Source organism: Lonchura striata, chromosome 3 (genome assembly GCF_050655825.1).
Source record: "Lonchura striata isolate lonStrDom1 chromosome 3, ASM5065582v1, whole genome shotgun sequence".
Lineage (NCBI taxonomy): Eukaryota > Metazoa > Chordata > Aves > Passeriformes > Estrildidae > Lonchura > Lonchura striata.
The window spans coordinates 47510590-47582678 of NC_140705.1; the positions used below are offsets into that span (position 1 = coordinate 47510590).

Sequence of the window (72089 nt, forward strand, 5' to 3'; positions counted from 1 at the left end):
ATGTGGATACCCCCGAAAGGGCCACTCCTTGCTTTTGTCAACGTCGCTCTGTGTCTCTCCCAGTCTGGTGGCTTCGGGCTCACAGGCCATAGCTCCTGCCCGCAGCGGCATGTCAATGTGGCCCTTGCTGCCTGCAGTGCCAAGGACACTGGGCTGGCTGACATTTGGGGAGGCACCGCGACAGACTGCAGACACCAGGCACAAGGTATGGCCAGACAAATGTATTGACCTGCCAGCTGTTCACAGCCAACCTTCTATCTTTCTACACTCAATTCTTCCCATCCTTTCCTTTTTTCACTTGATTTTTCCCTAAACACCCCATAATGAGTCTTATGATATCTTCTTAAACATTCCTTCCTGAGTCTACTGAGTTTTAATGAGCGACTCCCAGTCTGTAGGTGCTCAGAAGAACCCTCTGAAGGACTCTCAATGGTGGGTCTCACCCCCCAGTACATGATGGCCTCCAAACATGGCCTGGGGTGGCCAGGGCAGGAGCTTATGTCCCTGACTGGGTTACTGGGTATCTCTAATAACCTTCCTGCCTGGGAAGATGACCCTTTAATCACACATCCTAAAAGTTACATCATCAGCCATCACTGTCATGAAGGAAACTGTCTCCCACATCTCCTATGGGTGCTCTAGGAGAGTTTGAGGAGGAATGTGAACACACTTACACCATCTCCTTCATCACAAAAAGAACAGATATTCCTAGCCCATGCTTGTTGGAACTCAAAATGTCTTTCAGACATTTTTAGAGGTTCCAGGCCTTGGTCAGGAGCATTTTAGACCCTGGCAGACAGCTGGAAACAGCTGTGATTTTTGAGTTTGAGCCATGGAATGAGTTACCAACTTTGAAGGTGGAACAAGCAGTCACAAAGGGTTAGATAGCATAGTAAAAGTAGTTACAAAACAGAGGGGAAATTTTTTTAGTACAGGGGGGTTTTAGCACCTGCACAGGGGGGTTTTTACTTTGTACATGGGGGTCAGAAGTTCTAAGATGGAGGAAAGTGGGCTGATCCTGTTCTTCCTCCTTCTTCTTCCTTGCCTCCATGTTCTTGGTGATGTTGGCACTCACGGATTGGTTTAGAGTAGAAAAGCACTTTGTAATACAGGTAGTAGGTATTGGGGGAAAACTATAAACATGTAATATGTAATATATCATATAAAAGAAAGCAGCAGCCCTGGGCGGGAGGAGAAAAGAAGAAGACAGCAGACAGTGAGGGTGTCAGGAGTGTGTGTGTGTCTCTGCCCAGGCCACTGACCAAGCAGCTGCAGCCTGCAAAGACAATCTTTTAGTTAACTCGCAATTAACTGCAGCCAAGAGGCTGCGGAATTTTTCTTTGGAAGCACAGGTTGGAGGAGAGACTTTACCACCACACGAGACCCCAGACCAAACCTGGGGTTCTCACACATGCTGAAGCTCTCACTGATTCAGGGTGTCTTTCTGCTTTATTTGGTGGAACCTTAATAAACATTAGGGTCAGTGGAAACCCCTTCTAAAACATCTACAAGCTGTCAACTGCCTCAAGAAATTGTTACTGCCAGTCACGAATCTCTAGGAAACAGGTAAACATGACACTTGAAAAGAAATGAAGCTGAGTATTTTTCCTCTCACTTTATTCTGTGAATAAACATTTCAGTTACACTTCAGTCCCTCTCCTAGAGAGTCTCACCAGACTCTCTGCTATCAGTTTTTGAGAAACTCTTTCTCGTCCCATGAGCTGAAAGAGATCCTTTGCAAATCATTTAATATCTCTCTATCTATTGCATTGGATGCAAAATACAAAGAACATTTGGCCTGCTGCCATAACAGTTGCTGGAGTGTCTTGTGAGGGGCAGCCTGCCAGAAGCCCCATCAAACTGAAGAATCACAAAATGGTTTGGGTTGAATGGTTGGGACATCTAGTTTTAACATCCCTGTCATGGGCAGGCATACCATCCATCAGACTGGGTTGCTCAAAGCTTCATTCAATCTGGCCTTGAATGCTTCCAGGGATGGGGCATCCACATCTTCCCTGGGCAATCTGTTCCAGAGTCTCACCACCCTTACCTTAGGTAAAAAGTATTTCATCCTTATATCTGATCTAATCTACCCTCTCTTGGTTTAAACTGTAATTCCATGTTATCACTACATGCCCTTGTAAAAAGTCACAGGAGGGAACATCATTAGGGATGATGTTCATTAATAGGAAGAATATAGATCAAATCATGATTATGAAAATAGTGTCTGTGTTGATCACTATTTTCATCAGCAAGGACTGAGCTGTACTCAGGCTAAAAGTGAATTTTACCAAGATAGGACAAGTAGTTCCACTTACTGCTTTATGTGCACTTCAAGTTTTCTGACGACAGAGTCCCTGCATGAAAAATTGAATTTGTTCTCTCACCCAGAGGCAGGTTTTTTTTTTATTCAGCTTCCATTTTTTTGAATATAAACATGTCTACATAGCTATGTGATCATTATTGTGGTCCCAGTGCAGCCAGAACATATCAGACAATGATACAAATTTTTCACTTCTCTCTGGATATGTTAGGACCATTGAACCCAACTCCAGATATTCTTCAGGTAATGCTTATGAAATAAGAGGCAGTAATTAACAAAAGAGAAAAAAAAAAAAAAAGCCTGGTTCTTAGTCTTTTTGCTATTGTCACTGGTTCTTTAAACATTCCCAATTTGTTTCAGACCAAAACTAAAAAACTAAGAAAATGTTAAGGGTAATTATAGTGATCAAAATTGTGCTTGTGAAGTGATGCTGAATAATGTTCAGTAAATGCTTTGCCTCCAAGAATTACTAACATCCACAGAAGATCTAGGCTCAGAAGTCTGGGACCATTTGTTAAGTCATGGGACAATGAGACATCCACTGCAGTAGACAAAAATCTATTGGCAGTCACAACTGAAATAAAATACGGATTATTTTGTTTGGGAAACATTTTGTAAAATTTCAGAAGGATGTTATCAGTATAAGCCTGACAGTTTTCACAGAGAATAAATATCCTAGTTCTCCAAAAATAAACAAAAATAAATATTCTAAGGCTGTCATTAGGAAATAATTGACAGAAACATATGAGTATTATATATGACTCCATATAAATGTCCTCCAATGTTTCTTTAAATATTTGGTGGTTGGACTATTTTTTTTTTCCTAAATATGACATAAAAATCACAGGGAACAATAAAGTCTTGAGCAATGTAAATTGGCCTGTTTTGATCTGCCATTGAACAGGAGTATAAACATGGAATTTAACAAACCTGATTCATTCTCTCAGGACAGAATGCAAATTTAATTCATTAATTGCTTTTTGCTTTATTTACAGGTTAAAACTCCACTGAGACACATCATTTCACATTTAGGAGATACTAGTTGCATGGCTATCAATCAGTGTTACAAATTAGTTAAGCATATAAAGATTACTCTGACATTGTTTTTCCCAGCTTGCTGAAAATATTCAGCCACAATAAATAAATCAAAGCATCCATGTTCTGCTCTGCACAGTGTGACTCACAGATGTCAGTGGCCTCCAAACAACCAGGACACCCAGTTAAAGATAAATTAGTCTTCAATCAAGTGCCAATGAATGTCTGGCACTTTCCAGTAGCTGTGTGCACCCTGTAGGGAATTGTATCTGAGTGAGAAGGTTGAGAAGTCATGTAGTCATCCTGATTTTCTGTTTAAAGACACAGAGGTTTGTTTTTTTTTTTCCTGTAGGGATGAGTTTATTTGCAGCTGACATTCTGTTTTTCTTGAACTTCAGCAGAACAAATTCTGCTCCCACCCATATTGAACTACAATATTGATCTTATGATCCAGAAAAATATGAATAATATATTAATTTTGGCTTTGTTAGGTTTTAGCCAACCAAAGCTCAAAGTTCATAGGACTACAACAGAATAGTAGTAACAGAAATTCAGAAGCAATTAAAAGATGGCAATCTCTTAGTGAAAGACATATTTGCAGATCTAATCTTTACCTTTTAAATGTAATGGTCGTTGAAATTTAGTTTGCAGGCAGCTTGGATCTTTGTGCAACTCACACTGACTGGCAACAGGACCAGAAATGTATCAGTGAGAAAAACACTTTGGACAGAAGAAATGAGATTGAGAGGAATGGGAAAAGATGGGGAAATAGAAACTCAAATTTCTAATGCTCACGTTTGTAAACTGCACAGCTGGTTATCTGTTCAGTTTTATTTTACAACAGTGCCTGTGAAAGTGTGATACACAAAAAAAGGTGCAAAGAGGAGAATCACTATGTTCCTGCAATCATACAGTAGGCCACACACAAACAGATCACATGAAAAAAAGCACACATCAAATAGGTCTGCACATAAAAAAAGCTCAGGATATAGTGCAGGAAGGAAAGCTTCTACAAGAGGTTCTTCAGCAAAGGACACAGGAATCCTCAGATGTGTAAAGCTCTTCTTATGTGCAATGATGAGGAATGGGTATACCATAGAAATCAATGAACTTATGAATAGTCTTCAAAGAACAAATATTACATTTACATTCAATGGTTTTCAATAGAAGACTAGAAAAGGCAATGGAAGAAATTAAGGTGAGAGGATTAAAAGAATTGAAAAATAAGTCTTTTACCCACATTTAACTGCACTTTGGACTTCATTACCAAAAACAAAAGTTTTTGGACTTCATTACCAAAAACATAAGTGATTCACAAAACAACTAGGCAAATGTATGAAAAATATTTCCATAGGAAACAGAAAGAGCAGAGTTCCAGATGCACTTCCAGTTCTTGAAAACTCTCAAGCTGTATAATTTCATTCATATACTGTTTTTACTCTAGAAATTTCCTGTCAGGTACTGAGAGATGGAGTTTTGGTTCAACCTAGGATACAGGGTAATACATATATTATACAGTAGGATTGCAGCAGTATGTCATTCTACTTTGAATATGTCATTCTAGATCCTGTAAGAACATGCTTTTACTCTCAGTAAGAATACTATGACAGTATTTAAAAAATGATCTCATAATTCAGTGCCATTATGCCAAAGAAGTGCAGGAGCCTCCACTTATACCATGGATCTCCAGCATTTTTTTTTAGTAACGGGCTGTACATTTTACTTAACCATGTACAAATATGGCAGGGAGAGTTATCCAAAAATTTAATCACAAATCATTTGTCATTCTGGATTTGTAATTTCACACTTCCAATGTGAGAACAGAGCCGTAGGGATGAGAAAATAGCCGGCATAGTTTCAGCATTACAGGCATCTAAAATGGGAGTAACAAGTCATACAACCACTGAGGACACCAAAATTAGGTGCTTGAATTTATTTCAGTTTTAATAAATCAAAGTTCTTGCTAGCAGCTCTGAGACAGAATTGAAAAAAGTGTATTATTCCTTTCCCAATGTCAACTCCCTCTCTTTCTGAAATAAGAATGAATAAATTACAAGCAAAGGTCTTCTGGGGCAACACTGACTGTTATACTAAAAGCACATTTTAACCAGACTTGTCAACAGGTTAAGATCAGCATTTTTTTACAGGCATATCACTTCTCTTGCTATAAAGCTGGCATAATAATTTCCTTCACAGTTGGAAAAGTATTTAATATTTATTTCCCTGAACTAAACTATACCTATTTGAAATGAAACTCTAGGTGTCCTTAATAATATGACCTTTAAATTTCAGTTCCTTTTTGGCTATGCAGGGAGTCTTAAATAGAAGATGAATTCTACTACATTTCAGGATAGGAATAAAGAGATGCTAATTGTAAGCTTTTCCCTTATTGTAACAGTTATGTATTAGGAAATATAATCTCTCTTCATTCTCTAGCTAAGATTAGCATTCTTTACAGTAATCAGACCAGATCACTTGCATAAATACCACATTACTCCACTGCACCGAGGTGGCTGAACACCAGATTACTGAGTCCAGAGGAAATAATGTAAGTTTGCTTTAGGACTGTATATATTTCAGATGGGGAAACAGTACCAGTAGATGGTGCTCAAGAACATATTGCATAAACATGCCTTGATGGAAAACAGGGAGAGGAAGTAATGGATAATGCAATTATGCTAAGCAACCTTCCAAGAAAGCTGCAGAAGCAAGTAGCGTTAGATATTCCAAAATGTAAATGGGTGACAATGAGGAGGGTAGGCTGTGACAAAGGGTACTTGTGGTACAAGGCTTCAGTTGTAAACTTTTCCTAACCTACTTCAACCACAGTGTTTGGTTAAGAGCTTTTTGTTCAAACTGCCTTTATACACAATGGAGAAAAATAAGTATTACTAGCAAAATTTGGGTTTGTAGGCTCCATCAAATTATGTTGTATGTTACACCAAATACTTTAGAAAGTCTGCACTGGCTTTCCTCACATACAGAACTGGAATGTACTATTCTGGCTAAATCTTGGCTTCTCTAACAGCTTTTGTGTTTGACAGGCAGCCATCGCTACAGCAATTCTAAAACCTCTATGAGCATAAAAGAAAACATGCAACACAAAGATGCCTAAAGATCCAGAGAGCTCAAAAAACTGTATTATCATCTTTCTGACTCCAAACTCCATTAATTTCAGCTGTTATTTGGACATTTCACATTCCACATACGTGGACTGATATCCACATCTTTTGGAAAAAAAAAACAAACAAATAAATTAACCATTGAAAAGTAAATGGAAACCTCAAATATTTACTCACATATTCAGTTTTGAAAAAATTAAATTAACTTTTAAGTGGGTATTTGCTTTTTTTAAAAAAATTTTATATATATATATATATATATATATATATATATATATATATATATATATAAAAATTATAAACACACAAACATATATATATGTATACATATAAAGTTCCTTCCCATTATGAATTATACTATTTAAAATAAATAAGAAATTGTAACCTAAACATTTCTAATAAGAAAATAGAAGGAGTTTTTCCTTTATTAGTCTCTTTTGCTTGGCATTGCCATGGGAAATTTGACACCTGGAGCAAGATGTTGGTTTCACATTCTTCCCTATTGTTATAAGGGGTAGGGAGCAGCATTGTGTTCAGAGGAGAATCACATTGGCAACCATTCATAGCTGGCCTCTTATGGAATAGAAAATAAATTGAAATTCTGTGTCTGTCAGTATATTTGCCTCCTTTTTCAGAGTGCTTTCACTTGAGCCTTGCTGCAGCCTGATGAGATTCATGAAGGAAATCCCTAGAACAATGTTTACAGTGACCTATTTATGGTTTCATTCTATACCTCTGAATTGAATGTTACAAGGTGTTTTTCCTGCCTTCCATTGACTTGAAACACAAAGGTGATTCTTGCCCCCATAATATTAAATATGTTTTATAAGGAATACTAATACTGTGGAGATTTCATTAAATGCACAGGTCTGTGTATTCCTTGTTTATTGTTCTGAATCATTATCTGATAGTCCCCATAGTAAATATGCAAACAGTATTGTAACCCTTGCAACTGAAAATTTCTCTCTTGATAGCTCCACCCTGTCAGAGTCTTCCAACAAAGCATTACTGATGGGAATTTAAAGATATAAATTAATTACAAGCTTCGATTGTTTTACCACAGTGTGCTGCCATGTTTGTCACATCACTTTAAGCTTCAGTGCTTGCTGTCAGTTGTCTCTCAAGGAGTATTAGATTTTAGTATTTTTTAAAATATATAAAAAGGATGTATTTGGAGATGCATTTTTGAAAATGAGAATTCTGCTGGTGGGTCATGGCCAGGGAACATCTATTCAGTTTTTCAAGTATTTGAATTAAAATAATTCCTTTGAAATATGACACTATCAATAGACAATGAGAGAGAAACCGGAAAAGGAGATACAAAGGCCAGCTGGGTTGTTACAATATGTGCTGATATCACCATGTTATTCTTCTTTTCAAACATCCTGTGAAATTTAAGTCTGTTATTTTCTATATACATGACTGTCAGAGACTTTAAATGTCCAAGTTGTGAAGCTATGTGTAAATACATGGCTTGCTTAGCCTCTGCTCATCAGGTGAACTTCATAATTTCCATTTATTGTGAAATAGTTAATTTTTATGTCACTCCTAGTAAGGGTACTTGAATTCTTATCCCTAATAAAAAAGAGATTTTTTTAAGAAACAGCTTAGTGGGGCTTCAGGTTAATTTCTGACCCAGCAATTTCTGACTCAAAGCTCAAAATCTCCTCTAATATGTGTTTTAGAAGAAGAGACTGTTCCTCTCCATTGCCCCTTGGTAATTTACTTTTCCCATTTTGCCTATATTTCTTATTGCATAGATTCTGCAGACCTAGCCTGCAGTCTAGAAGAGAAATTCTTTCTTCCTTCTCACAGTTAGTTGAATAGGATTCACCAAAACCAAATTTAGATTAGTTTGAAACATTTTTGAGTTTGGTTTGTGAATCACTGATTATTTTTTACATTTTAAATGCAGATTTTTTTCATCCTTGTTTGTATGAAATTTCAATTTCAGAATCCTTTCATTGTGATTATTTACTATTTTTGATAGTCAGTTGTAGTGCTTTTGACACTGCTCCAGAATCTCATGTCTAATAATATTTTATGGACATAAGCACAATAATAAATTTTTCTATGATAAATTATTATCCTTTGACTTCATGAGGCCTCATCTGAAGCACTACATCCAGCTTTGATCCCTGTAGTACAAGTTAGATAATGAAAATACAGGAAAAGGATCCTGAGATGCTTAAAGAGTTTGGGCACATGGTATTAGAGAGGAGAGGAGACGAAAGGAAAGGAAAGGGGATAAATGTCCTCTGCCTTCAAGGAATTTAGATAGGAAAGAAAGACACATCCATTCCAGAGGTCTTTCATCCATGCAAGGACAAGAAGCAAAGGCAATTCCCCAAAGGAAATCCTTGCTGGATATAAAGAAAAACATATTTTCTTACTGAGCATGGTTATATCTAGAAACAGGGTCCTAGAGACGTTTTGGGCCTTCATTGCTGGAGATTTAAAAACCTTAACTAGACCCAGCACTGAGTAACCTGCTGTAAATTCAAAGTTGTCCTTGCTTTCAGCAGAGGTAATCTTTAAAATTACTTTCCAAACTAATTATGTCACTCTTTCCATTTTTTTCTCAGACTTCCTATTTCAATCCTTCCTTGTCTTCCTCTCTCCTCTTCCTTTCTTTGCTCCCTTCTTTTTGACTCCTTCAATTTTTCTTCCACAGAGTTACTTCACATTTCACTTTTCTGTTGCTTTTGTAGTCTTTCTGCAACACTCCAATTACCTCTAAAACCTCTATAACACAGACAGGAAAGAAAACCATTGAGAGAAGAACACAAAACAAAAATATAGGGGGATTGATTAAAAGGCTGTACAGGTCTCTTATTCCCTTCAGTTATTTTTAGCTAACTTCTGCAATAGCATTTGGGTCTGGTTACTTCTCTTCCAATTTTTCTTCTCTCCCTGACTTAACAGGTGCCCTCTTCCTACCTTTGGTACCCTGAACCTCTCTGTCCCATAGTCTCAATACTGTTATACCTTCCTCTCACTCAGCTTTTGTCTCTCTTACCCTTTCCACTCATTGTATTTGCCCCTTCAGATCCTTCTTTTAAAGGCTCTCATTTTTTCTGGCTCATCAAGTCTTACCCAGTTTTAGATATTCCTTTTCACCCAGTAGTCAGAAATTCCAGTCATGATTTGCAATTTTTAAACTAAATTTGCTATACCAGATTTCTCTTATGAGTCATTGTTTTTACGACTCCAGAAATTTATGGCAAGTCCAAATGTGATCATTCTTTCACAGAAAAAAAAAAAAAAAAAAAAAGTGGCCATATTACTTGCAGAAAAAAATTTTGCAAAATATAGAAGATAAGAGCTTGAAAATGTGAAGCTTTTTCAAAAAATAACAGTAAGAATTTGTTATCAACAGCAAAGCAACATATTTTCTTACGCTCAGAAATGGTCAGAGTGTATTTTTGGAAACCTCATGAAGTAAAGTTGCCTCAAGGCAGACACCTGGCAGGGGAAATTGGAGCAAGGATAGTTAACCTCTGTAAAGTCTACAAATAATTGAAAAATGCATGTAGAATATGAAGAAATTTAATAGAGGAGAGACATTTCTAATTTCTAATTATAATCTAATAATCTAATTTCTAATTATATTTTTATTTTTGTTCAAACATAAGGTGTTTTGAGACCTATTCCTTCTCCCACTTCCAACCAATTTCATACTGGACACCTGCCAATATTAAGTCTTGATCAATGTCTAAATACACAGCTTTCATTTCCTTTTTCTTGGTATTCTGACACAATTTCAAACTCTGTTTTTTTCCCTTTTATCTCATATGATAACCACATTTTTATTTTTGTCCAGTTGATTTAATTCCATCACCTGTCTTTTCCTAATTAGTTTGTGTGGTGACCTCAATTTTCTGTTAATGGAATAAAATCATAGCATTATTAAGGTTAAAAAAGCCCTCCAAGATGAATGCCAACCTTTGAGTCAACACCACAGTGTCAAGTGAATTGTAGCATCCAGTCATTTCTTGAACATTTCCAGGCATGGTGACTCCACCTCCACCCAAGGCAGTCTGTTCTAATGCTTAGCCACATCTTCAGTGAAAAAAAATTATTTCTGATATCTAGTTTGAACCTCCCCTGGCACAGCTTGTGGCCATGTCTTCTTGTCCTCTCAGTGGGTGAAGAGGGCGATTTCCACCTGGTTGCAATCTCCTTTCAGGTAGTTTTGGAGAGTGAGAAGGTCACCCCTGATTTCCTTTTTCCCAGGCTAAACACCCCCAGCTCCCCCAGTCCCACCTCAAAAGACTCACAACAAGAGTCTCTCTCAATATTCCTGCAGCAGTTTTCTTTTAAATAAAGTCCAATGACTAACTTTTACATTTTTAATGGCTTAAACCAGGCTTTACTGTTCAAGCTCTTATTAGCAACCTGACACTCTCTCTATTATCTTCTTGAAATAAAGCAAAAATATATGGTACCATATTTCTTATGGGTTCTCATCTTTCTCCTCACAGCACTGAGGATTTCACACACTCCCAAGTGCTTTAAAGCATTTCCTGGGAATTTCTTGCTCTGGTCTTGATCTGAGTTTTGTCTCTGAATTAAATCTCAAATTCAAGACAAGGCATTTACATTTCTTCATTTTTCAAGATTTACCAAATACAGGTTCTCTTCTTCTAAATCTATCCATATATTTTCTATATCTTATTATTTGCAATGTATCCAAATGACAAAAGTCCGGAAAGTGCTCCAAATTAAAAAAAAAAAAAAACAGTGAGTGATAATATCACATTAGTTAAGAGTCTGGGTGAAGAAATATCTCAACTATGATTGATTTTATAGAGACTTACCGAAGCAAAATAAACACTGAAGTCAATTGGACAAATCCTGAAAAATTATTAGTCAAAGAATTTTATTCTAGATTATGATTTTATTCATAGTAAATTAACATAATAAAAAAATATATTGTATCATTTAACTATGAATAAACAACTATGAACAATCCTGACAGATAAAAATACAGACAAGCACACAGACATACTTTACATGTAAATAGGCAGGTATAATAAATGGTCATTTAAAGTCCCTTCCAGCTGAAGTATTCTATTCTATTCCATTCTATTCTATTCTATTCTATTCTATTCTATTCTATTCTATTCTATTCTATTCTATTCAAAATTCTATTCTATAAAATTAATATATTAAAAAACAATTCTTATTTTTTATATTTAAATATTCCTTATGAAAATATAATAAAGAGTAGAAACTGTTTTAATGATTCTTAAAGTGATAAAACATAAGTATGAAACAAAGAGTAGCAATCTGCAATAACCTTGTCTTAGGAAGTATTCATGAAAACCTTCAAAATCAGAAAATCACAGACACATGTACTTTTGTGCTTTTTTCAGGGCACAGGTATTACGTGGATCCTAAGTGTTGACTATTGCCCTGACATACAGTGACCCTCCACTAAGAAGTGATAATTGTACACATTGTAGTGACTTTTTATATGTAATTTCACATCTACAGCTTTAGAACTGATAAGTCAACCTGTATCTTGCTGGCATGTTAAAGATCTCAGATCCATATGAAAGCAGATTTCTGGGAGTGGCAAGGCCCAGAGGAGAAGGATAGGGTAAATAATGCCAGTAATTCTGAAGATACTCAAGAAATATTTCCCATGTTCAAAAAGTGTATTTAGTGAAACCTAGAGAAATTATTCAGTTTTCAGTGTTTCTAAAATCCTATAAAAATATTCAGAGTAAAATGTAAGCAAGGTTTCATAATTCTTTTCCTCCAAATAGCCTTTCTGCACAATGACAACTGATTTGCAGCACCTTTTCCCCAATGATATTTAAAAAAAAAAAAAATCTCTTAAAAAGAAAAGAACTAATGCCAGATGACACTTTTTGCATAAAATAATGGAAGCATAAATACATGTTTAAGTCCAGCTAAAATCTCTGAAAACCTTAACAAGATACCAGTGTATCTAATGAACATCCAGTCTGCTCAATATACAGGAATAGAGGAAAAATAAATAAGAAAAAACAAGAGAGTTCCTGATTCCCGAAGCAGTTGAGAATATTAACTTAACAATGTCTCTTGAGGGCAGTTGTCTGCATGATATATCTTTTGCAGGTCAAAGAAAAAACATAATTATTGGAGAGAGCTCTGGAAAAAAACATAAACTGTTCTATCTTACAATGGGGACTACAATATATTTTAATCTGTTTATTCAAAGCAATTGTATATTATAATATTATTATTTCCATATAGATATTTTTAAAACTCTGTAATTTCTATTTCCAACTATTGATCTTTCATATTCTAAAAAATATGGTAAGTTCCAGAGTTACCAAAATATGCTTAATAGCTCTATATTATAATCTACAGTTGATGCAGAACCAGTTGAACCCAGTTGATGCAGAAGTCCTGAAAGCAATGAAGTTTGTTGTGCCTTAGAAGAATAGAATAACAGAAATACAAACCATCCAGACAAAATATCCTGAATCTGACTTGAAAACATAAAACAATGCAACAGAAGCAGTTGATTTCAAAGAAAGAAAGAACTCATGAGTATTGAATAACATTGTGATCTGCAATTCTGGTAGCTTTTTTGGTGTTTGTTTTTTTTTTTGTTGTTGTTTGTTTGTTTGTTTGCTTTCTTTATGCAGTTGCTAAACTTCTTATTGAAAACAGTGAGAGATAGTAAGGTTTATTCTCTTCAGTTGCATTATTATCCACACTCCCAAAGTGAAGGATGTGCCCATTTGAAGGGATGAGACTAGAAAGGGGATCAGAGATTAATGCTGTTGGATGTCAGAAGTCAATACAGACACATGTAAACTGAGTGTTGTATGCTAGGCCAAAACCTACACTAAATTGCAGCATGAGTAGATATTGTCTGTATTTCATACATTTTCAAAAGATTTTTTTATATTGGTAAATTTAAATGTTGATTTTTATTTTGTATTCTTCCAAAGCCTAAACATTTCTCACCCATTTCAACCAGTCAGTCTTTTTTGTTTTATTCTAAATGGTAACTGATTAAGTAATGAATACCTTAAAGGACTAATGAAAATGTCATGTGTAGTAGTCAAATCTGAGTCTACAGTGTGTGGTTAACCGCATACATAAAAGTTTCTGCTAGACTGTAGTTTTTCTACAAGAAAAAAATTAGTATTAGCTGAGATCATCTATGCAAATTTGGTCCATTATATGCTCTTTCTTACAGATCAGTGTACTCCTTATATATATAATCCCCTAAGTAAATATCCTCTCAGTCACTACTTACTTATTGTCTAGACAAGAGAAGAATCGACTACATTTGTGAGTCAGCTATGTTTTCCCTTTTAGTCTGCAGATTGAGATATTTTTTGTATTGTCTTTGTAAAATACAGGACCAGTTTAATTTCCTGCAACACTGTATGTAAAACAGCTCCAGACTGTTACAGCATTGCAATTCCATAATTCCTTTCAAAATTTTGTTCCTTATAATGTGATATTTTTTAGCATATATTTAATTAGGTGAATGATTTTGATGCCTTACCATGACAATCTAATGTATAAAAGTTAGAATAAAATATACAAAATTGCAATATTCTGGGCATATTGCATAGTAAAACCAGTTGAATTAGTAAGGAAATAGGTACTGGTATGTTTTTCTGAAAAGAAGAACTGTATACTGCAAAAAGCAAAGTAGTCCCTATTGGAGTATTAGGAAGTCTGGGATTTTATGTTTGGTTCTTATGACTAAAGCATTTATAGTATAATAAGAGCTGTTTAATGAATGTACTGCCTAGTAATACTCCACAGGGCATACTATATTCTCTTCCTATTACTGCTTTTGTCTCTGCAGATAATTCCACAATCTCGCTCCTAAGAAAGCAGAAGAGTTCCTGATCATATATGTTTATTAAGAATGGTTGATCATGGACAACATCAGTGGCTTGAATCATTCAAACTTATCCATGTATTTTATAGGTAATTACACACAAAAGAGAATTAGTGACTGCTGGGGTTTTCTGCAATTTTAAAAATTGGTTTTGATAATATGTCGGTGTGCATTGAAACAGCATTATACTTCTGTAGTGTTTCTGGAGGTGATCTGATGCATAGGCTCATGTCCTTAGATATTCCACAAGTTAGTAATTTATGTGGATTAGTTCTTTTCAATCTTAAAGGAATTGCCTTTTTTTTTTTATTTTATTTTTATGGTTCAGTTCCTAAATCAAATATTGCAAACCAGTTAAGAATCTTTTATATTCTCTTTCTTGATTTATGTTTTATGCCTAGGATTTTAATTTCTTTTTAGTTCTAATGCATTGCTTGGCAACTTAATACTGGACTGATTTCCTATATGTGTGTTATCATCTAGGACAGAACAAGACTTCATATGTACATGATATTCAAGGTGGGATTTTTTTTTATCAATGTGAGGTTTTATTTATTTATTTATTTTCAGGCAAGGACTAATCTGGCCTAATAAACTGACACAGCAGTGGGAGTATCCTAGATGTACTTCTTAAGCAGATATTCTCATTTGCCTCTCATCAGAAACATATCAAGTTCATAAGACTGGGTCACAATGTGGAGACAGAGGAAGTACAGGAAGAAGAAATGATCAAGGTGTTTGCTTTGAAAATGCATGTGGGATCCAAACTCTAACACTAGAGTAGCTGCATCTGTGTGGGACTAATTCACATTTTTTAAAAAAGTGTGTTCTGGTATGATGTGAAAAAAATTATTAAATGGTTCGTCTCAGTCACAGTATCTGGAGGAAGAGCTATATTTGCTCAAACAGGATCACATTGTAAACTACAGAGGAAGGTTCTAACTTTGGAAGATAGAGGCCCCCTTGATAAGATTCAAAAGGGAACTCTGACAACATGCAGTGAATGGAGAGTCATTTATACTGAATAAATCTGCCCTCCTCTTCCTGTGGAAACGTTTCCCAGCTTTTCCTCCTAGAAATTGAATGATGCAGAAAATTGCAGAGCTCTTTTTATAGAGATTTTGTTGTTAAAAATAAATTCACCACTGGTTGTAAAGCACTTTAAATTTCCTTTGTGTTGTATAGCATGGTTAGTTGACCCTGGCTGGATGACAGGTACCCACCAAAGCCACCCTATCACTCCCCTTGTCAGCTGGACCAGGGAGAAAAACTATATCAAAAAGCCTGGGGGTCAAGGTGAGGACAGGAACAGATCACTCACCAGTTACCATCATAAGCAAAACAGATTTGACTTGGGCATATTATTTTAATTTACTACCAAGAAAATCAGAGGAGGATAATGAGAAATGACACCAAATCTTAAAACACCTTTCACTACCCTTCTCTTCTTCCCAGGCTTAACCTGACTCCTGAAGTGTCTACCTCCTCCCCACATGAGTGAGTGGGAAGTGGAGGCTGCAGTCAGTTCATCACACATTGTCTTTGTCAATCCTTCCTCCTTAGAGGGAGGGCTCCTCACACTCTTCCCCTGCTCTGGATGCAGTCATTGTTTCCCAGGGGTTCTTTTCCCCTTCTTAAGTATACTATCCCAGAGGTGCTACCACTGTTGCTGATAGGCTTGGCCTTGGCCAGTGATGGGTCTGTCTTGGAGACGACTGGATAGGTCTTACCTCTTTTTTTCTGCTATTTGACCTCGTGGCTGATGGGCACTAGAGATGGTACACAAGGCTCATACAAGTGTATTGTCCCTTTCCCACCTAAAACGACTTCAAGCAGCAGTCATCCTCAAAATGTTTAAAAAGTGTTGAGTCAATTCCCACAATTAAATCACATGTAAACTTGTGTGTGTTTCTGCTACTAGATAGACTATTAGCTAATTTACTAATGTAATTTTCATTTTACTTTTTCCACTGCACGTTTTTTTTTAATTTTTTACTTTTGTGAAAGTGTTGCTCAGGACCCAAACATAGTGCTTCCTTTCTCTTATCCTTAACAGATAAGTTTTTTCTCCCAATTCTCCTACTAGACTATCCCCTATATTTAATATCTTGTGTTTATTTCAGTTATTCTCCTATAACTTTCTTAATTCAGTTTTACTCTAACTTGTTTATTTAGTAGCCATGAAAGCCTTTCAGCAATTATTTTCATGATATTTTGATACATATAAAAATGCAGATTAGGCATGTAGAAAATAAGAAAGAGTTGTGTCTTAGCAAACCAGAAATTCAGAAAATTATCACCTTATTTGGAAGGTACATGTGGAAGTTTCTTTTGCAATCTCCTACTCACAGCTAGGTGGACACTCAATTCAGACACCTAGACTTGGGTGTCCCCAGCCTTCATAGATGGAGATTTTGCAGGCTGTATTGGAAATCTATTGCAATACTTGATCACTCTCCCAGTGAAAATTATTTTTCTCTTTTTTTTCCTTTCTAAATATATGCAATTTGTGCATACTCTGATTTTTTATGATCATTGTCTTTTGTTCACCTGTGTTGATTTCTGTGAATAACCTGGCTCTGTCTTGTCTATTTCATCCTGTAGATATGTGAAAATTGCTTCTAATGCCACTGAAGCCATCTCTTGAGGCTGAACCTCACAGAGTTTGTACTCCATCCTCATCTTGTTCAGTGCTCTAGAATTTAAAGAGAAGCCCTGCCTCTTATTGAGGGTTAAGGCTTCCCATAATTTAGTAGTCAGGAGAGATTTTTGTTTCAAAACTAGGTTCCACTGGCTCTAGAGTAGTCTTAAATACAAGGTGTTGTGCTGGTGATCACTTCTCACCTCGGGGTGAATGACCTGGAGATGCTGCTCACAGGAGATGCTTGCTGTGGGCAACACCTTGGAAGCTGGGAACTAGAAGTCTCTTCTGGGGCAAGGCATTCTGCAAACAATTCTAGAATGTGGTTATTAGAGGAATTAAACTTTAAACCATACCAGTAAAATGTCAGATGGGATGATGGAAGATTTCTTTTTTAATATGCTAAAAAACTATTATGTGATTTGCTTAATGAATGTGTCTCTTGTGAAAAGGTGTTTGATAACAGATGTTATACCTAGAACATGGGGGGATCTTTTCTAAATCTTGTTTATTTAGATTTTTTTCTTGTTCCCTGAGATAGTACAAACCTCTATAGTTTTTAATGACTATTTATCTATGTGCACAGAATAAATTTATAAATAGCTTGGAAATAGGACTCCCATCCTTTTTTAATTTTCCTTTTCCTGTCTGAAATTCTTCTAGATTTTCTCATCATTCTCTGTGTTCTACGATTTATGTTAAACATAATTTCTTATTTTTCATACTGTGTTATAAACAATAGTGCTGGCTCCTGAGTGTAAAACTTCTACCAGAAGTAATGTGGAAAATTCTTCTTTTATTGTGTAAGAGAAGTGAATATGAAGTGTCAATGGAGTCTCAGCTCAGGTCATATCTGTGGCATGCCACAGGGCACACAGTGTAATTGGGAAAACAGCAGCATCAATGTTTCTGTTCCTTTGTAGATAGGAAGAACATTTATTTTTTTCTCCTCAGTAATAGCAAAGGTTCATTTAGCAGCTTTGCTGCAACAAAATAAATAATACCTCCCTGCTCCAAAATTTGATCATTTTTAAAAATATATTTTGTAATAGGAGATTACAGATATGTTCTGATTTACTGATTGAAAGACACATACTAACAGCAAACTTCTCTCATTGCCAAGGAAGAGCCAGCATTTCCAGGTGTTTTCTGACTACTTGTCAACACAGCACAATTGAGTTTAGTTAGCTGCTAAAATAGTCAGTTGTGTAATGAGAGATGTGTGGTACTTTAGCCAAGGTTGGAGGAAAACCACTGAGCAGTTCTTGACATATATGTAGTTTTTGATCCTTTCATTGATCTTTTTTTTTATTTTGTCCTCCTCTTTTTTTATGGCTCTTTCAAGACCACATAATTATGCAAAATACACATACACACATTTGTATTGACATATAAATATTTGTTTATATACTCTAATTTAAAGGATTTGAAAAGCTATGTTGAAAAGTACTGTAAGAATATCTCTGGAACGTTACTCTGGATGTAGTTCAATTAGAGAGACAGTACAGTGTTCCTACTTATAAAAGAGTAAATACTAGAAACAGTTACTGTGTGAACAATTTGCCAACAATGCAAAGACTGAAATATATCCTATTAAACATTTTTTTCATAGGCCTGTATAAATTATAGCCTCTTTGAGTATAGATTGATTAGAGTAAATGTCTAAATTTGCTGTATAAACTGTCAGTTGTCCACTCCATTTTCCTGAGTCAGTGTTTCACAGACTGTTGAACTCTTTTCTTCCATGGTCCTCTTGTGACTCTGGTGCCTGAGGTAGTGAATTATACCTGTTTGTCCTTCTCTATAATAATATAACTTGCTGGAAGACTGCATTCCCCTACCCACTCTTCCACCTTTTCTTTCTCAGACAAATTATACTTACCTCAGAGGACACTGTACTTAAATGAAATACTCCCAAAAGTTTTTCGATTACAGTGACCTCAAAGAAAATAATGTCAAGTTTTTGTCAAGTTTTACACATTTCTCCCTGCATTTCTCATAGCTAGTTTTCAGTGAGTGTTTTTCATATTTTCAGGGGTTCACTGTCATAAAGTTGCTGATTGGTGGGTATTAGGCACAGAGCTGCTGCTTCCTGTTCTCTGTTGATCTCTCATCCTGAGAGGCTGATGAACAACACTGGCAGGTGTAGGAATACAGAATGAAAGTGGAATTTATGAAGGTCATGTTGCCTTAGCAAAGCTCTTTTGCATATAATGACACCCAAGGAGCATGTGTATGAGCTAGGATAAATTACAGCAGACCTTATTAATGAGGACAGAGTGGCAGAGTAACTGAATCCTGCATTGGGAGGATCCTCATGCCTAATGTTCTCTCCAGGAGGCTGCAGCAAGACTTTCATTTGTTCTTTGACGGTAGGCACAGAATTTGGATGTTCCAGCTTAAGCAACCTGTGCTCCAGAGCATCATTGATTTGAACATGTGAGTTAAAAGCCATCTCCAGCATGGAGTAACTTTACAACAACAACAACAACAAAAACCCCACACAAAACTTAAAGAAAATAAAGCAAACAAAACACCAAAATAAACAAACAAAAAACCAACAAAACTCAAAACCAACAAACAAGCTGAACCTCCCCCCAGAAAAAAAAAAAAACAAAACAAAAACAAAAAAAAAACCCACAAAAAATCCCTAAAAGAAAATAACAAAACACTAGCACAAATTTGGAGCAGAAGTTTAGAATGCTTTAATTCTGAAAGAGTTTTGTTCTCTCAGTGTGGACTCAGATTCACATCCTGACACGTTGTGTGCATAAATCCAACTAATAAGTTGGGTACAATGTGTTCAGAGACAAACACAGAAAGACCTTAGTATTTAAGCTAAAACATACATAACAGAAATTAAAGAAATTAAACAAAAAAACCTTTTAAAAAATTTTATTTTCAAATCAGCAAGCCAATAGGGCAAGACCTTCTTATTGATCAATGTGGGACATCCTATAAAACCCAGATTTACAATAGCAAAGCTTGCATTTGGTGTTTAAGGTTCCCTGCAGTTGTTGATCAAGGATCACATCTCTTTGCATGCCTGACAGGTGAGACCTTTGCCAACAGAAGTCAGCAGTTTAGACCTGGCCATAATTACCTATGGTATCCCTATTAAGCAGAATTACCATCCCTATTAAACAGCAGTTATTGCTATTAGGTGTCATTAGTCTTAAATTGCTTTCTTGGGACACATCTCAATTAAGCAAATTTCTGTGTTAAGTGCATTCTGATTGACTGAACTGCACTGTGCTGCTTTGTTTCTTCATGCACCCACTGCAGTAGCCTTCATCCCTCATTTACAACTCTCTCAAATTCTGTCCTTTCCCAGACTTATTAAAAAAGTACACTCAACTGAAGCAAGGGCTGAAAAAGACCTTAATTTTTTGGTGTCTTGCCACATTTCATTACTTGTATTTGAAATTCAATCTCCACTCTTGCAGGGTTTTAATTTTTTTTGCTTATATTTGGGATAGTGTATTCATTTTAGTTAGTGTGTAATCCTCCTGTTACAGGGCATTTTCTGGCTTCTGTAACAGGTTGTGAATTTTGCATACAGAAGAGTGATGTGATTTTACTATCATATTTTTAGAGAAGGGTATAAAAATAATTCTATTGCCAAAATAACGTCATTTTTCTTTATTTGAAATGTTTGTACTTCAGAGATCAGAAGCAGTGGTTTTAAAAGCAACACAACCATGAATCTCACCACTTTTATTTGCTGAAAGAGCAGTTTCATTTCACGCAGGTTAGAGGTAAAAATAAAGTCAGATGTATTTAATGTGGTTTTTAATTCAGACTTCAGATTGTAATAGTTAAGGCAGTCCTCAGCGATGCTGGGGTGGGGAACCCAAACAAACTCTTAAATCACATCAAGCCTTTCAGTCAAATCCAAACCATGAATACTAATGTGTCTCCAAGACAAATTAAAACCAAAACAGCATTGTTTTAAGAAGTTATAGCATGTTTTTAAAGTTGAAATGGTTTTCTTATTTAGAAACTTTTTATAAATAAAAATTACTGAAATAATTCAAATAAAGAAATTAAAGCACATTATTGAAAACATACCCACTTTCCTTCTACTTATAAGAATAGCCTTCCAAAATAGTTGAAATTCTTTTTTAACACTAAATAAAATTTTGATTACAATTTCTGGTAATCCATCTTGTCACTGAATACAATTCAAAGTTAACATACCTATACATTTTCTCAGATGTAGTCGCACAGAATAAAAAAAAAAAAAGTCAATTCAATTCTTTCAGTGATTCTCTGGGATTTTGGATGTCAATTCAGAAATACTAAATAATTTTATCTTCTTGCCTCCTCAAGTTTTGCAGTGGTGAGTGAACACACAAAAGCATAAATTCTTTTCTGAGGCTATTAGGAAGTGCTATCTATTAAGCACCCCTTCCTCCTTGCTGGGAGGATGACAAGGCAGTAATCAATATCTTTCTTGAGGAGACTTTTCAGAAGAGTGGTTTTCATATTTTTCTTGCTCTAGTATATTTTATATGGGTATTTTCATAAATCTTCCTAGACATGCTTAATGCAGTCTAATATGATTTTAAAATGTTTTTTACTCTAAAAGTCCAGAAGCACCACTACAGTCATCTCTTTCTTTTCAGTAAAACAGATGTTGGGATGTCCATAAAAATAAATTCCTTTATTAAGAAAAATTGAATTAAAAGTAAAGCAGACACTTCTGGTCTTAAAATTTCACATGATAGAGAACTCATTGCAAAACTAGCCAAAATGCGCAGATGATCTCATGCTTCTGGGAGAGGGAGAAAACATGAATGTGTTTTTGCTTGGAATTTATTTCCCTTCCATTCATATCCCTGTGTTTTCTTTACTAAACTGAAGAAGATGTTATTGAGTATATTTAAATACTGTACAAACACTCCCTAATTTCTCTCATATAAAGTAATCTGCTTGATCTCCTTTAAAGTCACAAGGAACTGAGAAGTTAAGCTTTGCTTGTCAGCTGCTGCATCAGCCAACCATCACTTATCTCTCTAGATCTGGCCAGGACCTTCTATGGAAATCCTGCATTGCCTGTGATCACTGAATTTTCACCTCATGTGCCCCTCTTGCCCACTGCTGCTACATTTAAGGCAAAACATTCAAACAAGCCATAACTAACCTCCTACTGGTGGTGTGACACTATTTTCAGCATGAGCTGTCTAACTTAGTCTTTAGATGTGGTCCACCAAATTATGTTATTTGCTTGCTCTCAGGTAATGTGTCCATTAAAAAATGCCACATTTTGCAAACATGGGTAGTATTGACTTATTTTTTGTGTCCAGAAAGTTTTTGAAGATTTTCAGAAAAGGAAACTCCACAAATTCTCTGAGCAACCTGTTCTAAAGCTCATTCACTGCACAGTAAAGAAGTTCTTCCTCAAAATCAGGTGGACCTTCCTGTGCATCAGTTTCTGCCAGTTGCTTCTTGTCCTGTTGTTTGGCACTGAGCAGAGTCTGGAGCCAACTTCCCGACACCCTCCCTGGACTAAAGATCCCTTTGGGACATAACTGCTTTTCAGACATAATTTTTCTGCTTTGAGCTGACAGTTTCACACATTATCCATTAAGATGTGGATCCATAAACATTGCACATTTTCCTGAGTTAACAGTAGTGTAGAAAATAATAGCTTTTTTTGACAGAGTTTCAGTCTTCTTAAATACAACTTAACAATTCCCAGTAGTTTCAGTTATATTGAATACTGCAAAGTTATTCTATATTTTTTCTAATAAGAGAATGCCTTGCATCTGAGACATATTGATATGAGACTTAGTGTATTTTATGTCTAATTTGTACCTCTTGGTTTTTATTCATTTTCTTACTACTCTTTTTATGTGTTGGTTTTTTAAAGCCTCCAATTAAGGAAATAACATTTGAATTGTGAAGTCAATCCCTATGGAAGGAAGATATGCTCTGCATAAAAAATGACATGTGTAAATCCAACTGTTTTGATTTCCTGTCTTCTACTGCCATGGATAAGAATCCCAGAAGAATGACTTGGCATTTACTTCTTTGCAACATCTTTGAGTATTTCAAATTTGTACAAAACTTGTAAGCCGTGCCATTGTGTGTGTATACATCTCTGTGAGTTTTTGACAAAATTCTTCATCACAAATTCTTCTTTGGTTCAGTGGGGTCATGTTGTGCTACAGGTTGTGATACAGTCATCAATTAAAACAAGTTATTTGAGGCACATCAAACACTATTACTTATCACAATGCACCTCAATTTTATGTTTTAAAAGCTAAACTTAGGACATGGCATTTAATTATATTGTACAAATACAAGAATTTTTACTTTCAGATTCCTGGACAACTAGCCTTACACTAATACCCAATTTTTTTTTTTTTTTGCTCAGACTTCTATTAAGTCTGCAGTTATAGGATTTAATTGGAAAAATGTTATAATCAGAAAAAAACATATCATTCTGTAAAAGCTGAAAAATGGAACACAGTTAAATGACATTTAGTGGTAGCTGTCAGTCTTGTTTCTGTACCCCAGAAAAATGATAGGAGCTGAGCAATGGTGAGACATCAAACTTCAAGGCAAAGGAAGAAAGACTCCTCCTGTAGCTTACACCTTTAGTCCTTCTATTTTTGTGCACAGTACACACATTTTCTTGGGTAAAAGCTTTTCTGCTTGAGTAAAAGAGAAGAAAGAATGTACTATGTAAAGAGTTGTGGAAGTTATTGTAAAAGGTATGAAAAAAGCCCGTAATTCACTCTTCCCCCAGACAAATGAAAATCCAGAGATTTCCTATAAATAGCAACATAATTCTATTGATTGTTAGGAGATTACACAGATATCAGCGAATTGGTACTGAAAATTTTTGTATTAATTACACCATTACTCTTGGAGAAAATAATTGAAAAGTTGGATAGTATTGGAATTAAATTTTGAGAGAAAAAGATATATGTGATCAAAAGCAGAAGCTAGATAAAACCCTGAAGGTTGGAAGTTGTTGTAGGTGTTGTTTTAGGACTGTATAAAACTTAAAATCTTTTTACAAAATACATTAGACATCTACAGAAGTTAGCTTCTTAGTGAAGAAAATACCAGGGAAGTTTTCTTTGATCTGTGGAAAAGTGGGTTAAACAGACAATGAGTTTTTGCTCTGCCCTTAAATATCTGTGTCCAGTGATGAGCATCATGTAGATTACCATGTCTAATATGTATTTCCATTCTGGTGCCAGTGTCATCACAGCTGTCTGGGGGATCTCTATCCACTTTGCAGGGACACATGCCTGATGTTCATGTGTATCACCTTCTTTTAAAAGTACTAGGAAGGATTACTTTCTCTTTCTTCACATTTCAATCAGATACAGTTGGGTAATGATGTGGTATACCCAAGAAAAATGGAAGTTTGGGAAGCAAAGGTGCTAATAAAAATTGAGTGTGTCCTCACGTCTGTTAGGCTACAAATGTAATTTTAAAGTTGAATTTGTTGCTGTGTCCCCAGAGCAAGGGAAAAATTATACTTTTCCTCATTTTTAGGGTGATACCTGGTCTTATGGATGATTTTACCCCCTGAAAATTAGCTCCAATTTCTAACCAGACTGTTGTTACCAGCAAAATCATTTGTTTAATTTGTTTCTTTTTTGTCAGTTTTAGTTTCTTTGACTGAACTATATAAATATAAATATAAATATAAATATAAATATAAATATAAATATAAATATAAATATAAATATAAATATAAATATAAATATAAATATAAATATAAATATAAATATAAATTATAGTTGTATTTATAAATATATATTTTATACATATATTAAAATATATTTTTTATTTTAAAAGTATAAATATTTAATTGAGTCTTGACAATGTTTTTGTGGAACAAGTCAATACTATATCTTGCAGATTTTGTTTAGAAAACTATAGAATTTAGCAGCATGTGGCTACATAAGACATATTTTTGCTTAATATTATTATCCTTAATGGGTCTTGTATTTGTGGCCAGTGCAGTAGTCAAGTTCACACAGACTAAATTCTACTTAAAACTTCACATATAAAAGTTTACTATTTGGCTGACTCAAAGCTATCTCCATGGTCATTGATGGTATCTGTTGGGAGTGAAAAAATAAGTTTCTTTAAAGAAAAGCCTGATAAGGTCTTAAGAACAGCTCACTGAAAGATCCACTCTGGATCAACTGCATGGATGCAGAGCATCAGAAAGATGAGTGATTTCCCCAGAGAGTGAATGCATACATACTGGGAGGTAAGTAAAATTTAAGCAATGTGAATCTGGTGTTATTTGTTCAGTTAATAGATATGGCAATCAATATTGTTCATATAGTTCTGGGGAAAGAACCCAAGATCCTCGCAAAAATGTCATTTAGCAATGTGTTATTTTCTGTCTAATCTCACACAGTTTTGTTTAGATGGAAATATGTCTCATGACTGGAAGTACAAAAGAATATAAATGAGTGTTGCCAAACAGACTGGCATTTCAAGAAGGTAACATTCCCATTTTGTATGTGCTATGGCATCTCTCCATAGATTTCTTCAGTTAGCTGCCAACAAGTGAGACTTAATTCTGGACCCAGCTCCTTTTTACACCTGGAGCAGTGGCAGAGAGATCAGACAACAGACTTTTACCTATTTTCTGTTCCTGATTTCCTGACAAAAGAAGCAGTGGTGGAGAAATTAAACCTTACCAGTATTTGCAAGAAATGAATTTGCAGAAGGAAAAGCAATTCACTTTTTGACTGTTGTTGTGCTGTATTTTGCTCAAGTACTTGCAAGTGATTGCATTATTTTTTTAGTACATCAGACATAAATGTAATTTTTCCTTTCCATAAATTAAGAAATTTGAGGCTTACCTGGAATTTTAAGAATTTAATTTCCTTTAAATTTCTGTTTTGTTACTGAAGAACTACATTACTCTTGTCAATATGCTGAGCACTGTAAGCAAAAAGCTCATTAGTCATGTTTAATACTAATTTTATTAAGTGTAATAATTTATAGATAAGACTTATTAGATTCATATGTCATTAGTTAAGTAGTTATACCACTTCTTTCTGTATAATTTTTTTTTTTTTAATGATGTCAGGAATTTCTTCTCAGCTTTTAGGAGGGCCATGTACCATAGGGCGGTTGTCCGTATAGACACCCAACCAAACTCTAATTGGTGAATGGACCCCCAAAAAGAAATCAGCAAACAAAATTCAAAAGAGGGTATATAGGCATATTTTATTCATTTTTTGTATTTATTATATTTTTATATATTAGCTTGTCAAAAGACAGAAATCACAGATTTCACAGAATATAAAATTTTCCACTTTTCTCTCACAATTTGTCCTCTCCAAATAATCTTAAAACTGGATAGATGTGATGGAAAATTTAGGAGTTCTGAATTTGAAACTGTTAATCTGCTGCCCTACAGTAAAATGACCATGAACCATGATCATGTGTCTGGTATATATTTAAGATGCATTTTGCTGTCCTAAATTATTTTGAATATTAAGCTTGCTTTGCAGCTGATCTCACGTAAGTTAATGGGGCTTGTTGTAGAATTAGACATTGCTTAACCAAATGTGATCCAAATTTCATGGTTATTGAAGTGAATGAAAAATTAGTCATGGAATAGAAACTAAAATACTGGCAGAGATTAGAAATTTGGTAAGACAGAAAGTTAAGATTAGAAAAGAAAAAAAAAACGTAACACCCCAACAACAGCAACAGCAAATCAAAGCAAAAAGTGGGAAATGTTGGTAAAAGAATTTCCTGCTGGAACAACTGAGAGGGTAGTAGTTTTACATAAGAAAAATACTCCAAATTTTGTATGTCATAAAAACACTATCTCATTACTCGGGCAGATACCTCGACAACAGTGTAGATCACACAGTCAAACTGTTGCCTCACTGTGGGACAATAGTTCAATAAATCAGCAAATATTGAGATATATTAATAGTGTGCATGAAAACTACTGAGAAATGAAATTGTGGAAACCTCTGATGCATTATTATTTGTAATTGTGTGTTCAGTATTCTTCACTTAAACTTAGATTACTAGAAGTATTTAATCATTGTCCAAAATACCTTTTAAGAATCTGGGATAAGATCTCCATAGAGATAATATTAGAAATCACTGCTTGGGGATAACATAAAAAGCAGAAACTATAATAGAGAATCTGCCATAATCTTTTGCCTGATGAGTTTAAAGCAAAGGAGGTGAAAGGCAAAGGCTGTTGCTACTTAGCTGTGTGAACACAATCTCTGTAACACTGAGGTGACTTACAGTGGGTTCATACCCTCCCACTTGAGAATCTTGATTCGGAGGCTGTTTGAGCAACCTGGTCTTGTGGAAAGTGTCCTCAGAACTAGGTAATCTTTAAGGTCCCATCTAACCACAACCATTCTATGTTTCTATTATTCTATAAATACAGACAGAGCCACTGCAGATGCTCCAGGACACTGGAGACCAGCAGAAGTCATGTAGGTCTGCTGTGAGAACCAGGAAGCCCTGGAGTGGCAGCTGGAAGCTAAGCAAGGTATCTTACAGTATCCAAGCTGACAATAAATGTTCATGGGTCCAGACTGTAAGTAACTGAGTGCAGTAATTTCTCATTAGGAAATGGTCCCTTCTGGTTCAAAAATCAACCTCATCTGTAAGAAGACATTTAAGTGAAAAACATACCCCAACATACAGGTCACAGTTAAAATGTTACTGTATCTTTATTAAGTGTATAGAGTTCTTTTTATTAAGGGTGTAGAGTTTTTTTCTTCTAATGCAACTAATAACTTAGACAACAGGCCAATTAACTTCTTAAATTTAGTCTACAACTTGAGAAAGAAATTACTTGCTTTATGTGTTAATCAGGAGAAAAATAAACAAGACATGAAGAACACTTTTAGATTTTTGGCATGAGTGAATCATTATGTTAATCCAGGTTTGACCTTTATTTCAAAACTCAAGGAAATACTTTGAGATCACAACATTCTAGGTGATTGTGAAATGTGCATAAATATTAGCCCAGTCATCTGGAGTCTGACATTTACTTGTTGATAAATAAAAAATTATTTTAAAAAAGCAAGATAGGATGTCCATTTTCTTCCTATTTACCTAAGTTTTCAATTCAGACAAATGGAGACATTCTTATGAGAAATTAAAAAGCAGGAAGGAGTAGGATTGCCAAAAGAATCATTCCAGCTAAATATTGCTCACATATGAAGTACATATTTTAAAGACTTAACAGATGTAATTTTGGAGTTTTTTTCCCACATAAACTTATGTTGCAAGTTTGAAGCATTGAAGGATAAAGCCATAATTATTCTAAAAGGGGAATTTTAATATGCAACTAATTGTATCATGGAACTTGTCACACTTAAAAAGTGATTCTCAAACCTTTTCATCTAAAATGTAATCCTGAAGTGCTGAAGAACAGACAGTTGTCCCTTGAGCACTCTCTTCTAGTTACATTTCTGAAGGTATAATGTTTCTTAAAAACCAGAAAAATAACTTCTGGTTTCAGGTGACAGAAGAGGAACCTCCTGTCCCTGATTTGTTACCTTATTATCATTTAAATTTCAAACCAGTGTCTTTACTGACTTACTTATTTTTGAGATAAACATGTATTTCCTAAGCCTTTCAGGGTGAATTTATGGTCTCCCTTCAGTTATAAATACTTTTGGATTTTTAATTGGGTACTATACTCCAGATTGTTACAGAAATGAGAAAAATATTTGATACTGGATTTTTTCTTTATTAGATAAGACAGTGCAATATTGATAGAACAAGTAATGTGTTTCACATTTTAAATACTGTATGAGTAGGCCCTCTGGGAAATCTCTGCTTATTTACAGTTGAAATTAAAATAAACTCAGTGCAAATAAACTCACTAGGACACTTCAATATATTAAATGGAGAGAGAACATTGAAATGGCAGCCTCAGAACAATGTAGATTCTTTTAATTTAATCTCTCAGGTCTGTAAAACAATTGAAAAACATTGATGTGGGTCTCACTTTATATTAATGGGAACAGCTACACTACCATCACTGAGATATTTTGGGTTCACAGGAGCTGTGGTTCTGGGCTATTTATTTACTTGTATTGCAAGTCTGAGATAACTACATCTAAGGAAAAAAAAAAACAACCCAACCCTCTAAATTCTCCAATAGGTGATAAGGGAAATGGGACAAGAGTTAATATGCACTAAAGGCAGGGTTTTCTAAGTTTAAGATTGCTAAAGAAGACTTAGCTTTCAAGATGAAGCTGCTAATAATTTTGCAAGAGTTTAATTTCCTGAGTCAGGTATTCCCTGAAAAATTTTTATTTAAATTCAAGAAAATACCAGACAAAACAAATAAACAAAGAAACAACCCCATCCGTTTGGGGGACAGGAGGGGGGAAGAGCACATATTTGTGGAATAAGCAATGGATAGAAACACTACTTGGACAAGGTAATAATGCAAAGGAACAATTAGAGTGTGAAAGCAACAGATATGAGGTTTAAGATCAGCATCAGGATGGTGTCATGCAGAAATTGAATGATTACACTAAAAAAAAAAAAAAAAAGAAAACAGTATCCTTTGACTAAAAACTGAGTAAAGCAGTTTTTCATTTTTTTTAATGAAAAAAACATTCCTTTGTACTTGTACCTACAACAGAAACTTCAATGCAGGTAAGGAGCTGTGTTGAACTAAAACTGAGACATGGTTCTCAGTGGCTCTCCATCCTGTGAACAAGAAGTGATGATGGTTTTGCCAATGTAGACAGCTACTGGCAGCAGAGTAATAGTGAATCTGGGCAACCTCAATTTCCAGAGGCAAAGAAGCTCTGCTGAATTTTCTTTCTACACACGCGTGGAATTTCTTTAACTTAACAAGGTCCGAGTAGTCACAGTTGTTCTTCATTCCACTCAGAATGAAACTTTGTGGTATCAGTTAATCCATCACAATTAAGCAAGTAGCATAAAGTGTGCAGCAGATCCTCAGTGCAAAGTGCACCATCCCCTTCAGGTTTACAGGTGCAAGATGTGTGCTGCAGCCACCACCACCACTAAGCCAACACTAACTGTGCGGGGAGGGAAGAGAGGAGGAAGGACTAAAGTCTTGTTTTGAGAACTAGGAGGAGGTGGAGCAGGAATGTCACAAACAGAAGAGGGGCATGGTGTTGAAGGCCTGCTTTTTATGGGGATAACAATATTGAAAATTATATTTTAAAAAACTTTATGAGTAAGAAAGGGAAAAGTCAGGTTTTCCATAAAATAAAAATAGATTGTCATATCACCAAAGCTTGTTTGAAGTCACATATTGATGTATGAACATAAAGGTCTTTAGATGGTACCCTAGTTTCAACATGATGAAGGAAAGTTTGAGGAGTTTTTAGAAACAAGAGACTTCTTCAGAAGAGAAAAATCATCAGTTAGTAGTTCCTAAACACTTTATTTCCAGAAAGTGGGAAGTTATGTCAGCACTAAAATTCAGTGTATGCTTAGTTCTTATGTTCTCTCCCTCAGTGTGTTTTCTTGCTCCTTGTGAGAGGAAATAGGTTAAAGTATATGCCACTGCAGTTTTTCTTAAGCTTTACAGCAGTTTTGGAGCTTCTTTAACAGCATTTATGATTTGTTGATGGTGAATTTCCTGTGTCAATTTTAAACTCTTTCTCTTCACACTTTGGTATTGGAGACTTCATAGCTGGGTAGGGTTAGGTAAATCCTCCTGAATTCAAGGGTATTCTTTTTCTTATCTTAAGGAAAATCCTGTTGCAGAGCAGTCCTTAATGATTCTCTAGATGCAGAAGTGATATACGGGGTGCCCTCTATCCATTTTGCACAAGGTTAGCTTAGATGTTTTCTGAAATATTTTCTTTTGAATTGAAAAAAAAAAAAAAGGCATCTGCTTTTCTGTTTTGCATAATAATAATAATTATGTAATTATAGTTCATTAACATGCACATGCACATGGTGTTTTGTTCTGTTTTTTGGTCTGATATGTATAGACCTCAGTACTATTTGAAAGATCATTTAAAAATAAACCATCATTGAACAAAAATCCAGAAATGTGTGGCAGGCTCTATTCAGAGCAGAATACTCAAAATTTGTCTTGGCTGGGATTTAGCTGCTGTTTAATAGACTATTAGCTCCAATTTGCTACTGCTTTATTTGTGTCAATGCACTCTGATCTGAGCATTTTTGTCAACTGCTTTGCTCTGAATATAACTAGGAAAATATTCCAAAAATGCCATTCAGCAGTGGGATGCAAGTTGAACTCATGTGTGCCTAGCAAGACTTGCATGTCATTAATTACAAAATCTTCTTTACCTCTGACTGAAAGCTTTCAGGTAAATCACTTTAGGTGAGAAAAATAAAAATTCTCTAGCACTTACACAAGACAGTGTTGATTCTGAATGTTTTCATCAGGAATTTAAAAATTTTTCATAATTGTGCTAATATTTTTTCTGATCCTGATAATTTTTATAGCTTTTTTATGTTGAAAAATTTGGTCTTTGATATACTATATGTAAGAGTTCTCCAGTTGTATCAAAATTAGCTTTTAAAAATTATTTTCATCCATTATTTACCAATCTTCCCCAACTGAAGTTGACACACTCTGTCCCCCTTCCTCTACTCCCCCCAACCCCACTCCATTTTATCTGCTTTTTCCAGTGCTTATACCTTATTTCTTACCTGATTTTTAAATTATGCCTAGGACATAGGTGAGTCAGAGCAGGGTTTAATTTTTTCTGCTGCCATTTTGAGAAGAAAGAAAAAGAATAATTATTTTCTCTCAAGATTGCTTTTACTCAAGATATACCATTATGGTGCACAGAGCAGATTACTGCAAAATCTGAGTTGCAAAAAGTAGTCTGACTTCTCCTCAGGAAATGCAAAACTTCAGGTCCCAGCTTCCTAGAAAAGTTTTTTAACTGTGAAACTCTTCTGAGAAAGTGGACACAAAAGACCCAAGTTAACTGACTCCATCTACTTGGGATCTTAATATCTGTAGATGTTTCTTTACAGTCTCAAAAGAGGGAGAGGTAACTCACCATCTCCTAGAGGTCCACTAAATACATAATTACACTATCTAAATTAGCTGCACTGGATTATGCATTTGAGCTTTGGGTGAAATACAGATGTAGCAGTGAATCTGTCATTTTGAGCTTTTCTTATAATTTACGTCCTTTATAGCCTTTTACAATTCATAAAATAATAGGTAAAATTATTTGTAGAAATTTGGCATCTAAATAAGATACTGTCTCTAAATATGGGTCTGAAATTTGCTGGCAGACGCAGCTATTTTTGTTAAGTGACAGTGTCTGAATCATAGACACAGAATCATAATCATTTAGGTTGGAAAGGAGCTGAGAAAGCAATCCAGTCCATTCCCACCCCGAAATGGGGGTGATAATAAACTCTGACTTGCCTGTGAACTGCTCCAGTTGAGATCTCTCTTTCAGAAGACTGGAAATAAATTTTGTGCTAGGGAAGCACCCAGTGTTCTGAAGAGCCAGGAGACCCTGTCTTCCTGCCTTTCAGACTTTTACAGCAAATTCTCAAAAGAAAGTATAGGATTTTTCTATCCTACCCAAAAACTGCTGGTGATTTTACCACAAAAAGATTTAAGGAGAATTGAAGTTCCTGATGACCTCTTCTTTATATGTAATCTGAAGAGAAAGAAAAGATCCAAAGATTAAAAAATGCTCCTTTGTGAATAATTAATTAAATTTAAATTGCTTGATACTTGTCTGACAAACTTATAAGTCCTTGAGATTGGAAAGCAAATTTCTAAGAGGATCTACCCACTCAGTGCTATTTTGTCTTTGCATAAGCATTATGAAAAAAAAAAGAAAAATCAGAAAAGCAAGGCAAGGTATGCATTCTATTTTTTGTCTGTTCTGTACCAAAAAATAAATTTAATAAAAGCTGCAGGTAGCTTTAGGCAAAACAAGTTTTACAAGGATTTTGAAACTTTTTTTTCCTGAATATAAAAGCTCAGGGGCTCTATAGTCTTTATAAAGACCTTTACAAAATTATAGACTTAGCTAGCTGGAGGAAAAAATTTTATAGTACATAAAATGAGAGGGATAAAAAAGAAATTTGATATTCATGTGTTACTCAGTAAGAAACCTCCACATTCCATTTCTATATTCATCCTAGAAATATATCTCTAGTTATTAGAAAGATATTACATCAGTGATCACATCATTATGTGAATTTACATTACAGTTTAAGAGAGCTTAGTAATTAAATTTTTAGAAATACAGTTTCTGAATAAGTTTGGGAATGTCTTAAAGAAAAGTTTGGAAATACTTCTCCATTGACCACTGTGCTCTTACATACTCCTTTGTTGGTGTTATCCTTCACCATTAACACTGATAAGTGTTCCTCCAACAAGACATAAAACTTTTTCTTACCTGAGGCACAAGATTATATCAGTATTAAGTTTAATTCACTGATCTATTTCAAGTGAAATGTTATCTGTTTTTGCCAGCATATCTCTGATGGTCTCCATATGCATACACTTAATCAAATCACTTTTGTATTTTCGTGCCCAGAACCTATTTTGACCAATCTAATTTAGTCCACCAAAACTGGTGTCCTCCTGTATTACCTGATCATCACTACAAATTAGACCTCCCTAGCTTCCATTCTAGTAAAAAAATTAAATTATTATTTTAATCCAGTTGGGAGTGGGAGTGTTAGTGTAGGTTACTATTAACTGAAGAACCAGCAGTAGCAAGATGCATATTATTTTCCCTAAATGTTCTCATGAAAATAGATTTTTCTTAACTTCAGGAAGAACCAATAAGAATAAAACTTCTAAGACAACATCATTATCTTCTAAATAAGCAGACATATACTTCTGTTTGCCTACATGAAATTCTGCTATTTGAACACACTGAAATAGGTACATCCATGATACTGCACTCCAATAATTTATGACTGATATATTCCATAATTTAGAACATTGGTGAATATTTCTTGCTTTAACCAACACATTGAATGCTGAAAGCAGAAATCTGCATGGATGGAATAAGTCATTCTGCTGTTGTGTATCTCAGAATTCAATGTTTCTATTTCCAGACTGATTATGAAGGAACATAAAAGACAATGTAACTGCTTCCTTTGTCTTTACAATCTTTTAGCAAGTCACATACGGAATTTAAATAACTTACATTATATTTTCAAGCAGTATAGAGAAAATAAATCAAGAAAAAACAAGAGTTTTTGGCTGGTTGGCTTTTTCAAATGAACACTTGTTGAATTTTTTTGGATGATCATAGGCAAAAGTTACTCCCCTCTTACTTTCTGTTGACTCCTGATTGATTAAGGCAGCTTCTTCAGGAAGCAATCATCTACTAGACAAGAGTTAAAATGAAAATCTGAAAAACTTTCAAAGGGTTAGGTGGAGGTAAAAGCATGTAGCAAAAAACATAGTTCTTTCACTGTTGAGCTGAACAGTAGATTTCCCTGCTCATTACTGCACCCAGAAAAAAAGAATCACAGAGCCAAAAGCCTAAATGAAAGGCACAGACAGCTTTTCATTATTGCTGCATCAAAACAGTCCTTCTACATAATGCTTGGAAAAATACATCAAATGGTGTCAAAACTGCAACAGATCTGCACAAAGCCGTGTAACATAAGGCACTTTACCTGTGTGTTGCCCACCTCGACAGATACAAATTAGGAAGGTTCTCATGGAAGTACACTCTGGGAAACTCTGTGGAGTCCACAGCTTCAGGAGGGTTTAACTCCCTCCTATGCTTCTAAGCAGCATCAATGTGCAAAGAATGCTTTTCCTTTTCCTATGGAACATATCACTAATGAAGAAAACATTCAGTGTTTGTCCCTGTCTTTATCCATTAGTGACAGCTAGTGCAGAAAAGATCCAAAAAAAGGGTTTATCCACACTCTCATAACTATGAAAAATTCAGCTCCAGACAGACTCTCTCCTGGAAGTCTCCCTTTACTACAAAATGGGATGCAGTAAAATGAGTCAGAAATGAGCAGCTAAAAAGAGTTGGCTATCACACATAGAGTAGAGGGATGTGGAATTCAACAGTTCTTGAGTAAGAGAGGTAATAATTGTGATTCTCCCAAGCATTGTATGCAACAAAATCCAAGAACCTGAAGAGATTTCAAAATTAAGATGTATGGGCTTCTTTTGGTTGGTCTTTTGTCTTGGATTTTGTGTTTGTTTGTTTAGATTTTGTTTGTTTTGGAGGGTAGCTGTCAGATATTGTTTTGCAATCATATGTTGCCAGATTACTACAAGGTTGTCACAAGCCTCTTAAGATTATTTTTTAATTAGGATTAGTAAAGAAATTTAGTAATTTGAGTTTGATATCAGAAACTCTTCAAAGTGAAGATATATTACATTTGTAATGACACCAGTTAACTTTTTCTGCTGATCTACACTTTTCTACAATACTGGTACTGAATAAATATGGAAATCCTTACGGTGAAAGGATCATTTAGGGTTAAGTTGGTGTTTGACTTAGTAAGTAAATCTAGAGAGTTTATAAGAATCCTTCAGGAGATATATTAGAATTCTTACCCTGCTGTTTGTCCTGCATCCTTTTGAGAGGCAAGTTTCCAAAACACTGCAAAGATTCTCACTCATGAATATTAATTTAGTGAGGAAGAAGGAGGAACATGATACCCATCAAACTGTCACTTTGAAGGTAGACGGTGAAAAATGATATAGCCAAAACCTATGGGACTGCAATTCCATCCAGAATACTGTTTGAAATAACTCTGAAGTAGTAAAAAGTTTCCTAACTATTTCAGATTATAATTACTTCAGGAGTTGATGCTGTGCTGTGTTGAACATATTGATACTGTTATTTATCCATGCACTGTTATTGATCTGGTAATACTGTTATTTATCCATGCACTGCATGCATGGATAAATAACAGTATTACCAGATCAAAGTAAAGAGATAACCTGAAAAATAAGTTTAATAGACATAGAATAACCTGTAGTGACAAGAAACTTTTCTATAATATTATTATGCAGATCCAACTTTATACAGTATTTGCAAGTGAACTAATAATAACACTTCTATGATTTATTTTGGATAAATCCATATATATTTCAAAAACACTCTCAGCAGAGCATTGTTATTACTTTATTAAATACTACTTTTGCCTACTTGAGCTTAACAAACAAATCTAATGGTATGAAAGAATTTAATTTCAGAGCTGAATGATAATTTTTCAGGCATGGTTAATTCACATAATTCAAAGTTAATTATGTTTGCAATATTAGAGAGTGCAGTAATTTTGTTCTGTTCAGCTGCAGCTCTTATTAAATCTTATGTTTTGATTAAGAAAGCCAGGCTTTAAGACTAGTAGAGTAAATTAGAAAAAATGGCAAAAGGTATTGGGAAATGGATTTAGGCACATGCTTTTGTTCATGTTCACATCCTGTCTTGTGTTACATCACTTTGCCAATCCAAAGCTAAATGAGATATACTTAAATATTTATTTACACATTCTGTATGTGATTTCTTTCATTTTTTGAACATTTGGGAATGCTAAACTTGATGTCCCCAAGCACCTTGATGAACTAATGTACAATGGGTCCTTCATCTCTGCTTCTTGTATCAAGCAGTATTTCCCCTGCTGTACTCCCCAGAGGAAAAGAAAGGCTCAACAGAAGAGAGATTTACAAAATCAGTTAGGAAGTGTCAGAGACTTATTGACAGGGGATACATTTATTTCAGTGTTAGATTTGTGGCATTGATTAGATATTGCTAAATTTGTTTTCAGTGAGTACATTTAAATAGCGCGTAAAGGTGTGATACTCTGTACAAGCTGTATTTCTCAAAGAAGAAAGGCCATTGCATGTGTGAAATTGATGAGGCGTTCACAATCTGAGGCCATGTGGGAACTGTAGGGTTTTGAAGGCATTCACAAGGGTTCAAGCTCTTTCCTGAGTTTCTGCTTCCTATGTAATTTTGGAGATATTTTTTAGATTGACATGACTAGGTAAGGTTACCAATCTGAATATGTTATCTTCATTTGAGTTTATAGTCTTCCTTTAGATATATGCTAGAGAACAGGAGCAAAATCATTGTCCTGTCTTACAGCAAAACAACAAGGGTAAATGCAGCACAATGCTGCTCTCCAGTCATGCTACAACGTTTGGATTAAAGACACATATCCACTTCATGAAAATGTAGCAAATGTGGCCTGGTCTCACTGTACTGGTGACAATACAAATTTCTAACTCTTTAATACAGGGACAAATCCCAGCTTTTGTCTGGGATAACCCCACTATCACTGGGCTTTACAGAGGCATTCATAAAACGCTAGACACAAACTTCTACCTCCAACACAAACTCCTCTCCTCAATGTGTCATTGAACTTCCACTGTGGTGGGTTTTTTTGGTTTTTTGTTTGTTCTCTTTTTTTTTTTTTTTAAATTAAGCCTTTCCAACATAGTTTTTACTTTTGATTTCCTTATTTAAAAGGCTAGAGAAGCTTTCATATTGCTCACATGAAAACAAAACTATAGCAAACTGTATGTTAACAGACTTGAGTACTTAAATAGGAGAGGCAAAGAGCTACATATGCCAGGAACTAACAGAAAATAATCTTCATGGAGCAGTCTTAATCACAGAATCCCCTTTTTCCTGCCTAAGACAGGGTCCTCTGACAAAAGCAAAATGGAACCCCATTATTCATTACCCCAGAGTTCATCACATACTGATGGAGTTTTAACTACATCAATATTCCTTTTGTGAGGGAAGGAGTGAGGCCTGTGTAAAATCTTGAATGTGTAGCCTTAATTCTTGTACTTTGTATCTTTTGCTGTTCTTTTAGTAAAGTATTTCTGTGACATTGTAAACTCATATTTGGTCTTGGAGTTCACTGCATGGAGTGTGTCATCACTGTTGTCAGGCTGCAGGAAGCTGAGAAATAAACCAGGCCTCTGAATCTAGCAATTTTAATAAAGTGCTAAAAGCCAGTGAATATCTGTGGACAGTGAAGATATAAGTCACTTAGTGACTGTTAAAATTCCAGGCTAAAAGATTTCCACAGACCTGAGAATCCCTGCTGCAAGGAGGATTGTTACTGGGATGAAAGCCATTTTCTCTCCTCATACCAAATTTAATCACACAGAATCTTGTTCTCTTCTGTTAAATCTTCTTTCTCATACTTTTGACAAAGCAAGTGTAATATTTGATTATGCTTGGAAAGAACGTTAGCAGGAAGAACAGAAACTTCTGAGGAATGGTGAGATCATTTATGTGTAATTACAGCACAGTGTCAGGCCCTGGGTTGGCTCTGAATGGATTTACTAATGCAGTCATCATCTTGTTGTTCACAGTCAGCAGCCACGCTGCTGCAGTGTAACTAAGGTAATAATAAAGCCCCATATATTTTTGCAGAGGTAAGATAGTTTCCTAGAATGTCTGACATTTCACTGCTGGTGACTGGAGTAAAATGCCAATGCACTGAATTCTGATGGAATTCTGAATATTAATACCCACAAATAGGACCTATTAATTTTCCTTGACTTTATATGTGTATATACATATGTATGTATGTATGCATGTTACTGGAAATAAATATGAAGGAATCATTAGTGGAAAATGAATTTTCTGCTTAAAGCAAATGATATTTCCCACTTAATGTCTTTTTATAATGGATTTGTGACCTTTCTCTTTCATGGATTTTCCAGAAATTCAGGGTCTGTCTTTCAGAAAAATTTCTCGTTTCCAAGCCCTAAATGTTTTGGAATTTTTAATGTTTTCAAATTTTGAATATTTATGAACATGCACAAATAAGAGGTGTTATTTCAAAGACAGTCTGTGTGTGCTGCAGTGAGGGATTTTTCATACTAGTGAAAACAAGATTCAAGGAGTTCATCACCTTCTTAGAACTGCTGCAGGTTGTCTAATGTACATTAGACATGGAGAAAATTAGCACATAGTTAGATAATACTTGCAACAAGGGTACTTTCTGAGAAACTGGAAGAGGAGTTAACTGGGAATGGGGAAATCTGGAGTCCAGCAATTGAGTGCTGGGAAGAATTATTTTTAGTAAGAAAACCTAGCATTATAATAGTGTCTGTGTGCTTCTCCGATGTGATCCACTAATGCAGGGGATTATTGCTTCCCCTGTCATCAAACCAGATGCAATGTATTACTAAAATTAATGAAGTTCGTATCTACTGGAATGTCTCTAGTGAAGAAAGTTATCAAAGTCCTTTCTTTACCCCTATAGTATATCCTATTTTTTTTTCCTTTAAGTAAATGAGGAAACAAGCAAGAAAAGAGTATCAGCTTTCTGTTTTCACAATTCATGCTTGGATATAAAAGCAAAATTATAACCTCTGTCACTAGGAGACGCTTTCAAATCTGAGAAGATGAAGAGTTCCTCCAGTAGAATGTGGTGATGGTTGATAAAAAGTGTCTAATGCTGTATGAGCCCGCTCAGCCCCCTGCACAGCTGGGGCTGTGCCTTCCAGCTTCACTGCTGGGTTTTCACTGACAGGGTTCATGCCACAATTTCCCTGGCAGCATTAGCAGAGGCAACTTGGACTGTGCTCAAGAGCCCATGTTATGACATTACTAAAAAACTTAAAAATCTTTTTTTCTGCTTCTGTACTCCTCATGTAGCTACTCAAGGATGCTCAGAAAATCCAGTCTGTTGAGAAAGCTGTTTGCTGCAAGAGGTTTTGTGGTTAGTATTGCTGAGCTGCCCAGTGACTTACCCGTGAGTTAAGGACACTGCTCCGATTCAACATATGTCCCCAGTGGTTCTCTGCTTGGTATGTTTCATAACTTAAAATTTGGATGAATTCTGCCAGCTGAAGTTCAGCTCAAAACTCGGCTTTACTTCTTATTCTTCAAACCTTCAGAAGCTCTACATCATCTAGTGACATGTAGCAACTGAAACAAGTGGGAACAGACTTGGCAAGACAATTTCTGCCAAGCCAACTGCTTTTCACATTACACAGTATAAGAAAAATACAGATCCAAGTAGAAATAGTAAATGTCAAATGATTCTCTACTGCAATTTCTGGCCACTTTTGAGTGCTCCTTAGGATTTAGTTAAAATGTGTTATGAAGTCTAATACACCACAGCACACAGAGCCTAGGACTGCAGCAGCTCTGTGGGTTGTTGAATCCGCTGTTCTGCTTATGACAAGTGGCATCCCAGTTTAAAATCATTCAACTATTATCGTGAACTCTGCTAAGAACATGCTCTGGAACATGACTCTTCTCACAGCTATAAATGACCTAAACTGAGGAGCACTTTACACATTTGTTTTTGTATCCAAATTTGTATTTTGTATCCAGTGTGTATCCTCCAGAGAATAGATTTTTATAGATTTTTTTCCTCCATAGTGACTATATGCCACAATCAAACTAAAGCATCTGTCATAATTGTGACATATATGTATATATATATATATATATATAGGGAGAGAGAGATATAAGGCCAGTCTAATGAAAGAAAATATTGAATGGACAAAATCTAGGAAAAAAGAAACCTGATTATTTCCTATTTTACAGATGGCTCTGCCTCTCAGTTAAATAGTGAGCCAGATTTTCAAGCGTTTAGCAACCTAAAATGCAGATGGTGCCTTTGTGCTTTCAAAAGCACCTGTCTGTCCATGAATACAGCTGTGTGTTAACTGGCTTTAAAAATCAGAGTTAGAACTGGTTGTCCAGCTTATGCAGGAAATCTGCAGTAAAACTAGGAATCAAGCTCTAAATCAGTTATCTCAAAAATCATCTTATCTTTCTATAAAAGTATGTGAAATGACTCTTCAGATGACACACAGCCTATGAATGGGAGCTTCTGCAATTAAAGCTAATATTCAGACATGCTGGAGTGCTGGATCATTTTCTCAGACCTTTCCTCCTGCAATCCTGAACCACTTCCTCAAAGTTCCCTGCAGGCTGCACACTTTTCCCTGCCTTGACTAACACTTTTTAAGTTCACCTTCCTCTTAGACCCAGAAAATGGAAAGTGGAGGTACATTTTTATAAACTCTGGAGAGTTCTGTTGTAAGTAGTTTTTAAAAGGTCTAATTGTACTTGCTTACTACAAGCACATAATGTAAAATTATAATACCAAGTGTACATTTAAAAAACGAAATGTAGCATAGTGCTTATAAATGGATTGCTTTGAAGACAGAGAAATACTGCCTCGGAAAAGGGCAAAGCTTTATCACACATTCTTTTTTGGTTTTCTCTGATTCCTCTCCAAGTCTTGAACACAACTGCTTTCACATGATCTCTTCCTTTTCCATCCACTCTATAAGTACCTGCTTTCTTTTCAGCCAAATTTTTCTAATTTTCCTTTGTACAAGAGATCAGGAAAGTGCTCAGAGGATCAGACCAACCTCTCAAGTGTCCACTAACTCAGCTCTGATTGCTAGCATTGAAAAACTGCAGATGGGATAGATACATTGAAGGTACATGCAGTAAAATTACTAGAAATGTTTTATTGCTGGACAAATTTTTAGATAGCCTATCTGAGATATGTGTGTTAGAAGAATGAGGCATAATTTTAAAGGCAAGACTAAAACACACCTCTTCACTAATTTATCTCGAATGCAGAGGAGCAATTATAGAAGCAATCCTCGGAGGACCTCATAACATTTGTTATAGACAAAGAGCCTTTCCACTGAAGCACCATATTGTGTCCTGACTCTGCATTCAGCTGTGTCAGCAGGTTATGTTTAAAATCCACTTAAAAGTGAACTTGGGGTCTAGGTATGTTTTCCTCTTAATTAACCTGCATAATCTGTTTTTGTACATAATTCATCCCTTCATTTGCATTTTAATTAGAGAGTGTGCAAAATGTCAAGTCTAATTGGCTCAGGAAGATGTGGTACAACAAAGCCCTGGACTAAATGTAGCTGTGGGCAGTGCACTGAACAGCTGGCTTGCAGTTCAGGTTGGGACTACAGTACAGGTAAGAGGGTTCTTTCACTTAGTGTTGACTAATTTCAAAAATAAAACTGAAGGACCTTCAGACCTCTTGTTCCTGCATTGTAGTCACTTCTAATCTGTTTGCTCTTGCCTCTATGCATTCTAGATGCAGTTCTCTTACCCTTCTGGACTTAAATCCTGTCTCTTCTTGGTTTCTGAATCTTCCCTTTCTTTGCCAGTTCTCTCCAGTAATCTTACAGCACCTGTAGAAGGAGAGAAAAAACTCAAACCGGACTCCCTAAAATATTTTAATTAAATTTTCACTTACCAGCTGGATGAGAGATGATGTTTTGGAGTCCTCACAGGGCCTCTGGGCTTCATTGACCCGTTCAAACTTGCCACTTCTCATTCTCTCAAGAAAGTAGCTGGCCCCGGTAAGACGTGCTACCCTTGCCTTCGCTGGAGATCTCCACAAGAGTCAGGCTGTCCCGTCCTGGGGCCTGGCAGTAAGTAATGTGCAGAGAGAAGTGCTGCTCTTCAGCTGCTGTTCAGCTGGGAGGAGCCATCAGGCGGTCAGTGCTCTGGGCTGTGTGTCTGGGACACATAGAGTGGCCACCAAGCTGTACGTGGACTCCACCTCATGAAATATATGTTATTGCAGAAGTCTTCTGAAAAAAGTTTAATTCCAGGTACCTCCTGCTGTAACTTACTAAGGAGGATAACTTTTATTCATATGAATCTGTGACGTTATCTGGTTTCTGTTTTTTTTGGTGTTTTTTTTCCTCAGTTCACTGTCTTGTCTTAACATTTCTGTATTGGCATAGCAGTTTTTTAAAAGTATATACCATCTGAAAGAATTGTTTATTGGTTTGAGGATATATTGAAGCCTTTTCATTTCCCAGTGTGGAAAGAGTAGGGGGCTTGGGAGGTAGAAGAGAAGCCTTTGAAAGTAGGAATGGAAAATATGCTATATATTTGGTTCTGCTAGAATTCTTTTCAGATGTCTGGAATGAAACATTCTGGAAAATAATGTGTAGCTGGAAAAAAAGACTAACACTTAAAGGCAATCATTCTATAGCTAAAACATTTCATTGAAGGTTTCTCAGACTGAAAACCCAGCATGGTGCTCTTACATTTTTGTTTTACACTATGTTTTTCCTTCAGTGCATGTCCTTATGTGATGGTGCAAAATTAGCAATGAAATTAGGACATCCACATTATTTATAAAAATTTTAATTTCTGCCTCATATATATAAAATATTTTATATTTTACTTATTTTCTTTGCTGTTGTTGGTTTTGATTAAGAGGTGTATTTAAATCCCCTCATTTACCTTTTTTCTTATTTCTGGAATTACTTTCCCAGTGTTAATAAAAAGGGATGAATCTGAGTCTCCTTATTACTCATTCATGCCTAATACAGTCTTACCAAATTTCCTAGCATGTTCATATAGCACAGCTGGCACTTTTGACAACTTATTTGATGATTTTCATGTTAATATATTGGACTTGAATAAAAGCTTAATAAATATAAGGTTTCATTAACAAATATCAAATCTAAGAAAAAGGTTTCAGGATAGGCTTTCGAGCAACCTGGTGACAGGCACAGGTGTGAAATGAGTTAATTAATAAGCAACAATATAGAAAACTACATTGGGTAAAAAAGATTGTTTTAAAAATTAAAATAATTTATATTAGCAGTAGCAAGTATGTCTGAGACATGATTTGTTGGAGGCAGAGATGTGACTGCTAATAGCTGTCTCATTCAGATAAGACACTACTGAGATTTAACATTCAAACATATTAAGTATACTTTTTGGCAAAATAATCCAAAACACAAACCTTGAATCTGTGAAGGATCACAGGGAGAATATGTCACTTGCAGAAATCGTGAAAGAAGTGTGTTTATTTTCAAAATCTCTGGAAGGCTGGAGGTTGTCTGCAATTGCTGTTTCGCCAAAATCTATTAGGATGGGAAAAAAACAAACCAAAACCAAACCAAGGTGTCAAAAAGAAGGAAGTCTTTTCTGTGAAATGCAAAAGACAGCTCCTGAAGCTGCCTAGTGTACATCGTCTGAGGAATACCAAACAATATTTTGCACAAAATGCAATTTAATTGTATTTGTCTATTGTTCTGCTTACTTAGCAGTCATAAAAAAAAATTAAAATAAAGAGCCGGAACCATTCTGCCATTCTGCCAACAAAAGCTGCTGTCCAGAGCCTAGACCAGATACTTTGGCTGTGTGTTGAGTGACTGGAGACAGACACAGCTCTTGCTATCAGAAGCTGGCATTGCCAATAGACAGACTGGAATAAAGCTGTCCTTAATATATTTTTTAATACAATATCAGTTGCCACTGAAATAGACAACAGTTAATTTTTATAAATTAATGTTTTAATTGAATTAAAATAATATTTTCTTTTTGGCTATATTTAATCTTTCATGGCTGCAAGCATTTTCTGGAGCTGGAGACTCAAGATGTGCCAATGTACACACATTGAAACAGGTTCTTTCTAATGAAAGAAAATGTAGACCCCTGTTTTGTAGAAACTTTCTTGCTGTTCCAAAGCCCTGTGGGTCAGTAGACTGGCAAAATCTAGACACACAGTTGAGCTATAATAATGTATTTATTTCAACAACAGATAGGAGAATTAATAGAACTTGAACAGGAATTAATTCAAGATATGCTCTTTCAGATCTTGTATTTAGAGGATTCCAGCTGAGAACTGGCACATAATTCTGTGCTGTACTGAGAAAATACCAAGATCTCCAGTCACAGTCCCATCCTTGCTAATCCGTACCAATACATCTAAAATATATTCTATGTCACCTGGGCCCTTTGCCCTTTCACTGTCACTTAGACCATTATTCAATGGGAAATTATAAGTTATTGAGACAATTTCTGATCTTTGCTGTGCCAATCCAAATCTTAGGTTGTTCCAATAAGGAGATATCTTAAAGGAATTATTTTGGACTTAATCTTGGCCAGTATCTTTAGGGTTTTCTATGCAGATTGTCAAGAAATTCAATTCTACAATCCAGAATATAACTTAAATTAATACATTTCATTTACAAGGAAGTTAGGAGATATGGACTGAAGATTTTTTATGTCCTAAATTTTAGGCAGATGGTCTTTTCATTGATGTAAGTCCATGTGCTGCCTTAAATGGGAACAAATTCAGAGTAAAATTGATCTTTTCCTGACGATACTGTGATGCAGAAAGTCTCGTCATTGGCTTAAAGTAAATTCATATAAAGCCAAGAAGTCATTGATACTTTTAAATTAAAATCTTACCAGTGGCATGAAAAATATTATAATTTAATTTTAATTATTAATATAAGTATTGCTATTATTGCTATTATTATTATTATTATTATTATATTAGAGGAAAAGAAAAAAAAAGAAATTATTACATGGAGGAAATGGCTGGAATGACAGTACAGTTTAAACTTGCCCCTCTGATTACCTCCCCTTTTCTCCTCCAAGATTTGTCTTTCTGTACTAGAGATGGGTTTTACAGTCCTGGGCCTTCACTGTCATCTCCTGATCTTCATCTTAGCATCTCCTGTCTCTTCTACATTGCACTCTGCATCCCCATGTTCAAGGTCTCTGCTGTAATGCCAGGTCATTACCCCTCTGCACAAAGCCACATCCCCTCATAGATAAGATAGGGGCATAAATATTTCATCATATGTAGAATAACTTCTTGTTACTGCATTCTACAGAGAAAATGTATTCTCTAGAAATAGAAGCAAGGGGTAAATCAAATTAGGCATAACCACCCAGTCTTTAGAAAAAATAAACAACCTGTGTTTACAGACAAAAAATACCTAAAAACAAGCTCCTGACCAGCCAGTACAAGATCAGACCGAGCAAGACTGACAGCCCTCAGCCCTGAGACAGTGACAAGGCCACTACAAAGGCAGTAGCATCTTAGGAGGTATAGAAATATTTCATGCATTGGGCTACAAGTCTACAGGTTCATGGGTAAGTGCAGCAGTTCTGCAGGTTTAATAAGTCCAACAGCATTTGCAGTAGCTGATTGTTTTCTATTATTTTTTTCCTATTAGAGATCATCTAACATTATGTCATACATTCCAACCTCTTTTAAGAAACTCTTTGTTAAAGTCCATGTGCTATACAATTTCATAAGCATGTGCAACTCACAGTAGATATAAAAGTATGTTTTCCCATAACAAATTACTGGAAATAGTGCAACGGGCTTGTTTAGTGGTACCCAGGGCTGTTTAAAGGTGTGAAAAGTTTGATATTAAATTTTCTATGCTGTCTTCACTAAAAGAAGTTCCCTTTGAAAACCACTTGGTAACCAGCCTTTTCTTTGGGGTCTACTATACAAATATGTTTCTATTCTTATGCAATTTTCAGCTACCAGAGCACATATCAAATACCTTGGTTTTAGTTACTGCTTTACAGTGATATTAGCATAATAAAGCTCAGTGCAAGATCTTATGGATTGGAAAAATATGTTTATTTTCAAGGTTTTAAAGCAAGTTAATTTTATGTTTTCACACTCACTTGCTCACATACTGGTAAGAAGCAGCCTGTGTGTGTCCACATGGCCTGACCAAGGTCACTTGTTCACAATATAGAAGACAAGCAGCAGCTGTCAAGTCCTCTGCATCTCCAGAGCTCCTCTTGACTGACACTGACAGACTGGACAGCCAGACCTTTCTTGTCCTTCAGGAGCCATCAGCTGTTTTGGGGTAGATCTCTTCAGATCTTGCTTATTTCAGCCACCACAAATCTTAAGGCGCATCACTGCCCACTGTCTGTTCCTCCTCTTTTGGCATATGTGTGGAACACGTCTCCTGCCTCTTGGCAGGCAAATGGGAAGGAGTGGTGTGTGTCCTGCGTTGCAGCCTTGCTGCCACCCTGCTAGAGGCAGAGTGCTGGCTCCTTTGCGGATGGGCTGCCTGCTTTTCAGGCTGCAGCCTTTTCCATTTGATATCAAGAACGTGTTCCTCGGTTTTGCTGACAAAAACTGTCCTGGGAACACTGTCCTGTATTATTTGGCCATTCTTTTAAATAGGTTTGCTTTCCTTCCCACACTTACACACACACATTTCCATTCAGACTTCTTTCTTCTTTCTTCAATCTTAGTATTTCTAATGAATCTCTGCTGTGTAAGTAAACCAAAACTCCAATTTTCCTGGGTAAACCCCTTTTTTCCCTAAAAATAGATTTATGAAATCAGTTACAACTCTTTTTTATTGCTGGGTGGCAGCTTCTCAAAAGTCATCACAGGTAAAATAAAACCAGAAGAGAGGAAATGCATATTATAGCCAGCACAGGCAGGTTGCACGTAATTGAATATCATCATAAAACCACATAAATGAATGTCCTACAAAAATGTAACCTTGCCTTCAGGAGAAGCGTTAATCCAAATATTTTATGATGGCTGTTCACTAGCATTCTTATTGTCACTTTCTTCTTCTTTTCTCAGTGATTACATCCATTTGTTGGATCTTGACTTAAATTAGATTGTGAAAGGTCTCAGGGCAAGGACATGTCATTCTATACATTTGAGCAATGCCTGACACAATGTCACCTCACTTTTGACAGGTTTCCCAGGAACTGCTGGAATAGAAATAATAACAAATCACATCAATTATAAAATTTGACCTAATAGGATTACAACATATATGCATTAATACATATTTGTTGTTTAATTCCTTAAATCCTGGTTAATATGGGTTTCTTTACTTTTAAAGACCTTAAAATTTTAAACAATCTTGGCAACAATAGTGAACATTTTTCCTAATGTTGTTAGCTCTGATATTGCCCCTTTATTGTCATATTTAACCATTCTGATAAATCTGTCTATAGATGGCCACATTTTAATTTTCTGTGGTTTATTTTTTAAATAGATTACTCGGGCCAGGAGACTTGTGGTAAACTTGTTTCAGCTCACTAAACAAGAGAACTTCCCTGTGATAATTTTCTGTTTAGTTTTTCATGGTTTGGTTCCTTCCTGTGTATGACACAGTCCAGATTCTCAGCTGGAGAAGTATATATTTCAAGTTTATCCATGTTAGACACTCCTGTGTGACTCTTGAGCAATTTAAATGTAACTGTGCCTAAAGCCTTTTATGTGAAGACAGTTTTAGAGTTCAGGCCATAGGAAGACACAGTTTAGAGGCTATTGCACTGAGAAAATAGCCTGGAAGATTTCATAAAAATACAGAGCATGAAAGAAAGAAAATAACAGGTCCACTTTCAGCCCATTGAGAATAAAAGACCACAACTGAATGCTTTCACACAGCTAATATTGCTTCAGTTTTTTACAGATATGTGATCAGCAAATACAAGAATGGCTTCATATGGGCTCTTTGCTCACCCTTCTCTTTCTTTAGGAAAAGCTAAAAATGTATTACTGCAATGTGTAGTTGTGCCTTTGCAGCATCCAATCGACTTTCATAAATCCTTCAAATTTTTTATCTATTTCTAAAGGACTTTTCTATTAATCCTTTAGGTTCTTAGATTGCTGTTCAGTTGAAAGCTTTTTCATTCTGTATTAATTAAACTCAGTAGGATGGAAGAGAGACACTTCTGCTGAGCAAAAGTGATCTAAAACTGCTGTGCACATGTAAAACACTGCAGAACCTGAGATAGTTTAAATCATTTGAACATGTTGGGGGGCAAACGAGGGTGACTATCATCAAAGTACAGGGATAAACAGCAAAACAAATAAGTAAAGCTATTTGAAACACCTATTTGCTGTAGACTAGTGTAACAAATGTTCAGAAAATGGCAAGTTTAAATTGAAAACATAAGAAGTACTGAAATCCCTTCCAGGTGTTCTCTGCTGCTCAGCCAGGACACAACAGCTGGAAAACACTCTGAACAAAACACCTCCCAAGCCTCCACCAGCTTTAGGCCCCTAGCTGTTTTACCAGTCTGAATTGGACTCACAATTTACAAATATTACTCAAAGAAATACATTTTCTCCCACTGTTGGCCACCTCTTTCCCCCTACTGTAATACTTCAAAGCAGTTATTCTAAAAATGTCTATTGTGCTTTAACTTGCCTAATACATTTTTATGTCTCCAGGTAATAGTTCTGCATATTTTGGGGCCATTCACTGCTTTTTTTTTTCTTCCCAGAATGACAGAGAAGGTCTCTGATCTTTTTATATCCCCTGAAATTCCAGCCTTCTGATAGGTATAACAGACACTTTTATGGTTTTTATCACTTAGATTTGCTTCAGACAGCTTCAAGTCCACACAAGCTTGAGGGAATACCTACAGCTTCTATATCCCACTTAGAATACCAGGAAAATATTAGACTGAGGTGGCATATGTTTTTTATAATATAAATATTTCCAAATTCAGGGAATATTAAATTAAAACATAATTTATTTATAGTCCTCCTGATATAGTGGAAATGTGACCATTGTTATCTGAGGTAATTTTCTTCACAGTGACTAGTACAGGGTTTTGTGATCATGGCATCATTCTCAATATATAAAGTGGAGGGAAGAAGTAGAAATGGTGCGGGAATTTTGGAGTGATGGAATTTGTTTTCCCAAGTCACCACTGCATCTGATGAGCTCCTGCTCTCCTGAAGGTGGCTGAACACCTGCCTGCCCATGGGAAGCAATGTATTGATTCCTTTTCTTGCTTTGCCTGTTTATATAGCATTTGCCTTCCCTGTTAAACTGCCTTTATCTCAACCCACAAGCTCTCCACCTTTTAACCTTCCCATTCTCTCCCCAGTCTTGCTGGTGGGACAGTGAGCGAATGCTTGTGTGGGGCTTGGCTGTTATCTGGGCTTAAACCACAATATTTTGTCATGTAAATAGGTATGGGATAAGCAGCGCAGAAAAACTTCAAAACATTTATATTTGTTTCTCTTAACTGACAAAGATATTATGGAAATATTTGAGGTATTTGCTTAATTGTGGTACCTTTGGTCTTCTGGAATTGAAACAGACAGTCCTAAAATTCTTCAGGATATAGTTCTTATGCTATTTTAATTTATTTTTAGAATCAGCTCTAAACATATAATTCCCAAAGTCGTATATAATTTACTGCAGACAATACATTTTAAGAAATCTATTAAATCAGTGGGATATTCAAATACTGGACTGTTAAAACATGTATATCCCATGTGTGACTCCTCAATTAACCTCTGATCATGTTTTGGAAGTAAAAGTAATCAGTTTACTTTTCTGAGTACTCCTCAAGTACAGCTCAGGTTCTGTTTCTCTGTGTCCAGTCCTGGAAATACTGAAAGTTATGACTGAGCAGAGCCTTTGGCCTCTAGGCTCTTCTCATGTTCATCTACTGTTTTAGACTTCTGTAACAAATAGGATTTGTCCAATTCCTCTGAGGAATGGATTAGGTTACAATCTCTCCTAGGCCCATTTTACTTATGTTATATTTATCTCTTTGCTTCATTTTTTTTCCTACAGTAAACACAATTATCTTATGAACCCATAAATAAGTGAGTTTTTTCCTATTGAAATTCCATGTAATGTGTACTGAGACTGAGAGTTCAACTACACTGGGAAACACTGTGCTGCAGCAACTTTTTGTTTTGTTTTGTTTTCTTGTTCTGGTTCTTGCTTTAAGATATATTTTTCTTTCTCCTTTGTTTGTGAACAATGCACTTCACCACCAATGTTGACAAGCAAATTTTCAGCAACTCTACAGGAAGGATAAATAGGAAAAAAAAAAAAAAAGCAGCAAACAGCTACCTTCCTGCTGCTGTCAGTTATGAGTTATCGATTTCCAAGAACATAATTAAATGATGACAGAAATATGTGCAAACAGAAAAAGAGCTGCTGCCCCCCTTCCTCACACACAAAATATATTCTGTAGCATTTCTCCAGTGCACAATCTCAGCACTTATGGCCTGAAAGAAAATCACATGCTTCTCCAAACAAAATCAAGGTTTTAGTATAGCACAGTCAAATTAAAATGTCTGGACAATTACACTTTTTCATAGGAAAACATGAACCATTTAATAGACAGACTTCTTTGTACTCAATACCCTGGGGCATTCTGATCCTCTACTGAAGTCCCTGGTCTCATCTGCTGTAATTGCATGTGTCACAGCCTTCTTTTAGCTCATTATGTATATTACTTGTGTTGCTACAAGGAATTTGTGTTGTAGGAGTTAAGATTGGGCATCTCTTTGCCTAGTTTTACATTTTAGTTCATATCAATGCTGTCAGAGTAGCAGAAAGTGGAAGAGGCAACTGGACCTCTTTTCTTCTTAGCCGTGCATCTTGACCTATGCAGAGACCCCCGTAAAATTAGGCTCTGATTTTGCTAGGTAAAATTTGAATTTTACTATATAGGCATTCCAGTCTTTCCTATGCCCAGAAGGATTTTAGATCTCTAGTCATGGCCTAAAAATTGAAATGCTGAAAGTGACTAGGATTCAGCATCTAGAAATGTCTTTTCAGCTTAAGGAGTCATCTTCATTTCTATTTATTTCATGTCTCTCAAAAGTCATACAATGCCAGAATCTGCATTCATAATGAATACAATAAAAACATATTTCTCCCATGCCTGAGTGCATTCATTCATGCTGACAGAAAGAATTTACTGATAAAGGAAAGAGAAGTGGAATGATTACTTTGAACAGAAGAAGAGATACCCTGCTTCAGTTTGTTTATGTGGCTTATTCTCTGTCTTATGTTACTCTTCAAGTACCCTAAGGGAGAGAGCTCCTGGTAGTTCAAAGGTGCTGATGATCTTTATTTAGTCAAACCTGTAATCACACGGAATTGAGGTACTTTCAAACTGTTTAGGTTACCCAACTCTGTAAGTGAGCAATCAATGTTTTAAAAATCAGGGCTTTTTAAAATTGTATTGTAAAATCGTCAAAATCATACTGTCCACCCCACAGGCCTCATAGATAACCCTTGAAGTGGGAAAAGAAGCCAAAAACATGGTTCGTTATGTTATAAAAGTATTTTTTTCTTACCAAAGTAGAACTAATTTACTTTTTTAAAAGCTAACTCAATCATGTAACATCTATACATTCAATTTGAGATTTTTAAAGCCAAGATTTTTAAAGCCCAAGAGGAAGACTCCACATCATTGTCCAACCTGTTTGGTGTCTAAGTTCTTATGAAAAATTTTCTCTGACTACATAAAGTTGTGCTTTTGAAAAGGCCCATCTGCTGTCTTTAAAAGGCAGAGCTTCTGGATCCCCATATTTTGCTATCACCATCCCTGTGCTGGATGTTCCTCCATGTAGGTCCCCTGAGAAAAGCCCAATCTGGTAGTTTGCTTTTGCACATGCCTAATACATACAGATAGCTACAAACTTCACATAAGCCACATCAGTCTTGGCCATATTTAATTATGTTAGCAGGACAGAAGAAGGGAGTGCTGCTGCTCTTTGTCTATTTTAATTGGATTTTAATCAGGCAAATTACCTGACTTCAAAAGAGCAAAGCACTGGAGCAACTCATGAGTATCATTATTATCATTAGTGCTGTATTTTGCTGGGGTTTTTTTGTAGTGGTAATTTTTTTTCTGTTAGTAATATTGCCCTGTTAATGCAAGTCTGGTTTTGAGTTAATATATATTTCAGTGTCTCTTTTGTTAAATTTGATTAGTCTTGTTTACCCTGAACACTGTAAGTGACAAATCCATAATAAAGCTCTTACAGGTCTATCCTCCAGCAGCTTGGGTTGTAAGCTGTTTGAGGACACACACTAGCAGCTTATCCTAGCCTAGATACAGGTGGCAAGAGAAGATTTGGAAAGGCTTTTCCTTTCAACCAGAGCCTAAAACAAAATGGGCACAGCCCATGAATGAACAACGTGTGCCCTTTTACATGTTTTCAAATCCAGATTATGATTGTTATATTGATAATGGCAAGGAAAGTATTGAAAGCTGATGAGATCTGCAGAGGGTCCAGGTGATTAGGAGCCAGCAGCTAAGCTGTGCTATAAATTCTGTGCCACATTACTAACAAAATGCTGCTGATACCACTTAGAAAATTTCTGTGCTGCTGTGATTAAAATATTCTATGCTATGCTAATAATAAAACTGTTTGAAAAATAAAGCTTTAATGGTAGCTATGACTTAATGCTATCATCATTCTGCTCAGGATCCCTGAAAGATCCTGGCTGTCCCCATTGTGTCAAATGATTCACCTGTCTTCTTCATGGTTATAAGAAGGAACCTAAAGTTCTGAAATCCTTTAAGCATTACAAATGCACTTTTCAAAATGTTCCTGTTGTTCAAAAACTGTATTTGTGAATAGGAAAGGATATGCTCTGGTATTTGTTATATGTGTGGTACTCTGAAAAACTATATTAAATAAAAAGGAAATAAAATCAACATCAAAAACAAACCCTTTGACTTTAGCAGATGTAATTTGATGCCTTTCTTCATAATTTAAAAAATAGCCTTTTCTTTCTGACTGCCTTCTAAGCAGACTCCAGAATCTCTCTGTTGCTATTTTTGTGACAAAAGATTTTCTGAATTGTATAATTCTTGAGTTCCATGTCAATCACCTTCTTTATTTCAATTCTAAACATAAATGTTAATGAGCTAATTGCACTGTTCAAAAGATCTTCTATTGAAAATAAATGTTCAGTAGTAGGTGTGCTACTTTCAGTGTTTTATAAATAGGTTTTAGAACTTAATCTAGACAACTCTAATTGCTATTTGCATATATAAATCTACCTGTTGTCTAGTACATAATTACTTAATAGTTCTTTTATTGCAAGTATGTATTGCCAAGTAAAATGCTAATTAAGATATTAGCACTTAAATATTCTTTGCATAAATCAATAGCTAAAATTTCCAAATATATATTAGGTATCATTTTAGATGATAATCAAAATATGCTCTGACACAAATTCATCCTTAATCTTACAGAATTTATAGAATTTGGGGTAAATATTATGGATGTATCTATTTTATTTCATGTTTGAATAGACTTCCGTTAATCTTGTAGTTTGTAAGGCTAAGACAAGATCATCATGCCAAATATCCAGCATGCAGATCTAGCTTTCCAAGTAAAAGCAGAGCAAGTGCCTGCACAAGAACTTCTTGGAGATGCAGTTATTGCTTATCAAAAATATGAGTTTTGCTTATCATCAGTTACTGCCGAAAGAAGAGCGGCACTCAGCACAAAGCTGCTTTATTGCATTACACAAGTAAGCTCTTTGTTTTGGGGAGTCTGTGCAGAAAATGAGGTCTGTTGTAAAGAAATAAAGCCAGGTCTCAGTTATGTTCAGGATGCATGAAAATCTGCATTGCCAGTGAGCACACCTGTCCTCAAAAGCTCTTGTGAAATGCCATGGACTTTTTGAAAATTTACTTCTGTGGAGTAACAAGCAGAGAGTGGATGTGGAGGGCAGTGGAAGCAGAAGGGGAAATCACATACAGGCAACTCATGAATACTTTTGGGTTTTCAGTACTGGAGGAAAGGAATAGCCTCTAATTCTCTTTCTTTGAGCTTGTGCTATGACAAGGTTTCTGGGTTACCAGGAGCTTTTCCCAAATTTTCTATTTTCTGAAACATTGCCATCCACATTACTTTGATTCTATCACTGCCATTCTATCAGTCACTGGTGCAGTGCAGCATTGCAAAACACATGAGTTGCAAAATGTTTTTAAATGTGAAACAATAGCCCACACAGTTATTAACTTCAGCATGCTCAGTGGCAATACAATATCTTCTTTCCAGTTCTCCCATTAATCCCAACTCTTTAAAGTCAAACATTGGTGTACTTCCCAGTTGCATAAACATAATAGCTGCTTTTTTTTGTTTCCAAGTCTTTGCTCTTGCTGTTCTATGAGAGAAGTTAGTGATGCAACAGTGATAAACTATCTCTGCAAGATGAACATGCATATGATCAATCAGACTCAGCATGCTTATACCATGCTGTAGACATGGCTCATTAGCATGCTACTCTCAATGCCTAGAGAAGGAGTTACCAGATCCTCTGCTGCTATGTATCATTATCATTCCTTTTTAATTTACTAGTAATGCCTAATTACTCTTTCATAGAAGAAATATTTCTAAAACACGCTATTTCAGACTTTGTAATATTTTACCTTGAAGTGGCCACTTATTCCCCCCTTATTCCCCCCTTATTCCCCTTCTCCCCCTGCCTGCTCACACACTCACAGAAAAAAAAAACAACCCACCCTCAAAACAAACAAAAAAAGAAAAAAAAAATCCCATAAGTGTGAACTGTGCTGTTAAAGCACAGTAGGGGCAGAAGCCTTGAGGGAGGGATGTCTGCAGGTGCTGCTCGCACACTCAGCAGGGTATAGATAACCTGTACTGACAAATGCAACTTGGTACAGTCGGCAGTGAACTGGATTGTGGTTCTGGCTGAACAACCTGCAGCCTTAGAAGTGTTCTGCAGATTTTAGTGTCTCACTAGGTGTTAGGAATTGGACAGGAGTAGACTTGTCTCATTTTTGTCACCATTTTTGCTACTTCTAGTCTATTTCTGCCAGAACTTGCAAAACTAGTCACAGAGTGTTAGCAGTGAGGTTGTGACAAATAGATTATGTTATAGGGATGCCTTTTCTACTCCAGAAGTTGCTTTCACAGACTTCAGGCAGACAAGAGTCAGTAACTGTTCCCTTGTTCCCTTGTTACAGACTTACACCACTCCCTCTATCAAAGTGCAAAAGTTCCCTAATTTGTCATTTCCCACTTAACAGTATCTTCAAACATAACACTAGCTACCAAAGAAAAAACTGAGACTATATCCATCTCTGTGAACTCATGAGGGAAGCACCACACTGCTGAGATGTAGTTACTGTTCAATCACCATCACATTTTTACCCTTGGGCTTTTTTTCCAACATGTTATTTGAAGTCTTTTGCCTTGTAACCAATAATCACAAAGCTCAAATCAGGAATAGCTGTGACACAGAACTTTGGTTGTTTTTTTAAGCCTCTCTAACATGGCCAAAATTATAAAACACATAATTTTTACACTAGAGTGCTAGCATGAAAACAAGCAAGGAGAAATTTTTTAGTTGAAGAACAAAAGTTGAAACATCTTTTAGTTTCAGGTTTTGCTGCTATTTGGCATCTCAATATAGTTATTATGCTACTTGGATCATGATATTAATACACTGGTTTAGTTATACATTGAGACATTACTATGCTTAGTAATTTTATTTTCTAATTTTTTGGCCGGTTTTCTCATCCGTGAAGCAGAAATAAATGAGATACTCCCACAAGAAGCACAACCACTGTATAGGATGTAAAAGCAGATTCATTGAAGAGCTGTATCACTTAGTCATCTGAGATCCTTGATGCACCTTTGTTTATTATTTTAGCAGTATATGTATTACTATTATTGATTTTAACAACTTGGTTATTGCTATGCATTGTGCTATGAATATTACTGCTATTCTTGATGATGACCTATTGTTTTTTCATTCTAGCTTAAGCTTAGCAAACTTGATCCTAAGAACACATTTGGTGTATTGTGATATTAAAGAAAAGAAAAAAAAGAACCTATTGATTAAGCAAGGCATTTACAGTGACCAGTAAGTCCTCTAGGTTCTCCAATTTAGTGTTAATGTTGCATTAAATTTGTGCTTGCTTGAAGATTATATGAGTTTTTTCTAAGCTATTTTTTGTTGGATATGTTTTGCACTTAATTTTTAGAAGTCCACAGGTTTTCAGGCCATGTCTTCCTCAATCTGTGAGTCTCTGGTTAGTGTCTTCTCCTCCAATGGACTTAAAAATTTGTCCTGAGGTTTCACTGTTTTCAACAGATGAACTTACCCAATGACAACTCTGCTGACCTTTTTTAATGAACGTCTAAAACAATGGTACATTGTAGCCAGCTCATAGTAACATGAACTTAGTGCTCAGTACTTTTCTGGGGGTTTTTACTGGTATTTTATTGCCATGAATTTTAGTTATTATTAGCATTAGCAGATTTAATAGAAAGAATAAAAGCACAGGCAAACTGCAGGTGTAAAAAAGTTTATTTCATGGTGCAAATCTCAGATGGGTTGTATGTAAGGTACAGTATGTTATACTAATCATTATGCATGACATACTTATATAAACAACTGAAATACCCTAGAAAATTTTCTAGTCTTCAGTATGAATCAGAGTCTGAAATTGTCTCAAACCATGATGAGGATGACTTAACACATACTCAAATTCAGCATACCCAACCATAGAAAATGTGCATGCATAGTTTTTTTAGAGGGATAATACACTCATAATTAATTTAAATTGTTTTTCCACAGGATCTGGCATACAATTTTTCCTGCTCTATGTTTAATATTCTGATTACTTTCATCTCTATTAAAGTGGTATGAATTCATCAGATGTTACATTTACTGTTTATTTTTCACATCAAGCACCAAAAAGTTAAAGCTGGCAAACATATATTCTGTAGGAATGTTTTCTTCATTTCTTTTGCCAACACAAAGGCTTGATCTTATGCTCAGACAAATTTTTTCGTCAGCCAGGCCATAGGATATCTATGTATTGAAGCATAGATATGTTTCACTTGACATTAGTGCCACCCCAATTCTCCAGTGTTCTCTGTTACTGATGTGGCAGATATGGCAGAAGTTGAACAAAAGCTGTGAAATGCAGCCACTGAACCATAGTGGACTTACTGACTCAAGTCAAACTTCATCTTTGATCAAAATAAAGATGCTGAACACTGAGCTGCAGGAGCACATTTGCTTTTGTGGTTTTGTCAGAGTAGTAACTTGCATAGGATTAGGTTGTTATGTAGAAAATACCTGCACAAGATCAGCTAAAGGGCATGTATGAGCAGCTGGGCACCTGGACCTTAAACGGAAAGGAAAAATGGAAGCATCTTCATACATGGGTCTTAGCTGCTCTGATGAGAAGCTCAGATATTGTCTGCTGAGGAAGGGAATTTAAGCTCTGTATTGAATTACTGTACCTTTAAATATTTAACCAGGCTCTTTTACAGAAGAATGAAGATATTCATTGGAAAAGTGATACTTTGGATAGCTTCCTTAATAGTCATAGAATAAAAATTTGAGAAGATGAACGTCAGGATCCAACACCATATGGGCCACAAATCGTTGGTACCAGTGCTTGGCACCAATCGAGGGTGGATGGGAACTGACTGTCACCATTACTTATTATCTTACTGTAAGACTTTCATACCTTCTCTCCGAGTTCTCACAGGCAGTTCCTCTCAATAATGACTCCTTTTCCTTTCTCATGGCTGGCTGACTCCTACCTGTTCCCATCACAACCACTTGACCCTTTCCCTAGCAGACACACTAACCCTTACCATCCCTAGCACAAGTACCTAACCCTGGCTCCTCACAGCAGCACAGCCAACTGAGTCCAACTCTCCTCTCAGCCAGCTAACCCAGTCTTTTATAACACCCATCCTTATTGGACACAGCTGTGACCCATTAAAGGCAAGGCTGTTCCTACTTTTTGGTAATTAGTACAGCTGCAAGTCCTCAGGGGCGAGATCGCCTTCAGCACTATCTCTATTCTCTCACAATCCATCCTCCCACAGATGAAGGCACTGAATGCACTTTTTTCTCTTTCCTACCAGAGCTCTAAGATCTGTATGAGTGTGTAGACTCCTCCTTGTAGTCTTATTAGTTTTGACCAGTCTTTACATGAATACAGAAATTATCTGTATGGATTAAAGCACAGTTCTCAGGCTCATCACATACAAGAGGAACCTAAGAACAGGCAAAGTTCTTTGGCAAAACTGAAGGACTAAAAGGCATATTTTTAGGTTTTAAAGGAAAAGAGGAACTGGGCTGTGTTTTCATAGAAGTTATTTCATATAATTTTGTTTGTAATAACACTGAAGAATATTACTTACTCTAATATATGAATAATGATATTTACCTGCATAAACTTCATCACTCCTGAAGAACAGCAAACTATTTTTTCTATCTAATAGTCAAGGATAAATACTATGGTCAAGGATAAGTATTCTCAGTGATTTTTCAAGACTGTAAATGTATTAAAATATATCTTTTTTTTTTTTTTTCAAAGCTGGTAGGCTTATCTATCTATCTTTGGCGTCAAGCAATTCTTTTTGGTGACAGTGGAAGGTTAAGATCTTAGGTAGAGAAGAAAAAGCCTGATGTAAACTCATGAAGTTTTGGTGAAAGTTATAAACTCAGTATCTTCTGTGATATATAGAGTGTTATATCGTTATCTACCAAAGTAACATTGAAACCACTGTGTAAATATCTTTGTCCCTAGCCTGTAAAAATGCCTTTTTTGTAAGTGAAGATTGAAAATTATTTTAGGAATTGCTTGAATATTATGATAAATATATATATATCTTTCATAACTCTGAATTACCCCCCCCCAAAAAAAAAAAAATAGGTGGTCTTCAACTTTGTATCAGAATGCCACTATAATTTAAATCATATTATTAGGAACATTGAATGTATTTTTGCAATATAAGACCAAATATTTCCCACCTCAAGAAAAATGTTTTCATTAGTAAAGTAAGCACAGAAGATATAATTTCTGTTGTGCAAGTGTAAAAGAGAATACTGCTACATCTTTATTCATGGAGTTGTTTTGCAAGAACTCAATTATATGAGCTCCAGATGGGAATTAAGGGAGTTCTGTTACAAAGGTAAAGTTGCCTCCAGCTTTCTTGTCATCAGTGGACCACTCAGATAGTCCCTGCACACAGTCCTTGAGTTCACATCTGCAAAGTGAAATCGTCAAAATGTTCACCTTGGCCTGTTCAGAGATCTGTGAGGGAGAAAACATTCTCTAAATGCAGTGTCAATTCTGCTGGTTTTTGGTTATATATTCCCATTAAACTAATGGCCATTACTCCAGGGAAACTCCACTTGAGTGTGTCTATTCTAACCTAAGAAACATATCATAATTTAGGCAATGGCACATTCTAGTGTGTGTATGAAATTCTTTTACAAGGATGGTATTGAACTACATAGAAACAGAGAACTGAGTTTGGGATTTTTGTTTTGACATAGACTTGACTGCAGAAACTTAGTTTTTTCTTCTGTGAGACAGTATCTCCTCTGCTGAGATCTCTGAAAAGCATACTGATGCAGTTTCTGGGCTAGGTTGTTTATCAGATTGAAGACTAGAGTATGAAAGAGCTACGTTGTGATGGTTCTTTATTTTCAAATCTGTTGTGAAGGTTTGTTTATTCTCTCCAATAGATTTTTGTTCACATGTTCACAAAATTCCTTTTACTTGCTAGACAATGTTTTCTCTAGTGATTGCTTTTGCCATGACTCTATATTTAGAGTTCAAGCATTTTTTTTAGTTTGGGGGTTTATTAAGCTTGTACCTGTCAGGTACATCCTTACTGAGGATGTAACTGGCACATTCCAGTGAAATCCTAAAAATTCAGCAAAATAGCATTCACTTGAAGTTTTGAAGGAGTCCTGTTTTCCATGATACCTAACTGGCATTTTATCCCTAATTTGCTAAAGATAAAACAAATATTTCCTTTCCTCAGCCATTCTCAAAAAAATGTGTGGAAGAAAGGACTGAATCACCTCCTCCAGGTTAATACTGCTTCAACTCTCTTGATTTAAATTGTGTTTCATTAGAATAGTATGGAAGTTCTCCAGTGGTGGTTTTGATTATAAATTTACCCTGGCTCATATAAACATCTGAAAATTAATAATTGCACTAAAATGCCCTGAAAGAACTGAAGAGGACTAAATATGCATAATATTTAAGCAATCCTGGGTTAACAGCATTTACATGACAGAATTCTAGGTACAATTTCTATATAATGACCAGAAGCAGAGATGTTGGACATAATCATTAAGTATACAGAAAATAACTCAAACATTATTTTAAGCTGAGATAATGTGGGGATTTTTATGACCAAACTGGCTAAAAATCAAAGTTCTGAATTATCCCTACAAGATTATCAAAATAAGATTTGATGTAAATTACAGTGAAATTTGGTGGGCATGTATGAAATGCATATTATTCCTTTAAAAGGCTTGTGGGCTGAACCTCAATAAATGATAATAAATTTGTGGTCTCAAAATGTCTTGGAAGAAAATAAAGCAAATTTTTTTAGATTGGCTAAACTTCATTTGTGGACATGCGCTTAATCTCACTGAATAATTTCTTGTCATTTTTAATTTCTTGTAATTAATGACTGAACCAATAAAAGCATTTATGTCTGCATTGTCATGAATCTTATTGCAAAATGTTTTCTAATATTTCAGGACAAAATGTCTTCATCAGACAGAAAAAATAAAATGTTTCACAAGAAGACTTAAAAAGTAGAAGTATCTTCCCTCCTTGGTCACACGACTCTGTAAAGTGCCCTCTCACTGTATGTGGCAAGAGGGAGGTGCTACACAAATCTTGTCTCCACAAGTGACTTCTGAAAAACAATGTGTTAAATACTCTCTTCTTCTGTCCAGATGGAGATGTTAGCTGTTCTTCCACCTGACAAAGTATTCATGGTGCTTTATAACATTTCAGGGATATTTTATCGGATGTTTAATGCTAGGTAATAACCATCATGGAGCCATGATCTGGCTCTCTCACAAGATTATTTCAGCATTTTGATGTTAAAGTTAAGGTGAAGTACACTGTACTTCAGGTTCACTAGCCAGGAACAAGCCAATGATATAAGCTACCTGCTAAGAGGTATTGACGTGGACTGCAAATATCCCTTTTTCCCTTGGGCACTTTTTCTTCCCAAAGTTAAGAGCTTGGTCAGTTACAATCAAGGCAATGCAGCACTTTTCATCTGATAAGCAAGTGAAGAGGTAACAGGTTCTTTCAGAAGCCAGTGAAAGATTAGTTGGTAATTTCTGTTCTTCTGCAGAAGCTGGGCTTTTTACATCAGTTCCCATGCTTGAGTGATCACCTTCACAATCTGTTTGTGAGGAGATTCATTTCTGTATGCCATATTCTGCTTCATCTTAGAAGAAAAAGCATATGTTTAACCAAACTTGATTTCAGGTAAAAGCCTTATTTGCAACAAATAACTTTGTATTGACAAAGCAAAAAGCCTGTGCCTAACCTCTAGGGAGGTTTTGCACTTTTTCTCCATAGGTTGGATAGGGAAGGTGGGCAGGGATGGGACAGTGACTCTTTAGAGCTTCTGTATGCCCAGCTTTTATTTAATGGAAACCAGGGCACTTCAGAAAGACAGCGATAGATGGAGAGGAGTCACCTACATCAGTTTGTAGCATAGGCCAGGTTTTTAACCAGATCCAGAAGCTAGGAATTGCTTTCAAATCCAGATATTTATTGGTAGTGATAGAGATGAAAATATAACAAGACTGCTGGCTTGTATAACTATTTTCATTTGGATGCATGCAGCTCTGAGGTTCCCACCTGTATTGTTATTACATACCTTCTCCAAAAGAAGGTTGTACCTGAATATGAGAGATATTGAGAGGCAGGAGGCAAATAGCTTGGACACAGCCTGATGTTTCCCCAGGTACATGATTTCCCAAGACATAATATTTAACCAGGAAGCTTTGCTTTTTTCTATTGTGCACCAATGAAAAAAGAAGTGACCCCTGTCATGGTTTGACATGGAATGGAATTTTCTCAGAAGGAAGAAGGTCAAAGCCAGTCAGTGATTGGGGTTGGATATTGGTACTTGGGCTGGACATACCTCTGAGGACACAGAGGGGTTAAAGGAAGAATTCCCAGAGGAACTTGCTCTCTTTGGTTCCAGTCAGAGCGTTGTGCAGACCCTCCCCCGCCCAGCCAGGTGACTGGGTAAGGGAAGCCCCATGGCCTGACTGTAGACCAAAGGGTGGAGAGGCTGGAACTGGGCTGGTCCCCTGTGGGTGGAAGGGTGGAGGATGTCTCCGTTCCCCCCCAGAGTATCTCTGGAGAGAGAAAGAGACAGCGACGATCTGTCAGCAGTACTCTGTGGGGAAGGAGAAGAGCAGGGGGGCCAGAAGGTGGGAGCCGGAGGTCTGGGCAGAAAGCCCAGCCGGTCTGGGGAATTTGGACTTTTAACCCCTTCTTGGATGATGAAAGCTTTGTGAAATATTACTCCTCCTTGATTTGAAAGAGAAGAGAGACAGTCTGGGACCCAAGATATTAGAAGGAGAAATTCTAGGTGGAAAGAGATGATGGAGTGTCTTTTGGCTGGACTTTTTCTTGTTATCCATAGACTGAACCAATTTTCTCCTCCAAGAAAGACTGCATTTTAGGATGCATGGTGAACCAAGAGACTTGTTTCAGTGACTACCAACCCCGGAGTGGAGTGAACAGAGAAGAGTTGAGGAGGGTGTGGTATTGCCCTCTGTCTTCAGAAAGAAGATGATCTCTGTTCTTGAGACCCTCAGTCCCAGGGGAGGAAAAAGTAAGGGGGACTGTGGTCCCAAAAATGAGAAACTGAACTGTTATTTTGATTTGGTCCTTGGCAAAGCATCCTTGAAAAGAAAACCCTACCTTATGAGCAGTCTGTCCATCCACGTATGGTGGTGAGAGCACTGTCCATGGAATGGAGTTGTCACCATGGCAAAGATTTTTTTCTGGGCGGTGCCATGTGTGACATGGAAACACAATAAGTGGCAGCTGTGTTTCTTGGGGGTCTGTGGCACAGGAAAGACTCCTCTCTTCCTTGATGGACTGAGTATTGATTATCTGAAGGGTGGGAACCTGACTGGGGGTCCAAGCTGTGGGGGTCCACTGTGATTTGTTGGAACTGGGAGGGAAGGAGGAATGTTTTGGAAGGTTTTCATTTCCAATTTAGTTTTTTTTCCTTCTTTCTTTTCCCTTTTATGGTAGTAGTAGTTTAATAAAGTTTCTCCTTTGTTATTAAGCTTGGGCCTGCTCTGCTCTGTTCCTGATCACATCTCACAGCAAATCATTTGGAGGTTGTATTTTCATGTGGGTGCTGGCATTGTGCCAGTGTCAAACCATGACATGCCAGATTCCTGGTGAAGAAACAGGAAGGTGCTAAGCCTGAAACTACTTGCCCTGATTATACATTGGGAAAAGGCAGTCTTATCTAAAGTAGAAAATGTAGAGAGTTTACCATGGCAAGTTTGAGACAGGAGACTTATTTTCATAGAAGCTGGAAAGGATGGGGAAATAATTCTATTTTCAGAACAAGCAAGAAGCAAGGATTTGAAATGTAGCCTTGTGTATAATATAAAACTAGAAGCAGGTCAATATATCGACTAAAGTAATCTTGTAATTTTATTTCTATTTTTTGACAACTTGAAGCCTGCTAATTTCTTGACTCCCAAAACCTTCAATATCCCTGCCATATTATCAGATATTCATTGGCTTAAAAATGCAATAGTATTTTGTTTAAAGGATGCTGCAAGCAGTGCCTGGAATTTTATACAGTCATCAATATGCTTAAATATGCTTTGGAATAATCCTATTTATTATAGAAAGCTCTACATTATATTTTTATAAGTTTTTCTATTGTCACAGCTTGGTCATCATGTGTTAAATATTGTTATTTAGCTGTCATATTGTTTTTGCTTCACATAAGAAGTGAGAAAAAGCTCATTCACAGTTCTCCTGTGTATGAAATATCATCATAAAGAACAGGGTTATCTTTAATATGTGATGTTACTCTCAGACTTCAAATACAGTACATTTCATGTTGGCTCTAGCATCAGCCCTGGAAAGGTAGTTTTTTAATCTCATTACATGATTTTCATGCTTATAATTTCTCATAAGGTTTTTTAAATTCTCTTCAACACAGATTATATTTTTTAGAAGATTTATGCTAGTTAACATGGATCTCTGGGGTAACACTTCATATTCAGTAGTGCAACAGAATTTTTTTTTTTAATTTCATATGCAGATACATATAATTTTTGCTATCTACATCTAGTTTTAGTAATAGGTCTGCACGCTTCTGCAAGAAAGATCCAGAATTAGTGTTAGTAGGAATCAAGCATGTTGGAATTCTGGGTGCTGAGAATTTTGGACTTTCTGTGCTGAGAGGCACAGACTCATGAGAGAGCACTACATTTGACCTGGGGCTGTGGAGAGGACTTCCAGAATGTATTGGTGGCACTGGGATTGCAGGTGTGTGGTTGATTAGAGGTGTGTAATGTCACTGGACAAAAAACTTAGAGTTTGGGGTTTTGGAATATAGAAATAAATTTGAAGCAAGATGGAGGTTTTAGGGTGGAGGCAGGTTCTTTTTCACCTTCCTTTTTTTTCTCGGGTTTGGGAGATGTTTTGTAATTGGACAGAAAAGTCCTCACTGAGGGCTTCGGAAGTTCAGTTATTGGGTTAAAAGGGAAAATAATCTAGGTGCTATTTCTTAATTGGATAGTTTAGTATTAAAAGACCTTGTAAGAAGAGATAGACATTTCGTGCCTTGCTAATGAAAGACTACAGAACTCAAGGCTGTGAGGCTGTTTCACTGATAAGAAATAATAAACACCTGAGTCCCAACATGAAACACCATGTCAAGTGCCTTCAATCTCTTTCTCAACAGAGGTAGAAAAAACAAGCAGAGAACCCACATAGCAGAAGAATTATACCAAGAAAAAAACTAAAATCCAAACATTTGAACAGGTGCCCAGGAGGAAGAGTAGGATTTTTTTTGTAACATCACTGAATTTAAGAGCAGCAGGTTTCAACTCTGTCAATTTTCAGATTCTCATGAATTGGCATCAACTCACAAAACAAGCTGAGGGATTGCCCTACATCTAAGCAAAAATCACAGAAGCTAGAACATAGTAAAGATGTACAAATGCCTAGGTAGACTACTGCTTGCATTTGGCTGGGACTACCTTTCCTAGCCCAGTGCCAGACACAGACCCTGCAGAGCCATTCAGGTGTGTCTGCATTGTCACTCCTGAGTACTTGTATCACCCAAGTTTTTAAGTTACAGTTCTCAGTAATCAAGCCCTGATACCTGATAACCTGTCTGATACCTGAGTTGTAGTAGTACAAGAAGACCTGACTCTAAGGTCATGCACTGAGGGGCTTGAACTCTGAGGATGAAGAAGGAAAAACACAAAAATTTTCTATGAGACAATGCATGGAATTGCAAAAAGGGCTGGGAGTTAAAATAGATCTGAGTGGGATACAAGGGAAATCATTTGAGGTTTGGATGGGAATTGATCTTTTTGTAAGTCAGGAAAGTACAAACACCTTCTTGACAATAAAGAACCTGGACTTGACATCTGAGTCAACAGGGAGCGAAGGGATGATAGGCAGAGCAGGTTAGCCCAAGGCAACCATGTGGAAGCTGTGAATGTTGGGGTATGTTTGCATCACAGAAATCCTGAACCTGACCATCCAGTAAATACAACATAAAGCCACAATATAGTCTTTGTGTAGATTGGGTGATTTAAAGGCATGTGTGAGTTAAAGCCACGTGAACCGTGCACCAATCATAATTTCAAAACTATTTTGAAGTTTAAATGTATATATAAAGAACAAATATGATTACTGAATTAATTTCTTCTCCCCACTCCCAACACAGTGTGTTCTATAATAAACTCAGGAGGCAGCTAAGGCTATAATCATGTTTGCTTTCAGCATTATCACCGTTTAATACTTTCTATCCAAATCTTGTAAATTTTCTTTAAAAATTTATGGAAAACCACAGCATTTTACCACATTTTGTAGACATTTTATTTGGGAACTTTCAGCAGATACAGGTGTTGGCCAGAAACTTAACACTTGGAGGGGGAATTTTGTTGAAATAACAGGGTTTTTAAAATCTTTTAAATATTTGGTTCCAGTATTAAAGTTGGTGTTAAGCAAGTGAGTTCCTTTATTAATTAAACTACTTCAATTTCGGAGAAGTACACATCTCATGCTAACATTAATCCTCCTATCCCATGAGCTACCCTTTGTTAAGTACCCCAACCTAGTAAAAGGAAAAAATTACCATCCATATGCTTCCCACTGATAAACTGAAGAAAACAGAAGCTGCCTTCTGAGAATACAAAGAAAAAAGTGGGTCAAGGACACAGGGGAGGGGGCAGAAGTCACACTTTTTTCCATGCTGAAGATACAAGCTCCAGATTTCCTATATGTAACATGCTTCCATGCCTAGTGGAAACTTATTTATGACTTCCTAATGCATTGCAGTTATAGAATAAGTAGAAAATTGTGTAAGTACTGGCACTATTGCAATTAAAAAATACACATAATGATCACTTGGGAACAAAATAGCATGGCCTTGGACCTTTTTGGTTCTAAGTATGAACTTTGGAGTATTTTTGGGGGTGGGGGGTAGATATTTTAGGAGAAATCAAGTGCAAAGAGTGATTACAGAGCTTCAAGAAAATATGATTTGTTCAAAAAGGGAGTAAGTCAGCTTTATTTGTATTTTCAAAGTTTCTGGACTGTAAAATTAGTATTAATCTGTATCTCACTGAATGCATGCTCCCAGTTTCTTTTTATGATTTCTTTCATATAACCAATGATATTTCAAATTGTATGCAAATGTGTTAGAAAATTAATTAGGATGGCTTTTGTAATAAACCCAATGGTTCCAGACTACAGAGGGGTTATAGGAGATATGTCCTGTAAAATAACAGGAACTATTATTTAATATGGTTGTGCATATTGAAGGCGTTCATCACTGCTGTGATGGTTTGATTACCAGCTTTATTGTTTTCAGCAAACACAAATATAATACCACAAATCATTAAGAGATTGGATAAAAATTACAAGACCATGTTATGTGCAGCTTTTAGGTAGACCTCATTGATTATGAGGATATAAAATATTACACTGGTTGTGTGGAATCATGTGGGGCAAAAAAAGCACTGAGGGTTTTGTGGAAGCAAAATAAGTCTGCTTTTGACCTGGATTCTTGGAAAGTCAGTGTTGGCAAAGTTGACATTAATGACTATGTGGGTGTCACATCCTGGCTGTCTGTCTTCTACACTGTTTTTCCCATCTTCTGTGCAACCATTTCCCTGGGTAAGAAGCATTCTTATATTTATGCAAGTATGTGCACATTCAACTTCTTCCTATGGTGGTTTTGCACTGCCAATACAGGCTTTTGTTTTCAATCCTTCTCAGGTACTGCATTACTTGAATGCCTGGATAGTGGTCCACATCATAATTTCATTAAAACCAGATAAGACATACAGAGATTCTGATTAATGGTTTTTAGTAGGCCTTTGTTGCAGCTGTTGATGGGACACCAAGATTTTCCCCTCTAGCTCTCCCACAAAATCTCTGTTGCTCAGTTGGTTGTGCCTCCTGAAACATTTGGACTAGCTGATTATTTTCCATTCTATTTCCTTCTATTTTTTCAGCTCTTTGGTTTCTTTATGATAGGGAAAATGGAGGTCTTATTTCATGTGAATTTTGTGGTGAGGGAAAACAGATTATCATCATTCCTACTGACACAACTTCTTCCTTTTGCATTCATGACGCATTCTCCACTGTCACAATTGAATTAGTGTCACTGATTTATCTTGTTTACCATGCCTTCTGTAACTGGTTGACTATAATTCTGTCCGCCATTGTACCAATTGCACTAATTGTTTATACTGTTACAGAAAATATAATGAGAACAGAATAAATGAATTAGTCCATGATGCCATTACAGCTGCAACATGGTATCAGTCTTCTGAAATATTAATATACATTTACAATACAAGGAGGGCTGGAGCCAGTAAAAACCTTCAGCACATGAAAATTGGGATAATTATGTCCATATGGAAATTTGCTGCCTTATCCTTGTAGCAATGCCATAGTCGTGGCTGCTCTCAGTTTTTAACATTTGCAATGAACTTTTTAATTAGCAGTAACAGAGGAATCCTCTAGTTCATTTGTTAGTTAGAAGCACAGCTTCTGGCTAGTACTATGTTGAAAATAATTGATTTATATTTCAAAGAGGTACATTGAATACATTATTACACAAAGATGATCTAGTCAAATAATCTCATTACAAGGATGATATTGCAAAATTTATCTTTAATAGGTTGTACAAAACCTAAAAGTTAAGGGGTTATTTTCACATTATGAAAAACACTGCAATATATTTATTCAAACCTGCTTTGCTGACAATATTATGCTGACAATATATAAAAGGTGTTCTGCAGGCTTTTCAAAGCTGCATGTTTCAAGAGACATGGTTTTGAAAGAAAGGCATACTTATGCTTTTACACTTACAAAAGTAAGTCTGTAGCTAGTAAAGTTTTTACCATAATTCAAGTTGGTTTTGTCATCACTTATTTTTTAATAGACCATTTTTGCAATTATTGTCCCCCAGACTTACAACAGTCTCATTTTACAGTTCTTCCGCCTTGTGCAGTGTGGGCAACCAAAGGTTTCATACATTCTGTGCTTTAATTAAAATATATTTCCCTCAGACTTCAGGGATCTGACCTTGTCTAGCAGCCCTTGTAGCTTAGGCTTAGCCAGACCTTTTCCTGACTATCTCTTGGATCATAATGCCTAAAAGCCAGTAAGGCTCTCAGTGCTGGGGAGAGTAGCTGACAACAGCATGGGTAGTGAGATGTACAGTCTTGCCTAGTTAAGTTCTGCAATTTAGCAGAGCAAAGGCATGGATTTTTTTTCCTAGAGGTCAGGTTGCAAGGTCCAAGTATGAAAATTCATTTTGTGCCTGTCAGGTACAAGAGATGAAGATTTGCTGGTGAAATTAAGAGGTTTTTAAAATGAGGAGGTTGTGATAAGGCCTAATTTGATAATATTCTCTTCTGGTTTTTATCGTGATGCTTGATTTAGTTAATTACTCTTTTATTAGATTGTTTAACTGAAATAATTATGACTTTCATATGTTGTATCATAGAATACTTGTGCTGTCAAGATTTGCTCTCTAAAGGAGAATTGAAATGCTGAGTATGATTTTAAATAGGTCTAGGAAAATAATCTAAATTCTAGTTATAAACATTAAAACAGCTGAGTTTATAAAAGTAGTGTAGGTTACTTCTTACCTTACAGAGAGTATGGCCATAACTGGCAGAACAATTAATTTCAATTAAGGACTACTTCCAAGCACTTATTTTTTCTAGGGTAAATACCTTAGAAATACCCAGGGGGTGTAGCATAATCAGCGCAGCAATGCCATATCCTTTTATGTGATAAGGAAGGGACTTCAGCATGCAAAACTCCATGATTAACTGAAATAAGATTAGTTTCCTAGCCAGCTAAGGGGCTGGCTGTCACTAATCGAAAACACTTAGCAGCTCTTCAGGTCATTGCTCTATTCCTATCAAAACTCTTGTTGACTACTGGGAAGTTGAGTTGGAACAGCCCTTCAATCACCTGTTCTATAGTTTTGTGTAGCTAACATTAAAAACATGTTTAGATTTTTTCTTTTTTTTGTGAGAGTTTGGATCAAAGAAATTCAGATAATAATAATAAAAAACGTCATATTTTGGAATGGCCACTCCAGACCCTGGAGTCTGGATATATGAAATAGCATCATCAGAGCTTAGCAAAATTTCCCAGGTCATGTATATCAAGCATTTTGTCTAAAGCTTGTTGCAGTGACAAATTGTTGCATTCATTCACTTTTCATTCATTTTTTTCAGGCAAACTCAGATTTAAGGCTATTTGATGTGATTCAAATGCTTTTTTCTGTGCATAAAATTAATTTCAGGTTTAATTATACCACTCACCTGAGACTTATTATGGATGTATGTAAATGTTTGTACAGCAGAAGAAAAACAAAACTGTGTTAACCAATTGGTGATTTGGGCTTCTAAAGTTGTTGGATGTTTTCTATTTTTACTGAAATTATGTCATGACTGAGTTTGTTTACTCCCATTTTGAACAAGATCCTTCCTTTAACTAACAAAGTTTAAAAAATATTTTTCTTTTTTTTATTCTTTATGTCTGACCACACACCCCATTTATTTTTAGTCATTTGAATTGAAAACTTTAAAAAGTGCTGGTCTGAGGTGCTTGGAATACAGATTCTCTGATTTATTTGCAAAACAAATAGAATAAGTGTTCTTCTTGACCCTGTCAACAGTAGTTACAGACTTTATTTTTTTTCTCCAGAAAGTACACACTTACAGGTCAATGTTTCTTGCTTATTTTTTCTTTTTGTTCTCCTTCAAGTTTGTTAACCAAGAGAATAATTAGGAACATATAATCCTCAGTGATTATTGGTATGTTTAAATGCTTGTAAACTAGTGATAATTTTTGCTTCCTCTGGTCTGAGCAAAAGAGATTGTATTTCAAGAGCCCTCAGCCCTCTCACATTTAGGTCACTCATTCTGACTTTTTAGTTCCATTTTTTCTTATTCGATTGATGCACAATTATTCTGATTTATAAAATTTATGAATTGGTAGAAAATATTGTATGTCATAATTTACATGTTGCAACAAGAAGAAAACTATAAAAAGAAGACATTTTTTATTTTCACACTTCCTTCACATAGGTTGTTCTGTTTTTACTAGTATTATAGATCTGAAATTCTTGGACTTTTAAAATGACCCTACAGAATTTACTCTCATGACACAGTAGAAAGTTATCTCTATGGTCACTGAATCCAATAATGTCAAATTCAACCTTTATAAGTTTATCAAATCATTGAAGAATTTCTTACCTCTCCAATGCTACCTGAAGCATGGCTATGGGGCTTCATCCTTAGGATGATTAGAAATCTTTTTATGTCAATCTACTTAAATATATCTATAGACAGATTGTTCCTGTTAACATTGCTTTTTAGCAGTTCTTTTCTTGGGTATTTACCTTTTATTGTCTTTAAGGTGAATAATCTTATACCATCAGTTTGTATTTTTCTGTGCTAAGATGAGCAACTCTTGCACACTCCTTACTATAGCTCCTTTTATCTCACTTAACTTGCTCTTTTATTTCACCCAGTTGCAGATAAAAGATGCTTTCTTTCAGGAACACATAACTAAAACTTTACACAGTATTCTATCCAAAGAATCTGGACTTCCTGTGATCATTTATCATCAGTGTTTTCCTGTTATTGTTTGTCATCACTGTGTCATTAGTGGCAAGTGGATTTCTGAAATATAACTAGCAGATAATTTTCTTTCATTGTCATTTCCAACCGATAGATTTCCTACTTAACTACACCACTTTTCATCTTTCTAGTGCTCACTGTTTTCTTGCTCTTCCTGTCTGTTGTTCTGAGTCTACTGAGTTCTGACATTACCTCTTAGCAGTGTGTCAACAGCAATTTCTCTGTGCCAACTTTATTTATGAAAGCACCATATAAAGTGGTCTGAAAGTCAGTTTTGGAGTACTATCAGCATTGATATTAGTCCAACCCACCTCTAGAATCTGTTTTATTCCCTTTCAAACTCCCAAATATTAAGTCTTATTCTACTAAGAAAC

General features: G+C 35.9%; 1 long non-coding RNA gene across 1 annotated transcript; it reads right to left on the reverse strand.

Annotated features, from left to right (window-relative positions):
* Nucleotides 1-26187: 26187 nt before the first annotated feature.
* On the reverse strand, nucleotides 26188-51862 carry LOC146767885 (uncharacterized). The gene is made up of 2 exons (XR_014953720.1): nucleotides 43698-51862; nucleotides 26188-42120 (listed from the first exon to the last, which is right to left on the reverse strand). It is a non-coding gene; the product is annotated as an uncharacterized LOC146767885 (long non-coding RNA).
* Between the last annotated feature and the right edge of the window lie 20227 nt (nucleotides 51863-72089).